Source organism: Camellia sinensis, chromosome 6 (assembly GCF_055761805.1).
Source record: "Camellia sinensis isolate YWXY chromosome 6, ASM5576180v1, whole genome shotgun sequence".
In the NCBI taxonomy this organism is placed as follows: Eukaryota; Viridiplantae; Streptophyta; class Magnoliopsida; order Ericales; family Theaceae; genus Camellia; species Camellia sinensis.
In genome coordinates this window covers 117,824,742-117,896,830 of record NC_138966.1, presented here as the reverse complement: position 1 = coordinate 117,896,830, position 72,089 = coordinate 117,824,742, and the positions used below count along the sequence as shown (strand labels likewise).

Sequence of the window (72,089 nt, the reverse complement as noted above, 5' to 3'; positions counted from 1 at the left end):
GCCTGCGGGCATCAATATGTGAAGAATCAGTTTTACCTGAGGGTATCAGTTTACAGGAAAGAATTTTAGGAAAAATTCAGTAGAGAGCACAGTCGTTCAGCTATTCTTATACCTGTTCTGGTGAAATCAAGCTGAAATGCTGTCTGTTTTCTCTTTTACAAGGTAGTCGTGGAACTATAGCTTCAGAAGGCTCGGACATCCCCCGGGTACATTGAACTTGTGTTGATAGACTTTGTCAGGTCAGAGATTCAGTTCAGAGCAACCAGTGTTTCCTTCACCAGTGGTAAGGCAAGAAAAGGCCAATCAGGCACAGATCACCTGTTCAACAGTCCCTAGTTCAGCGGTCATTATCCACCTCACCTGTATGTAGTTAGGCTGAGATATCTGTTTCCACCTCGGGAAGGGGATACACACTTGTTCAGTTAGATCAGGGCAGTATGGCAGGAATGGACGAAATGATGCGTCAACTCCAAGAAAATATGAAAACCATGCAGCAGGATGTTGTTTATCAAGCCGAATTTGCCAAACAATAGGCCGAGGTCATGGCTCAACAGGCAGAGTTAATCGCCAGGCTACAGCAGCAAACCGGGGCATCCGCTTCACACCAAGCTCCTCCCCCACCAAAAGTCCCAATACTCGAGGAGACAGCAAATGTCCAAGAAGATATAGACATCCCAACGAGGCCGGCTCCGCCCCCAATCTTACCTCAGCTGTCCAAGGCACCCACGCCCACTAATCTACCGGATTCTTCCTTCGAGTTCGAGGTGGACCCCACGGCATTAAAAGTGAGCAAGCTTGAAAAACTGTTCAAGAAATCCCATGGTGTGAAGTCTATTCCGGACATTGAAGATGGGTATACCGATGCGGCCGTAACTTTGCCGGACCGATTCAAAATGCCACATATCGACCGCTTTGATGGGTCTGGAGACCCAATGGTGCACCTCCACCTGTTTTCTGATGTCTTGAGGCCAATGGGTTTGACTACGGCCCAGAAGCTGTCATTATTCGGCCGAACCTTGTCTGGGATAGCCGCAATCTGGTATGCAAAATTGGAGAACTCTGCAAAACAGAACTGGGAAGAGATAGCTGAGGCCTTCGTTGCTCAATACTCCTATAATACACAGATCGAGGTCACAACTCGTGATCTTGAAGTCACCCGCCAAGAGCCAAATGAGGGTTTTTCAGAGTTTGTGACGAGATGGAGAGCAAAGGCCTCGATGATGACTACAACGCCTTCCGACAAAGACCATATAAGGATGGTTGTGCGCAACCTCTAACCCAGGCTAATGCATAAGATGATCGTCCTACCCCTTCCCACCTTTGCGGACCTATACCAGATTGGGGTGCAGATTGAGGATGCTATGAAGCAGGGCCTTATTGACCAAGAGAAGGAGCAGCCCAGGAGGGCGTTTACACGTAGTTCGAATGCGACCACCAGTGGTGACGCAGCTACAAGATCTTCTGAAGTTGGAATGGCCATCATCACTCCAAAAACGGCCACCCCTTTGTTGGCACATGCAATCCAAACCCCCGAACTTCGGACTATCTACCCCGAGGCAAGAGGGTTTTCACCCCACTTTATATGCCTTTGTCTAAAGCTCTAGGGGTCCTACTCAGGAAAGGACATCTGAAACCGTTAGAACAACGGCCTCTGCCCGATCCTCTCCCTTCAAAGCATGACCCGGCTAAGTACTGTGCTTTCCATCAACAAACCGGTCATGACACTGACAGTTGCATCCGTCTTCACCACGAAATACAAAATTTGATTGACAACAAGGTCATCGTTGCACCAAGTCCTGCAAAGTCTATCGGTACTTGATCCGTAAACTCTTGGGGGATAATGTGACCATGTGATCGGGGGATGAACCACCTGCGGATGGCACTCAGTTCACTCCAGCTGTGGGGATGGCACGCACTATTTTGAGCATTTGCGAATGCTGTTTACTTTATTTTCTGACCTGGGTATTGGGTCAGTCTTGTTGTGTTGTACAGAGTCAGTATTTTCTTACTGAGTCAGTTGGGTCTGTCTTGTTGTACTGAGTCAGTCCTGTTTTGTTAGAGTCTGGTGATTTCGGGGGTATTACCTCGGACATCACTTGCTTGTTTTGTGTTTGTCTTTTCGTTTTCTTTTGAGTCTGTTTCTGCCTTGGAGCCAGTAATACCAACAGATTTGAATGAATAGTAGTGATTTTCACACTCTTGTGTTTGCTTCTGCCTTGTGCTAGTTGTGACAGAAGTTCTGAATGAGATGGCAGTATGTGACTAAAAACTGTGTCTTTTCTGTGCTTTGAAATCATTACATTGACCTGAGTTTTTCAAAACTTTTTGAACATTGTGATGAAAACAAAGAGGAAGGAATTCCTCGGGATTTGCAAAAAAATTGATCAATTGAGAGAAAGAGAGGCATGCTAAACCCTTAATGATTGAGATCATGTTTGTTAATATGAGCACTGAGAAGGATCCTAGCTTAATCTAGATTGGTTCTGCATTGTCTTCAACACGAGCAATTAGTCGTTTTCTTAAAAGATTTCAAAAAATGTTTTGCATGGTTCTACGAAGACCTGTGTAGAATCGCTCTTGAGACTGTACAGCTTAGGATCGCTCTCAGCCTCGAGACTTAACCCCTTTGCTTCCAAACCTTGAACCATGATTCAGAATGTTCAATGGTCAACTACAATGTGAGGCTTGTGTGGCCAAATTCGAAGCAGCCCTCGAACTAGGGGCAGGGAAGTCAGATCAAGAATGTCAGATATCGTCAAAAGAAGCTTGCAAAGCTAGATCAGAAGCACCCCTCGAACTAAGGGCAAAAATGTCAGATGCACTCGAAGAGTCAAAGATGAGTCTTTTCTGCAAACTAGGGAAGACTGGCAAGAATGCCAAATCCCAGAAGGGGGAAAGAAGAAAGTATTGTTGAAGGACAACCAAGTTCCTATCCACAAAACTAGGGGCTAATTCACCCTCCATTGGATGGACTTCTACATCATCAACGAACAGCAGCCATTCTCTTAGATTCAGATGGCTCCGAGATCTCAAACCATTCAACATGGACAAAGCTACACTTTTACCCTTGAGAAGCTCGCTGGGCCGAAAACCCGGAAGGGCGACCCAGGCAAAAGTTAGAGCAAGAAAAAGAACAAAAAGAACAAAAAAAAAAAAGAAAAATGCAAAGAATGAAAAAAAAAGAAAATGAAGAAAAATGAAGAAAATGAAAAGAAAAGATGAAAAAGAAAAAAAAATGAAATGAAAAGAATTGAAAAGAAAAGAAGAACAAAGCTCGCAAGGTTCAAAACCCAGAAATGGGGGCCTTGGCAAAAGTTAGAGCGCAAAAAGAGAGGTTAATACCCGAGTGTACCTAAACCCCGAACTACATAAGGCTTGATTCCCATGTTTGGGATACGTAGGCAACTTCATTTTGAAGTCCAGCCGTAAAACACTTCAAATTTGACTGTGTCCATGTGATGGTTCCGGTCATCTTTGTCTTCTCTGTATCTGAGAATTTGGTTGTAATTGTCAATGTGAGGATTGGTTGCCACGTGCTGCGGCGCTATTCAGACTAGGGGCAACTTTCTGTTGCCGTGAAGTGCTGAGGTGCTATTCAGACTAGGGGCAACTTTCAGTTGCCATGCAGTGTCCTTCAGACAAGGGGCAGTTTTCCATTATTATGAATCCGAGGTTGTGCATCTCAAGAGTAGGTTCCGTGCTCGTTGAGCAGTTGACATTTGCAAAAATAGTTTTTTAGAATTTTTACTGAAGTTGACTAATTTTCTCGAAAATTATTCCATTTTCCAAAACTGAACCATTTCTTGGACCCAAAAAAGGAAAAAATTTCGGTGCTCATAACCTAACTTGCATGATTTCAAATCAGAAAATCGAACAAGTGTGTTAATCTAACCCTTATATTGGTCAAAATTGTTTTAGTAGAAAGCAAAAACAAAAAATGGTCAAAATAATGAACTAGGGGCACAGTTAAGTCAGGCGTTCTGTCTTTTCCCCATTGTCAACATACTTGCCAGAAAGGGCACCGTATCTGCCAAAAAAGGGGATAACTGAAGCTAACAACAAAGGACTAAAAGCTCTCAACATCCTCCAAGCAATGAGGAATCAAGCCAAGTGCGAAGCACAAACTAGAACGGGGCAAGATATTCCACTCCCTCATCTGGGCAGATCTGATCACGTCCAAACTCCCCAGCAGAGCATCGTCAACCGATGTCAGCTGCAGATTTGCCACACACCCAGTTGTAGTGCAGCCCCTCTATGGGAGAAACTCACTGTTGTGAACAAGAAGAAGAATCTAGCGGAAGGCTAGGGGCAAGAGCCCACAACTTTCTATTTATCCATCAACCACTCAGGGAAGGGATAAAAAAATGAGAGATTGAAGAATAGAGAGATGTGCACTGAAAGAAAAAGTTAGGAAAGGGCTTTTTCAGAAAAAACAGAGCCTGAGGGCCGAGTGATGTGAGAATCACAAATGAGAAAAGGGTGGGAAACAATACCTGGAGAACTGGCTCCTCGTGACCCGAGAGGTCTTTCGTCTTTGGAATACGTCTGAGTGTCATGTCTTTTGTTTTGTTTGTCTTGATTCTTGTTTTGAGTCATTTCGAGTGTTACCCGATGTGTTTAGGTTGTTTACCTTTTACTTTTCTTTATCGAGTCATTTTCGCTGTGTACAGTCGTAGGCTCAATACCCGGTTAAGATCTCATCTCTTAATTTCAAAAAATCGTTTTATGCCCAGAGTACTGTGTCATTCTCCATATTTGTGCAAAACCAGATTTGTTCTTTCATAAAACTGCAGGGTTCGACCCAGGTCACATGAGAACAGTAGAGCAAGGACCTATCTGAAGCTATATAGATTCCAGACTGCAAGGCAAAAAAAAAAAGGGAAAATTCAGAGCATCTGAGTGTGTTTCAACTTCTGCAAGTTGCATCATTGCATCCCGTCCATCCAGAATGAGCTGTGTGTTCAAAATGAGCTGTGTGTTCAGAATGAGCAGTGTGCTGTTATAGGCTGTGTGTCCAGAATAAACGGAGTACTGTGTTATGAGCTGTATGTTCAAAATAAACCGTGTACCGTGTTATGAGCTGTATGTTCGGAATGAGTAGTGTGTCATACGAGCTGTAAGTTCAAAGTGAACAGAATACTGTGTTGATTGTTTCAAAGCCAGGATGGCAATCAGAAATGCTCTCCTTGAGGACCATTCCCCGTTAGAATAGAGCGGTTTACTACCACTCATTCCATGAGGTGCTTTCTAAAGTACCGCTTTGTTTATTTATTGCATTCCCTAAACATCATGCTCTACATTGCTTATAACATGCATCGTATCATCGCACTTATTGCATTTATTTGCATCTTGTGTTATCTGGTATCATTTATCCTTTTACGTCGAGCTGCGTTTAGGATCGTTGTCCTCTGGGACTTTCTCAGGTTGCGCCGAGCACACGCCTGATAGTTTGTTTCGGACCTCCTCTCACGATTTCAGCGTGGTTTGAGTGTCCCTATTCTCACACGATTTCAGCGTGTTTGGAATTTTTCTCAGGTTGCGTTGTGCGTGCACCTGGGCAGTTGTTTTTGGTCCTCTTCTCACGTTTTCACCGTGGTTAGAGTGTTCCTTTCCTTACACGATTTCAACGTGTTTAGAATTCATCTTAGCTTGCATTGCTATGCACGCTCCTTTCCGAAACACCGGGATACGTCCCTATGTTTCTCCTTCTTTTGAGACACCGAGACACGTCCCTATGTTTTTCCTTCTTTTCGAAACACCGGGATACGTCCCTATGTTTCTCTCTTTTCGGTTAAGAGCATTTGGAATACGTTCCAATGCTTGAGCCATTCCGAAACACCAGGATACGTCCCTATGTTTTTCCTTCTTTTTGAAATACCGGGATGCGTCCCTATGTTTTTCCTTCTTTTCGAAACACCGGGATACGTCCCTATGTTTCTCTCTTTTCGGTTAAGAGCATTTGGAATACGTTCCAATGCTTGAGCCATTCCGAAACACTGGGATACGTCCCTATGTTTTTCTCTTTTCTGTTAAGAGCATTTGGAATACGTTCCAATGCTTGAGCCATTCCGAAACACCGGGATACGTCCCTATGTTTTTTCTTCTTTCCGAAACACCGGGATACGTCCCTATGTTTTTCCTTCTTTTCGAAACACCGGGATACGTCCCTATGTTTCTCTCTTTTCGGTTAAGAGCATTGGGAATACGTTCCAATGCTTGAGCCATTCCGATACACCGGGATACGTCCCTATGTTTCTCCTTTATTCTAAAAAACTGGGATATGTCCCTATGTTTCTCCTTTATTCCAAAACACTGGGATATGTCCCTATGTTTCTCCACTTTTCCGAAACACTGGGATACGTCCCTATGTTTCTTCTTTATTCCAAAACACTGGGATATGTCCCTATGTTTCTCCTTTATTCCAAAACACTGGGATATGTCCCTATGTTTCTCCTCTTTTCCGAAACACTAGGATATGTCCCTATGTTTCTCTTTCTTCCCGAAATAATGGGATTGTAGACGCGCCCGCGTGGGCCTCGTGCTACAGTTCGGACTCGATTTGTGTCACGGTTCTTAATCTGAACCAAAGAGTCCAAATCTGGCAAATCGTTTGAGAAAACAGATTTTGTTGAAAAAGTAGTGCCAAACATGGACTGCTTTGCCAGATACAGAGTCGCCACCTAAATATTTTAAAATGGGGGAATTTAGGAAACCCTGACTCGGTGCCGACGGCCACGTGTCCGTCATCACCGGAGTTGTCTCGGCTCGGGAGCTTGGGTACGATCGGGGAAGGTCAGCTATGAGCACCCCCTTTCGCCCGGTCCGAAGACCGGCCTCTACTAACCGTGATATCCGTTTTTGAAAACTTTACGTGTTCTTATTCCGATTATCAGCCTAGAATTACTATGTTATGCGCACAGCAAACAAGTATAGACTAGATTGCCTAATTTGGAAATAAACATTGCATATCCGTTCGGTTTGAAAATGCTTTGGAATTTGCTACTCGCAAGTAGGCTAAAATGCGGATTTCAACGAGTCTTTCCAACTCAAACAATCCAACCTTCACCCACAGGCATTCAAAACAGTTATATCACATAAGCAGCTAGCCTCATGGTAAGCATACTGTCATGTTAACATTCACACACATGCGAGATGCTAAAGCATAAATACTTACATCGTACTCCGTGCCAAAAAAGTAAACTAGTTAGCAAAACATGCATGTCCTAGTTCATGCTAAATTGTCTAATGCAACACATACAGGATGCAATTAGATGGGCTCGGCTAATCTTAAACATGGCATGTGAAATGCAATCAACTATCACATAGTCAATTTTTGAATTGAAGTACAAATGCAGTTAGCGTGATGTACCGAGCCCAATGCATGCAATACAAATGCACGGATGCACACATGCATAGCATAAGGTATGCTAAAATAAATGTGCCCTAATCTACCATCATAAGCAGGTAAATAAAAGGGAGAAAGAAGTGGGGGTTGGAAGACATACACACACTCACGCACACTTATTACAAATTTGCCCTCGCTCAGAGGGACCGAATAAATATTACAAATTAATTAACTACGCAAGCTAATTAAATATTACAAATTAATTAATTAATTAACAAATTAACTAATCTAGGAAAACAGGTAAACCGCCTCGGGAAATGCGCCGCCATGCATAGGCTGCCTCTGTTTTCTTTCCTCTGCTCCTCTGAAGGCTACCAAAACCTCAGGACTGATTCCTTGGACTCTGAGGAGTGCCACCGGCTGAGTAGAATTGCCACCGGCAGTGTGGTGTAGTCACCGGCACAAGATGAATCCATCGGCTGCTTGTTTACTGCTGGTCGGCAATATATACTGCCGGTCGGCAAGGAATGTCTGCAGAACCTGCAATTGACAGCAACAGAGTGCAAAGCAAAGCATGGCAGCACAATTCAAGGCATATATGCACCATTCATGTCCCTTATCATGGTGATGACTCAAAGGGGCATGTGCCTCGATTCTCGGACCACCAATCGCGCATTTCCATGCATGATGGCCCAAGGAATCAAGTATGCAACCTTCATGTCAAATGAAATGCAAACCAATCAAACAAACTAAAGCCCAACCTCTATCACATGATCAAGAGGCAAGGCATGCATGCCAATGCAATGCAACCTAGGTATGCAAACAAGAATACAAGCATGCTACGCAACTACATGGCATACACAATGCTAACAACATAACATGCGCAACGCTTTGAAACATGGCATACACAATGCAAGGTGGACTTACACCAATGTGAGTGGACCTCAGCCGCACCCACATCAGTGGCCATAAGATGAAAATGAAGTGCCTCGAAATGCGTGCACGCGGGCACGCAAACCGAGACAATGGCATATGCAATGCAATGGCTAAAATGGCATATAGAATGCAACATGGACTTATACTAACATGAGAGAGCCTCAGCCACACTCACATGAGAGGTCGATGGATGAAAATGAAGTGCCTCGAAATGCGTGCACACGGGCACGCAAACCGAGGCAATGGCATATGCAATGCAGTGACATGGAAAATGACATGCAAACATGCCAATGGGATTTCAGCACTGAAATGTGGGGGAAAACAGCCCCGAAATGAGGCGAAAACACACCCGATGCATGGAATAGTCCCGAAACATGGACTTTTGGCACCCGAAATGGCTTACAGCTATACAAAGCATGCACAATATGGACATGGAGCATGAAGAAAGAAGCAAAACAGCTTCAAAATAAGCATTTTTCTAGTACAAGTCATGGCCAAACAACAAGCAAAGATAGGGTAACAATGGCATGCAAAAATGGCCCTAAACATGAGGTTATGAAGCAACTCACAGCTGCTAACTCCAAACAGGTTAGGGCCCTTCAACAACATTGAAGAGGGGCCCAAAATAAGACTATTTACAGTTTATGGTAGCCCCAAAAACAGTATACAAATATATTAGAAATGCAATGCAAAAATGAGGCTCAAAAGTGGCTATAACATGAGGTATACAAAACATTCACCAAACAAGAAAATACCCTTAATAAAACATGTTCAGGAGGTCAAAATAAAGCCACTTTTAGTTCGGACCAAGGTCCAAAAACAGCAACATCAGGGGCTGCCAAGACATACAAAAATGGGACCAAAAGGAGGATATAAAGGGAAGTATGACATGGAAGTCCCAAACAGTGTTGAGCCCTTATTCAATGTTGAAGAGGGGCTCAAAATAAGCCTATTTTCAGTTTACATCAGGCTCTAAAACAGATCACACGCAAGCCAAAAATTCTATGCAAGATTATGGCATTCAAGGAGGATATTGAAGCAAGTGCAAGCTACTATCCTCAAACAGCAAGAGGTCCTCAATAAAACATGAAGAGGACCTCAAAATATGATGATTTACAGTTTGGGTCGGAGCCCAAAGATACAAGCAACTATGGCTTAGATATGATGCAAGAATAGGCTAGAAAAGGGAAGAAGAAGACTCACCTTTGTAGACCAATGAACCAGCACCTCTTGGACCAAGTTTGGGAGCTATTAACCTCTGGAGGACAGCCTCAAGCTGCTGGAATAGGCGTTGGATGCCTTGTGCTATGAGTTGATGAAGAAATGGCCCAAGAACAAGGGTGTTTGATGGTTGAATGGGAGAGATAGAGGGAGGTATATGGATATATGTATGTATATATCAGATATATCTATATATCTTTGGTTTTTTGTTCCAAAAATCCAACCCTAACAAAGGAGGAGGAGAGGTGCTTATATAAGGCAAGGAAAACACTTAACTTACAAGCTAAGTCAAGGGAAAGGGGTCAAAGGGGTTCAAGGCTTATTGGAGAAGCTTGGACAGCTGGTAGGCTTCTTGAGGAAGCCAAGACAAGGGGTCAAGGCTTCCTCAAGAAGCCTTGAGCAAAGGGTGCAAGAAAAGGGGCCAAAGGGTGTGCAAAGGGTGCAAAATGGCCACATATATGCACGTGGAGTAGGGTCTGTGCATCCCAGCTGGCACAGCTGGCATGCACCATGCTTGGAGGGTGCAAATGGTGCAAACCGGCCAGAAAATTTGGTCGTCGGCCAAAATAAAGTGCCGGTCGGCATAACATTTTTCCGGTCGGAAAAATAGATTGCCGATAGATGATTCCAATGTTAAAAAATGGCCGGTGGGTATCCAAATTGAAGCCCCGGAAGTTATCTTTCCAATGGCGCAAACCTTACATTAAAATTCGTTCTGTACAAAAAGTTATGCCCTTTTCCGTGAAGCCGCGCAGATTCGATCCAACCGGGATGATGCCCGACTTCAACTGATCATATCTCCCCCACCCGGACTTGGCTCTATGAGATTCTTGAGTGAAAAATGAAGCCCCGGAAGTAAGCTTTCCGATGGTGGTGGCCCCATAGCTAAACTCCAAGTGTACAGATAGATAAGCCCGATTCAGCGAGGGTTGCTCGACTCGCTTCTACCCGGATTCATGCTGAACTTCTCCCAAACTAGTTTTCTCCTCTCCTTTCCTCTTTTCTTCAACTCCAAAACCCTAAACAAAGTGTTTTGAAAGATTTGCCTCTCTTCTAGCCGAAGAAACTGATTTTTTGCCCTGCACATCTCTCAACACCGAGCAAACCATCAATAGTGCCCAAGTCTTAAGGGCGGTCAAAAATGGGGTGTCTACAGGGATATGTCCCTATGTTTCTCCCCTCCCACCTGCATTGTCATGCACACTTTATCTGCGTTGTTATGCATCCCCTTCGCATTGTTATGCATCACACTTAGGTTGCATTGTCATGCATCCCTCGACTTGCGTCATTACGCACTTTTCACTTGCATTGCTATGCATATTTCTAACAATATTGTACCTGTTGAGTTTCTCTCTTTTGCAGGCACGATATTGTATGTACGGTTCATTTGAAGCTGGCGCGACCAGACGAACCAAACAAGTATTGTATGTACTCCACGTGAGACGTAATGAGAATTGTATAATTCTCTTACGTCCTTTCTGCATGTAATGTAGTTTGGTTCATTTCATTCGCTTAAACTGTTGCATTTATTGTGTATATTTGCTTCATTACAACGTGCTTTGCATGATCATAAGTTATGTTCGGCTTTGTGCATACCCCTTGGCATTTTGCCCCTACCTACGGGCACATCTCTTTGTTTATCTCGCCTGTTTGTCTAAGTCTTCGGCTCTGTAAAAAAAAAGGTCACCTCTAGGCTTTGACATTCACTCCCGTCACTTATGACTTTCGAGTTCTGTCAAAGAGGAGCAACTATAGACACCCCATTTTTGACCGACCTTAAGACTCAGACGTCATCGATTGAGCGCTCGGTGATTGTGCATGTTGTGCTCGTTCTGAGGTTTCGGAGTTTCAGCTGAGAGCCTTACCCCCGGACCTCAGGACCCTTTTTGTGTTTTGCCTCGGTTTGCGGACCAGGTCTTGCTTTCTCTTCTCGGAGGGAGGGAGAGGTCTTGTAGACCATCTCTCAGTGGCCGTAGGCTACTTTTCATGGTTGCAGGCCATTGTTCCAGTTTGGAGACTAGTTTTTGGTTTTCGGAGCCGTCAGCTGCACGCCTCGGTTCGGGACCGCTTAACATTCTCCGTTTGGCACGGTTTTTGGCACACACCTTGCTTCCTCTCTCTAGAGGGACATTGTGGCCCGGGAGACCACCTTTGTGGTCGCACGCCACTTTCGTTGCTTAACAACTTGTTTTCAGGGCACCCGGCTACGCGTTTTGACCCCCGAACCCTTGTTTTGCATCCTTCTTGGTTCATTTTCGGCATGGACCTTGTTTTCAATGTTTGGGAGGTGGTACAAGGGTGGGAGACCACATTTTCTCCTTGGAGACCACTTTTCTCCCACCAGTCGGTTTTCTTGTCAGGAAGTTGGTCTCCTTAGTCTTTGAGCCACATTTGCTGGTCTCCCACCATACCATTGGCTTGCATTCAGTTGGGAGACCACCAAATGGGCTGGCCAAACACCTTTCAATTGGTTAAACCTTTTGACCTGGTCGGCCGACCAGGGAAAGTGGCTGGCCGACCACCTGAACTGGTCGGCCTATTCCCTCTAGTTTTGTCTCTGTGAGTTGTTGCCAACTGTGCCAGCTGGAAGGCATCCTCCATACACGTGTATGGAGGATCTTCAACCTTATTTTTTAGCTTCTTTGAGAAGCTTTGGTCTCTTTTGGCTATAAAGGAAGGCCTTCCCCTCCTTTGCCATGGTTCAGATTTTGTTTTAAGGCAAAAAGCTATATCTCCCTCTATATCTCTCCATTTTGGCTCCAAAAGTGCATGGTTCTTAACCCTTTTGCCCTACACCTCATAGCCTAACACCTCCACCATTGTTACTGAGTTCTTGGAGGGTCTTGAGAGGTCTCAAACGTTGAGTTTTTGGTCCAGAAAGTTGCTGTCTTTGTTGTGCTTCAAGGGTAACTCTTTTTCCCTCTTTTAAGCTTTATTTTAATCCATCTCTTAGCCTTATTTTCATGCATATTTGAGCTTTGTTGTCAACTGAAAAAAGTCTTGTTTTGAGGTCCTTTTGATGTTTGTTTAAGGTCATTTTGTTATTGGGGGTCATCTACCCCCTTGCATGCTTCATTTAGCTTTGTTTTGTGCCATACCATGAGGCCTTTCTATTGATCTTTGCTTGGCCTTTTAGCCACTGAAATCCAGTAGATTTTCAGTGGTTGGCATGTAGTTTTGAGGGCAAAAATCAGAAAGGGGTGACCCTCTCTCTTTTAGCCTTGTTTGCTAGCATTTTTGGCCTTACAAAGGAGCCTTCATTTGCACATCTCCAAGCCTTATATCAGGCCCTTTTCAGTGACTTTTAGGGCCTGCCTAGGCTCTGTCCAGAGTTGGTTTTGTCAGCTTGGGTGTGTCTCTTGCATGTGTAGAATAACCCCTCTTATAGCCTATCGAAGGAGCATGTCATTCTTGCATGCATTGATCATGTTTCAGTGGGTTTTGGGGATTTATTTGGCATGTCATGTCTCTAACTTTTTCTGGTTTAGTGGCCTCTTGAATGCTTCATATGGTTGTAGTGTAAATCATGGTTCACTAGCTTATAATGCATGTTGTTTTGGCCCTCCATTCTAGCATATTTTGGCCATGGCCCGGACTAATTTTATTCACATTTTGGGCTGCCTTAGCTCTGTTTGAAGTGTTTTGGGTCATGCATGCTTTGTTGTATATGGTCGTGGTTCATTTAAGCTTACTAGCTTTGTATATCGGGTCCACTAGCATGCGTTGTTTAGGCCTTTGACATGATTTAGCATCATTCCTACCATGATTTCAGAGCATATAGGGCTACCATATTCTCATGCTTGTCACTCTTTCAATGTGTTTGAGAGTTGCATCATTATACCCTATTTACGAGCCATTGCATGAGCTTCATTTTTGTGCACTTCAAGCCATCATCTTAGTCCATTTTGCCACTGTTGTGGGTCTGCATAGGGACTGTTTGGGGTTGGTTTGGTCATTTGGGCGTCGCTTTGCATACCTCTAGTGTAATGCACTTCACTAGTTTCGGTAATTGTGTCATCCAACATGCATCGGCTGAGTTGTTTGCATGATTCGGGACCATCTTGCATGTCATTTCAAAGTTGAAAAATATGTGATTGTATGCCATATTTCATGCTTACTATGCTTTAGTGGAGTTGCACTTTGTGCCTTAGGTTTGGTCCCTTGCATTTATGCATGTTTGCATGTGTTTTGTTGCTTCATTTTCATCATGTTTGGCCACTGATTTGGATGTGGCCGAGGCCCATCCATCTTGGTTTAAGTCCATCTCGCATTGTGTATGCCATATAATCCATGTTGTTGCATGTTCGATCATTGCATTGACTATGCCTCGTTCATAACATTGCGTATGTTAGTGCATTGTGTATGCATGCCATATAATCCATGTGCATTGAGTATGCCATTGATTAGTTCATAGCATTGTGTATGCCATTTGCATGCTTGCATGTCATCCTTTGCATGTTTACATCACTTAGTCGCTTTACATTTAGGATTGCATACTAGAGTTGCATTTTGTACATGCCATGCCATTCTATTTGTTGCATTGTGTTTGGAGTAGGGTTTAGTCCAAACACGGGAAACGAGGAATGTTTCATACTCCAAGTGATCAAACGTGCCTCGATTCCCGGTCACCGACACTCTTGACCATCCATGATGGAGTTATTAGTATTAGTTGTTTATATGTGCATTCATGTCCCATTGAGTTGTGCAATCCGACTCCTCGGCCATCATGCATCGAGATGCGTGATTGACGGCACGAGGATCGAGGACTACACTCCCTGGAGCTTGTGCAATGATGGGAAGAGTGGTCATGCACACATATGTTGAAAATACTTTGTCATGCCCTTTTCTCGCTCTCTGTTGCAGCAAACCGGAAACCAGTAGCAAAAACTGGTCAGCAGCCTTCTGGAGCTTTGTAGAGTGCTCTGGGACCAGTTGTAAACAGAGGCAAATCGAGGCATCGCAATGGATTTCCCGACAAGGCGACTTGAGCATGCATGCATCCCTATCATGCGGAACAAAGCTAAGGCAGTCCATTTTGTTTAATTTGCATGCTAGTTTCCTTACTTACTTAGTTAATTCGTTAATTAATTAATGTTGTGTAATAATTAGTTTAATTAGCTTAGATTAGCTAGTTTATTCTGTACTATTCATTCAGACCCTCCGAGGAGGGCAATGTTGTAATAAGTGTGTGTGTGTGTGTGTGATGCATGCCTTCCAACCCCATGTCTTTCTCCCTTTTATTTACTAGCTGATGATGGTTAGTTTAGGGCACGTTTCAATTAGCATACTTATGCTCGCATGTTTGCATCTATTTATCTGTCTTGCATGCACCGGGCTCGGCGTATCATACTAACTGCATTGTATTTCAATTCCGAGTTGAATACGTGTATCAGTTGTTGCATTTCATATGCCATTTTAGAATAGCCGAGCTTATCTTAGTTGCATTTTTGCATGTGTTGCATTAGGCATTTCAGCATAGTTAGGATTCATGCATGATTTATAATTAGCTTCTTTCTTTGGCTTGGAGCACTCGGTAAGTATTTATGCTTTAGCATCCTTGCATGCGTGTGAGTGACTGCCATGATAGCATGCTCACCATGAAGCTATTTGCTTATGTGGTATAACTGCCTAAATGCCTATGGGTGAAGGTTGGGTTATTTGAATTGGAGCAATTCACCAATTGAGAGTTTTAAGCCCACTTAAGAGTGGCAAAATCATGTTTTCTTAAGCGCACTTGAGGGTGGCAAATCCACGTCCTAGCCTACTTGCGAGTAGCACCATCAAACCATCTTTCAAATAAACAAACATGAAATGTTTTGTTCTAACTCAAACGATCCAGTCTATACTTGTGTGTTGTGTGCATCACATAGTAATTCTAGGATAATAACTGGAATAAGAGCACATAATGTTTTCAAAACTCGATATCATGGTTAGTAGAGGCCGATCTTTGATCGGGCGAGCGGGGGTGCTCACGAAGTGACCTTCCCCAATCGTACCCAAGTTCCCGAGCCGAGGCAACTTTGGTGATGACGGACACGTGGCCTTAGGCACGAGTCAGGATTTTCTAAATTCTCCCAAAATAAAATATTTAGGTGGCGACTCTGTATCTAGCAAAGCAGTCCATGTTTGGCACTTCTTTTTAAAAATCAGTTTTTCAAAACGATTTACTGGATTTGACTCTTTGATGATTCATTAGTCTTGCATTGCACTCTGCGAGATTAGATACAGGACCATGACATTGAGTCCAAACTGTAGTAAGCCCCAATGAACAAAATGGGATTCCCTCCCGGGACATTCGAGGACGTCATTATGATACAAATATCAATTATGTATTAAAAAACAGTAAGAATTTCATTTTTCATATAAAAGAGTAGTGATATATAAAAAGAAAATTCATTCACAAAACTTCTATGTACGAGCACGAAATAATATTCTCATATAATCCTGTTGATCAAGTCTGCACTCCTCCAAACGTCATCACTTTACTCCCTGAAAACACAAACGTGAGCTAGCCGGTGGGTGTGTGTCGGATACCTCTCCGTTGCCTAAGTCAGTAAAATAAACAAATAGACAAAAGCTATGTGTATTCGAGAATGAAAGTTGTGATACCTCTATATAGGTTCTGTTGTGAGCTTTTATAGTTTTTGTCTGGCATAATCCTAGTAGGACTCTTACTCCTCAATGTAGAGTCCTCCTAGGAATCACACTCCTGAAAGATAATGTTTATCCTTTAACACCCTCCTCACTGCTTAAACCAAGTGAGATGGTTTTACCACGGTTGAATAACAAAGCAACCGGGCTAACATACGCTGATATGGCCAGTTTCACCGAACTCTCCTTAGCTCGGTTCTACCTTACTTCACCTAGCTCGGTATCAACTTGTTTGCACAACGCAACTCCTTGTACCCCAGTTCTGAATATTCGAACCGAGCTAACCTCAGTCATCCATGACCGAGCTAACAGAGCCCAGCTACAAAGCCCATTGTACTCAGCCCATAGCTCGGCGTGCTTCTTTCTAGTCCTAGCTTGGCCCAGATTTACGCTTTTTACCCTCTCAATTGCCCCTTAATTTTATCTGCGTAGCATGAGCGGGATTACTTGTTACCGAGCTAAAAGCCCATTCTACTCAGCCCATAGCTCAGCGCGCTTCTTCCCAGTCCTATCTCGGCCCAGATTTACGCTTTTTACCCTCTCAAATGCCCCTTAATTTTATCTGCGTAGCATGATCAGGATTACTTGTTATTAGCCGAGCTAAAAGTTCAAACCTTCAACCGAGCTAATTTGTTACCAGGCTACCGATTTGCCCGGTCGAAAAAATTTCTTTTCAGTCACACTGTACATCTGAATCACTTTCTATTCCCATAGACACATGGCTAGTCCCTATTGGTTGAACACAGCTGTCAGCGCCATCTTCGTACCTTGCAAATTTTGAACAGTCCCGCCCAAATCTAGATTTTATACAAAAGAACCCCCATTTTTGAAAAACACTCCTATTATTCATCTTCTTTCATTTGCCCTCTGAGAACTTGCGCATTCGAAGCTCCATACTCACGCCTTCATCACCATTGGCTTTTGTTCCTTCGCGACTTTACACTCGTAAGTTTGCTAACACTCCTTTATGCTGTTCTTTTTCAACTATTTCTTCATTTTTGATATTCAATCCCCACATACATGTGTTTATATAAGCTAGATATCCACCATAGTACTGAGCAAATACTATATACCCCAAACCTTAGGCTCGAGCTCAAGAACACAACGTCTGGATTCAAAAAACATGAAGTTTGAATCTAGAATCGTGCTATAACCGGGCTAAAAACCTGTTTAGGCAACTCTAGGCTTAAACACAACCAAACTAGGGAACTCCACCCAAAAATCGAACTAAAATTTTCACGCCTCGCCTTACGTTACAACCGGTCTAAGAACTTTCTTTCACGTTTAGCCAAACTAAAGGCTTTTGCTCCAACCAAACTAAGAACGGGTCGCATCCCACGTAGCCGAACTAGGGTTATATTTATTTTGCCTTTATACTTAGCACGGTCCAATGATCTGGGCTTAACACTTTTCATCTTCACTTTGCGGACTTTGACTAGGTTGGCCAGGCACACTTTTGCACGCTCAACTGAGATACTCAACGTCATCTTAACACCGAACTAGGACTCCGAGCTAAGTTATATACAATTTAAGTTATAAATCGGTAAATATCGGTTCCTAGTAAACTCCCCTGGGGCCATCGCCGAATTTCGCAAGGATTACAACATCCCTGACAATGTTCACCTTTCTTTAGCCGAGCTAGACACAATACCCTGGGGAAAAGAGGGCTTCATCCCCTTCACCGTGATATCCATTGTTGAGGCTGGACTTCGATTTCTTGTTCAGCCACTATTATGTGAATTCCTTAGGCAGACTAGGATATGCCAAACCCAACTCAGCACCAATTCTTACAGAATAATAAATGGCATCACCGAGCTAAATCACCGGCTTGGCCTCAACCTCGGTTTAGCCAAACTATTTCACCAATACTCACTTGGCTAAAATGAAGACGGCTGGGTATATTATTTAAGAATAAGAAGACGCCGAGAGAAAATAATCAAAAACACACCGGACAAAGACGTGAATGATGATGACTTTTTCTAGGTTTTTGGTAATTTTGAAGACCAGAAAGCCCCAATACCGGGATACGGAATTAACTGGAAGAAAAGAGTAGCCGGTATGAATACCTCGGCTTAACTTGTCTGATTTTTGCTCTTATTGCGTACCACTTCTACACCGTGCTAACCGTTTTCTTTCTCCATGTGCAGACTTGAACCCACTAAAGTCACAATACCAATACCCCAACTTAGACGCTCTTTGCGCCATACTTCGATATCGCAACCGAGGTTGGGCCGAGCTACTTAACTTCGAATCGACCTACACATATAGTGGAAGGAGGAAGACTAAGGTGTCAGACTTTCTCCTTGAGCCTTCACCTGAACCAGATCCCACACTTCTTCAAATTAGGCTGATCTCACTAATAAAGGAACAAGAGATGGCTAAGAAAAGAGCAGTTAGAGCCTTAATCACCGAAACAACTACTCAAGCCGAGATACCACAAGCCGGCCAAACAAATGAGGTAGTGGTGGCCCTTCCAACGGCCCGAGCCCAGTCATCCCGGCCGAGCAAGTGTGCTCGCACATCTACAACCGAGCCACAACATCTCGTTGATGAAGATGATACTGTGCTTCCTCAATACACCCGGCCGAGCCCAAAACTAGTGCATTTAGACCGGGCTAGCCCTTCAGAGTGGGCACCATGAGTGACTTATAAGAACCGAGCCATAACAAGCACAGATTCAGTGGTCGCTAAAAAAGACCACTCACTCACCTTCAACCTCGCCAAGAGCGTGTGCTTGCCAGCCAACATGGAGCATCATGATCATCTGACCGAGCTAAAGGCCATCCGCTCGGCGACAAAGTCGATGGTGCTGGTAAGGTTGTCCGCTTGTCTTTCCAGTTTGTACATCTGTTTGCAAGGTTTTAACCATAATTGCTATCTCTTCTTTTGCAGGCCATGCAGAAGAATCATGTCGCTCACAAGCCCGTGTTAGAGCTACGTAAGACCACGTGGCTGGCCGTGGCTGAGGCCAACGCTAAGACGGCCGAGCTAGAAGAATCCAAGCAGAAAATGGCCGAGTTGAAATCTGAAGTTGCCCGGCTCACCGGGCTGGTTAACTCGGCTGAGGAAGATAAGCAAAAGGCTTTGGCAGAGCGGAAAGACAAATACCTGCGCGAGATGGCCAAGCTCGAAAAAAAGAAAGACGCCGAAATAGTTGAGCTGAAGAAGAGCACAGAAGACACTGAGGACCGCGGCTACAAGGACGGGGAAACCACCTACATCCTACAGTGCGAGGCTGCAAAGGACATATTTTTCAAATGTGGATGGAAGGCGGCTGCCTCAAAGCTCGATTTTGGCCAGGAAACCGAGGTCTTCTAGAATCCTCCTCCCCACTTCATTCCGAGCTATATGGCGGACTACGCCAATGCCATTCAAGAGAAATTGCTCCAAGTAGGGGAGGAAGATGAGGCATCCCCAGAACTAGAAGACGCCCCAGCTGCTACTCGTGACCCTGGTCTCCAAACTACTCAGTCAGCTCGGGTTGATCCACTGGCGCCCATCACTGTTGAAGATGTGGCAGTGACCGACCTACCTGCCAACACCGAGCTACCGAGTGGTGAAGCTCAGGTTGATTTGGATGCCGATCTGGATGACCTATTTGCTTAATCATGTATTTTCTTCTTTTAACTTTTTGAAAGAATTTGTAACCGGGCTGAAGCCCTACTTCTTGTAACTTTGTTTTGAATCTTGAATGAAATCTACTTCTTTTTGCTCGGTTTATTCCATACTTGCATTTATTTTTCAACTATGATTTGCATGAAGTATAGCATTTTCTGGCCGAGATACCTATCTCGGTCTTAACCATGTAATCTGTTTGGTCATACCTGCCAACCTCTCTTCAACCTAGATCCTTATCTTGGCTAAAAAGTACTCAAAGTTGGTTATTCCAGCCAACCTCTCTTCAGCCTAGATCCTTATTTCGGCTGAAGAGTACTCAAAGTTAGTTATTCCTGTCAACCTCTCTTCAGCCTAGATCTTTATCTCGGGTGAAGAGTACTCAAAGTTGGTTATTCCTGCCAACCTCTCTTTAGCCTAGATCTTTATCGCGGCTGAAAAGTACTCAAAGTTGGTTATTCCTGTCAACCTCTCTTCAGCCTAGATCCTTATCTTGGCTGAAGAGTACTCAAAGTTGGTTATTCCTGCCAACCTAGAGCCAAGTGTTTGGTTATTCCTGCCAAACTTCTTCAGCCTAGATCCTGATCTCGACTGAAGAGAGCTTAATGTTGGTTATTCCTGCCAATCTAGAGCTAAGTGTTGGTTATTCCAGCCAACTTTGCTTTCATTGCCCCTAGTTCACTAAAACAACTTTTACAGAAGAAAGAATTATGCTGAAAAGGAAACTACTTGTTTTATTGAAAAAAGAAAAATTACAAGTACTTTAAAGAAAAGCTAAAAATAAAATAGTTTGAGATTGGCAGTGTTCCATGGTCTAGGAATGGCCTTGCTGTCTCCATCTTCCAAGTGATATGCCCATTTTCCTGCTAATCTAACCACTTTGTATGGTCATTCCCAGTTGGGTCCCAACTTGCCATCTCCGGGTACCAAAGTGTTGCCCATTACTTTGCACAATACCCAATCCCCAATCTTGAATTGCCTTGGATGTACCATTTTGTTATATTTTCTGGATAACTCCTGCTGGTATAAGGCAATGTGAACTAGAGCTTTTTCTCTTCTTTCTTCTGTAAAGTCGAGTTCCAAGGCTATAGCTTCTCCGTTCAAGTCTGGGTCAAAATTTTCACTTCTAATTGTGGGGAGGCCGACTTCCAGTGGGATTACCGCCTCCATGCCATAGGCTAAGGACAAAGACATTTCTCTAATTGACCGCCAAGGTGTGGTATGGTAAGCCCATAAAACATGAGGAAACTCCTCAGCCCACTTGCCTTTTGCTTTCTCTAACCTTTTCTTTAATCCATCCAAGATAACTTTGTTTGATGCTTGTGCCTACCCATTTGCTTAAGGGTATGCTGGTGTAGAGTTGTAGAATTCCATCTTGTATTCCTCGCAGAAGCCTCTGAAGATCTTGCCATCGAACTGAGTGCCATTGTCGGATATCAGAGCCTTTGGTATGCCGAATCAGGTTATGATATTCTGCCAGATGAACTTCTTAACATCTTTCTCCTTTATTGATGCGAGTGCTTCAGCCTCTACCCGCTTCGTGAAATAATCTGTTACTGCCAAAAAGAACTTTCTGTTGCCGGGTGCTGTTGAAAGTGGCCCTACTATGTCCAAGCCCCACATCGCAAAGGGTCATGGGCTAGTTAATGGTAGAAGCTCTCTAGCTGGTTGATTATTTGGTGTGCGAACTTCTGACATTTCTCATACTTCTTGACATATTTCTCTGAATCTGCTTATATGTAAGCCCACCAATATCCTTGTGAAATTGCTCTGTAGGCCAACGATCTTCCCCCTTGGTGGCTTCCGCATACGCCTTTGTGTATCTCGAACAAGAATGCCTCGACCTTGCTAGAATGAACTCATTTCAAGTAAGGTCCTGTGAATGATTTTTTGTATAACGCCAATGACGGAGAGAGCCAAAATCACTATAACTTTGCTTTGATCTTGTTGGCCTCTTTCTTCTCTTCAAGTAAGATGTCGTCTTTTAATAATACAATAATTGGATCCATCCATGAAGGGCCTAGTTCGGCACAACATACCTCTATTACTTCGGGTTCTTCAATACATGGTCTGGGTAAGAAGTCGATCAGTAATGGATGTGGGATAGATGTGTCTGCTATGGAGGCAAAACCTACCAGTTCGTTTGCCCTGTTGTTTTCGTCTCGGCCGATCTGCTCTATTCACACTAATTCGAACTTCATGATCTCCTTTCTGACTAACTCTTGGTACTTAGCCATCCTTTCATCTTTTGCCTTGTAGTCCCCTGAAAACTGGTTTACTACCAGCTGGGAGTCACTGTAAACCATTAGCTCGATGGCCTTCATGAAAAGTGCTGATTTTAGGCCTGCTAGAAGTGCTTCGTACTCTGTCTCATTGTTTGATGCTGGAAAGCGAAGGTTGACTGCTTGTTTCACTATCAGGCCATCTGGTGAGATGAGGACTGTGGCAAGTCATGCACCGTGCCTATTCGATGCTCCATCCACGAAGAGCTTCCACATCTCTCCAACGAATAGCTTCCAGCAAGTAGAGGGGTCGGATGATGTGTTGGGGTCATGAGTGTTGCTGATGTTCTCTTCCAAGTCCATGCCTACTGTTAGGGTTTGCTATTCACTATCTGACTGTGCCAAGTTTTTACTTGTTGATGAGTCTTTGCTGGGTATAGCACGGTTTGCCTCTTCCTCTCTTTCTTTAATCCGATACGACTTGGGATGTGGTTGGGTATCTTGTTGTGGGGGCTATGCAATTCCTGCGGCACTTTCCATCCACTTTTCAGTTATATCAGTTAAGTCAACTGGGCAGATGTGATGGCTTCCCGATGTGAACTCAGCCACAAAGTCTGCCAAACTTGGGCTTTTATTGCAGTTCTGGGTTGAAACTTGATGTTGAACTGTCCCAATTCCACCGCTCATTTCCAGACTCGTCCAGAAAAGTCCGTCCTCTCAAACAAAGCTTTTAAGGGAAAAGTTGTTCGGACGATTATGGTGTGGGCGTGGAAGTAATATGATAACTTCCTTGAGGCCATCATCAAAGCTAAAGCCAGCTTTTCCAATGGTAGGTACCTGGTTTCTGCCCCCAGTAAGGTCTTGCTAACATAAAAGATAGGCAGGTATTGGATTCCTTCCGCTCTGACCAACACTGCGCTGACTACATGCTGTGAAACTGCTAAGTATAAAAAGAGTTCTTCTCCTAGTACTGGGGTTACTAGCAATGAAGGGGAAGTCATGTAGTCTTTCAGGCTCTCTAGGGCGCGATCGTATTCTTCATCCCACTCAAATTTGGTCTTTAACACTTGGAAGAATGGTCGACATCTGTCTGATGACCAACTTATGAACCAGTTGCGTACGGCAGCTAGGCCAGTGAGATGCTGCACCTCTTTTACTGTGTTGGGCCTCTCAAGATCCTGGATTGCTTTGATCTGAGAGGGGTCTGCTTCTATACCTCGGTTGGTTACTAGGAAGCCTAGGAAATTGCATGATCCTACGCCGAACGCACACTCAAATGCATTTAGACGCAACTTGTTCTTCTTAAGGATTTGGAACATTTCGTCTAGGGCCCTGAGATGGTCTTTTTCATCCTTTCTTTTGACCACTATGTCATCTATGTAAGCCTCCATTGTTTTGCCTAACAATGGTTCAAACATTTTGGTGACCATCCATTGGAATGTGGCCTTGTATTTTTTAGGCCAAAGGGCATGACCTTGTAACAATACAATCCTCTGGGCGTTGTAAAATATGTGACCTCCTGGTCTGGCTCATACATAGCGATCTGATGGTAACCTCTATACGCATCAAGGAAGCTGAGTTAATTGTGCCCTGCCGTCAAGTCTACCAGTTGGTATATCCTGGGTAAAGGAAAGCTATCCTTTGGGCATGCCTTGTTGACTGTTTTGTAGTCCACGCAAACACGCCATTTTTCATTCTTTTTTGGCACTACTACAGTATTGGATATCCACCTGGGATAGTGTACTTCTCTAATGGCTCCTGCCTCCAGCAAGTTTCCCACTTCCTCCGCCACTATCTCCGCGTGGTAGAGTGCTGATCTGCAAGTATGTTGTATAATTGGTCTAGCAATCGGATGGACATTCAGTTGGTGACAGATGAAGTTTGGGTCAATGCCAAGCATGTCGTATGGTGTCCATGCAAACACTTCGATGTTAGAGGTTAAGAATTCTATGATCTCTATTCTCTCAGTGCTGGACAAAGACGAGCCGAGCCGAGCCGAGCAAAAAAAACTTTTCTGGGTTCTTTTCATCTATCCTTACCTCTACCACGTCTTCCACTGCCTTCTGTTCTGTTGCCTTGCTAACATCCGCAAATAGTTCATTGCTCTCTGGTTCTTCCACCATCTGCACATATCCTTTTGCAGCCCGGCTGCCATTTACTATGACGAAGCACTGTTTTGACATGATTTGGACTCCCAAGACCTCTTCAATTACTCTGGCTTCCTTGGGGAACCGCAGTGCTTGATGGTAGGTTGACGCTACCGATCGCATGGCGTGCAGCCAAGTTCTTTCCATGATTATGTTATAAGTGGAAGGGGCCTTCAATACCCAGAATTCCACTTGTTTAGTCATGGTCCCAGCTTTGACTGGGAGGATTTTCTTGCCTACTGGCCATTCTAGCATTGAGTTAAAGCCAACTAGGGGGGATGTTGCAGGGGCCAAATCTTTATCCTCTAGTTTCAGCTGTTTGAAGGTTTCATAATACATTATCTCGCACGAACTTCCTTGGTCAATCAGAATTCACTTGATGTCGAAGTTCTTGACGCGCAAAGTTACCACCAGTGCGTCATTGTGAGGGCAATGTAGCCTTGCTAGGTCCTTGTCTGAGAAGGATATGACATTCGTAGCCTCTGTTTTGCCCTTTTTGATGGCGGGTTGTGCACTTAGTACCTCCTTCAGGTGCTCTGCTTTCTTTATCATCCCCCTGAGTTCTCATACCCGCTCAGGTTCAATAATCCCATGAATAACATTGATTACACCTTGGGGTGGTCCGTCCACCGGCATCCCGTTTGGCCCGTTGAGGTTCTGGGGGGTTGGCTATGTTCCCCCTTCAATATACTGGTCTAGGTGACCAACAGCTACTAATTCTTCCAGATGTTGCCTCAAGGGTGTGCAATTTTCAATTAGGTGCCCCTTCTCATCATGGAAGGTGCAGCAGGACCTCTCGTCGTAGCCCCTTTGTGCTACTCCCAACTTGGCTGGCCGCCGAACGAAGGGTTCATTCTTTATTTCGCTAAGAATTCAGTAGATGGGTTTATTGAACACGGTGGTGAGGGCAGTGCGAACTCTTAACCTCCTTTTTCTGGGTCCTCCCTGTTGGCTCGCCTGCTTTGCCCATTTCTGTCTGGTTATTCTACTTTGTTGACTTTTGCTGCAGTCTTTTTGTCTAGCATTACTGTTAAGCCAGATTTTGCTTTAGCCCGGGCGCTATCTTCCTCCAAGCGGATATGGTGGTGCACCCTCTCCATTAGGGCCTCCATCGTAAGAGGTGGCGTCATAGTAATTGAGTCCCTTAACTTGTTTCTGACTAGTAAACCCATTTTGTATTGTGCGATGGCAAGATTTGTAAGGCAATCACCTATCTGGTTGAAAGTCTCCCAATATCGACTGTTGTAGGATCTCAACGTCTCCTTGTCGCCCATATCAATGGAGAATAGCTGATCAATCTCCACTGGTGTCTTGGTGTTCGCTCTGAACCTAGTCACAAACGCCTCTACCAATTATGCCTAGGAGGCGATGCTGCCTTCTGGTAGCCTTTCGAACCAGTTTAGACCTAGATCGCCAAGGCTGGACGAGAACAGGATACACATCAGGGCCTCATTCCGCCAGTACACTGCCATAACCTAGCGAAAGTGACTCAAGTGCATGTAGGGGTCTGCCTTCTCCTCATAAGTGGTGAATTTGGGCAGATGGAAGCCTGAACGTAGTGGCGTATTCTCTATTTTCGGAACGAACGGTGAGCTCTATAGCCTTGCTAATACTTTGTCCGTTGGTTCGTAAGCAAGGCGCGGCATTGGCATTCCTACCTTGACACTCCCATGTGTCCGAGGGGCCAATCGCTGTAGTGCTGAAGCTCTGTGTGGATCGCAAGCCCTGGTGTCTTCCTTCCATCGGGCTTTTTCTTCTAGTACCGTTCGCAAGTCAGATGATATAGGCAACTCCATGTGCCTAGATGTCATCTGGTGTGTGTGCGAGGGCCGATATGTGCTTCCCTCAGTACACGACCGCTCAGCTCTCGTTCTTTCAGACCTGGAGTATCGAGTCCTGGAAGTCCTCGATTGAGTGTCGCCTGTTCTAAGGCTCCTACTTTCTGCTTGTGATGGTGTGGTATGCCTAGCACGATCCTCTGAGTGGCGAGAGGGCGTGTTGCATTTGCGCCCCTCTCCTGTCACCACCCATTTTCCTTTTATCTAGCACTTCATTGTTTCCATCTCTGCGGCCATCTTCCTAATTAACTCGTCCTGCTCCCTTACACGATCCTCCAGAACTTGAAGATCCAGCCTCCGCCTCTGTCTTTCGGGACTTGGAGAGCGACGGGGCTGCCGCCCCGTCTCCCCCTTGCATCCCTCCGGGGGTTCTGTCGCTGGGGTTCTAAATCCGCTATGGGAGGGATAGAAGGCAAACCTTGGCACCTCCCACCCCCCTCCGGAGTTTTCCCATCAATGGCTGATTGCGGCAAGGCCTCATTGTGGGCCATTGCTTCCAACTAGAGAGGAAAGCTTGATCAAGAGGTTTTGTTCTTTGTGGACTTCCCACAGACGGCGCCAATTGTACGAGCGCGAAATAATATTCTCGTATAATCTTGTAGATCAAGTCTGCGCTCCTCCAAACGTCGTCACTTTATTCCCTAAAAATACAAACGTGAACTAGCCGGCGGGTGTGTGCCAGATACCTCTCTGATGCCTAAGTTAGCAAAATAGACAAATAGGCAAAAGCTCTATGTATTTGAGAATGAAAGTTGTGATACCTCTACATAGGTTCTGTTGTGAGCTTTTATAGTTTTTGCCTGGCATAATCCTAGTAGTACTCTTACTCCTCAATGTAGAGTCCTCCTAGGAATCACACTCCTGAAAGATAATGTTTATCCTTCAACACCCTCCTCACTGCTTAAACCAAGTGAGATGATTTTACTACAGTTGAATAACAAAGCAACCGGGCTAACATACGTTGATATGGCCAGTTTCACCAAACTCTCCTTAGCTTGGTTCTACCTTACTTCACCTAGCTCGGTATCAACTTATTTGCACAATGCAACTCCTTGTACCCCAGTTCCGAATATTCGAACCGAGCTAACCTCAGTCATCCATGACCGGGCTAATAGAGCCCAGCTGCAAAGCCCATTCTACTTAGCCCATAGCTCGGCGCGCTTCTTCCCAGTCCTAGCTTGGCCCAGATTTACGCTTTTTACCCTCTCATTCTACATAATGAATGGCTTTTGAGATATTCACTTTGAAATAAATGGTTTATTAATATGTCTTTAATTACACAAATACTATTATCATATTATTTAAAAAAATATATTCATATAAAAGTTATGAGAGACTAACATTATGTTCCAAATAGAATTGAGTAACCCAACTCACTTGACCTCCGGTTGTTATTATGAAGTTCTGTTGGAGCTTTTTTCAAGCCTATTTTAAAATAAAAATAAAAAATTCGATCGGACATCTGTAATGTCATGATAAGATTCTAATTTTTTTTTTAATTTATCAAAATCTTACCAACTATCTCCTTTTCTAAAAACAAGTGTAGTTTTGGATCTACAAAAGTTCAATTAAATTTTTTTTTAATAAAAAATCTATTTAACGAACCCTTTAATATATATAATTTAGATTATAAAAAAATTTGAAACAAATCCCCGCAGAACTTACACAGTAACCCCTCTTTCCTAACACGCACAATTGACTTCCTGTCATTGTTTTCAAACTCGGACCGAACTGGCCGATTGGACCACGAACCGGGCCTTGTTCCGGTCTAGTCAACCCCCTAAACCTAGAGTAGGAGCAAAATCGGTGACCTAGTGATCGAACCGGCAATACCGGTGACCTAGATCGGTTCGGGAGGGTCGGACTTTTTCCTCTTTTTTTTTTCTTTTTCTTTCTTATATATTTATATATATATATATATATATTTCAAAATTTTGACTAAAAATTATTATTTCAAGAGTCTCTTCTCATAAGGAAGAGTCTCATTTAAAGCTTGAGAAAATTATGAAAATCTATTCCTATTTATAGGAAAAGATTTTTCAAAGAAAACCTACAAAATTCTATATGGGATTCAATCAAATTATTTGAAACATATTGATTGAAGGGAGGGTTGAAAATTTCATTTCCCTCTAAAATTAAATCTAGCATTCAATCAATTTGTTTGAAGGGAATGTTTAAAAATTTTAATTTCTTTAAAATAAGTGACTTTTTTTTTATCAATTATGACTTTATTAAATATTATTAATAAATACTATGCAACAATTTTAATTTTTATTTGATTATTTATATATTTTTTTATTTATTTATAATTTATAGTTATATTTTTTAATTATATAATATTAATTATGACGTCATGGTTCGATCGCTTTGACCCGACGATTGAACCGGTAACCCGTCCACTCAGTCTCTTTTCCGGTTCGCTCACCGGTCCGGTTTTGAAAATATTTTTTTGTCTCATCAAAACAAGCACTGAGGTGGGCCCAATGGGCCTCTTAACTAGATTTTTAAAGTAGGCTTATCCCCAGTTCACAAAGTGAATTAAACAATATTTTTGGATTTGTAGGGTTCACAATGGGTCTCATTTTGAGATCCGAACAATTCAATGTATAAAACTCATTAAGTTTTTCATCTATTGCAAAAAAAATCACGTTGACTGAATATCGATAGTCCCTTAATCAGATCATATTTTTTCAATGGTAAACATAATTTTAAAAATAAATTATTGACAAAAATGTATCTTGATCAAAAGGCTATCGATATCCGATCAATGTGATTTTTTAAAAAAATAAAATGCTTAATGAACTCTCATATTAATGATTCAAATTATCAAAATAAGACTCATAATAAATCTCACAAATCCAACAATACCATCAAATCCACTTTATTAACTAGAGACAAGTCTTCTCCCTTTTTTAACACAGACAAGCACATTAGGCAGGCTGATTAACTTGGTCAATGACTTGCGGATTGATGTGAGTCATTTAACTTGCTTCACAAAACAGCACATTCACCCACACACACCGTCCCTTCCGAATATGCATTTTGAAGTTTGTGTTGACATGCAATCAAGCCCTAAATAATAATATGGAAATGAGCCGTAGCTCGAATTGGTTGGCTCGAATTGGCTCGAAAGAGGGAGAGAAGAGAGGAAGAAGAGAGGAGAAAGAGACAGAGGAGCAAGAGGGAGAGAAGAGAGGAAGAAGAGAAAGAGGAGAAGAGCCAGCACCACCGCCACCGCCGAGGATCGTCGCTGCTCGTCGCTGACCGTCGCTGCTCGTCGCCCGCCGTCGCTGCTCGTCGGCTCCGACTCGCCTCCGCCCCCGCCCCCCGCCCCCCGCCTCCAACCCCATTTGTTGGGCCCCTCCAGTCCCTCCTCCTCCTCCCCCTCCCCCTCCCCCTCCAGTCCCTCCTCCTCCTCCTCCCTCCTTCCTCCTCCTTCCTTCTCTTCTCCTTCTCTGCTTCTGATTCGAGCCAATTTCGAGCTCCACCTTTCAAGCTACGTAGCACCTTGAAGTTTGTGTTGACATGAATCAAGCTCTAAATAATAATAATTATTATTATTAGAAAAAGCTATCAATTATCTTAGGGTATTCAATGTCATGAATGATGTAAAAAATAATTTAAAAATACGTTAAAAAAATTGAAAATTTGTAATTGATTTGGAGTACTATATATAAGTATTACCACATGATATTTTGAAAATTTTAAATAATTACCATTTAAAATTATAATCATAATCAAAAATTAATTAATTAAGATAAATGATGTCACTTAACCAATAAAATATGACGTTGCAACATATATAAGTTTGACAAAATAATGAAAATAAATCATGGGATCATATTATCATTCGATAAAAAATATCATAATTTGATAAAAATAATTAAAGATATACATTGTCACTTATTTATATAAAAATAAATTAAGAAAATAAAGAGATGGTAGAAATGAATAACAAGAAAGTAAAATCATATCTAAAATCTCTCTGAATTTTTTTTCTTGCAAATTTGCTTTTTCTCTTTATTTTTACAATTCTATTACGAATATGGAAACTAAATATAGAATGGAATACAAAAACAAATAAATGAATAAAATTTTATATAATTTTTTGACAAGACTCACTTTTGAAAATTTTTGTCAATTTATTTACATTTTGTATTCAGGTTCTATGATAAATTTCTCTATATTTAGACTTATTCAATTTTTCATGGTAGTGAAACGGAGAAAAAATATCTCTCTTAACAATTTTCAAACAAAAGGCATTAAACTAACCTAAAATAACCACAATTTTTCCCTAGTATTTTCCATGTTGATTACCATGAAGGTGCATTAACCTAAAATAAAAGAGAAACATTAGTTAATTATTTGGGGTTGAGTCACCTATGACACCCACACCCACAATGGAAGCCTGTCTTGGAATTGCCTTCTCTCTCTCATCCACAATGGGAGCCTGTCTTTGAATTGCCATGTCTCTCTCTCATCAAACACACACACAGTGGGCCTTTCAATTGGGCTTTTCCAACACACACACACACTATGTAGACCTCTTGACTTTGTCGCACACATGCACATTGATATATCTCTTTTAATGACATGGTTTCATAAACCCACACACACATGCTCCTTGAACTTTGTGTTCACACCCAATTAATTAAAAATTAAAAATGATGTCTTTTCTGAATTTTTGATTAAACTGATGTAACAATGGTGCTTCTAAAAATTTATGTTAACATGCTATCCAATTTACTTTAAAGTAACAAAATTAAAATTTCTTACATTATTCTATAATTTTTTTTATATATAATTTTTCTGTACTAATTAAAAATCCTTATTGACAAAGTATGAAAGGTGTCATTTTCTTGAGTTTTTTTTTTTTTTTTTTTCATGGTGAGTCATTTCATAAAATTGATCCAAGACACCTACAGCCACACTCACCCACGTCCATTCAAATACATTGGAAAAATAGTTAAAAATTAACTTTTTAACTCTTTTTTTTTTTTTTGACTTTTTATTGTGAGAGATGAAATGAGTTAAAAGTCGGAGAGTAACTTTTAATCCACTTCTCAAAAAGAACCTTAAGATAAGCCTTTCAACTTGCTTATCTCTCTCTCTCTCTCTCTCTCTCTCTCTCTCTCACACACACACACACACACACACACACACACACACACACACACACACACACACACACACACACACACACACACACAAACAATAGGCCTCATAACTTGATCACATACAAATACATTTCTTTAGACTTGGCTTCACAAACCCACAAACCCACACAATCAAGCCCGAGTACATATGTAATAAATAAATAAATAATTAAATTTCCCACCTATAAATATTCCAATGCTTCTGCTTGAACCACCACAACACAACATAACACATAATTCAAAGAGAGAGATATAAGAAAGAGAGAGAAAGATGAGTCAACCAGCTAGCGTGATTCCGACACCAAAGACGACGGTGAAAGAAAAGATGGTGCAAACAGTTGCTTCTGCTATTAAGAAGACAAAAGAAAAGAAGAAGATAAATCCTAATTAGAGTTTTAAATTAAGAAGATAGTTTAAAATTATAAATATGTAGCCAATCAAGGAATCAAGTAATATCAGTGGTTGGTAATATGATATATTTGTGTCTCTCTATATTATTATGTATATCTATGTTTACTTCTTATATTTGATCAATAAATAAAATATATGTTTCTTTATAGTTTAGTTTGTATCTACGTATTTATTATTTTTATTATATAAAGTGTAGATTTTATTTAATGTGAATGATATCATGTTATTTTTTCTCTTTTCTTTTAGAATGTCTATCATATTTAATAACCATCATTTCTAAATGATTTTTTTTATTATTATTTATCAAACCGTCTAAAAATTTAAATTTAAAATTTGCACCCACTTGTTTCCTTTGCATGTGTTTGACTTACATCAATAAACTTATCTTGCTGATCAAACCAACCAAAAAAATAATAATAATACAGAATCCAACATGCAGCTCTAACCCTTTTGGCTTAAGAAATTTGGCGAGAAAAGAAAAAAAAAATGGAAAAAAAGAAATCTCTCATTGCGTGGCTGATTAAAAATGAAGAATGGTAAGAAGAAGAAATATTTAAGTGTTAGATTTTTTTCAAATTCAAATGTAAATTTAACCGACATGTCCGGGCTCATGGGGGTTGCAACGTTTTTTGTTTTAATGATTTAAAACGTTTATTTTGTAAGACCTTCTGTGTATAGCATTAATGAAAAAAAAATTAGATCGATCAAATAATCCTAAAATTTTCATTTTCTCATGTTTGTCTTCAAAAAATAAAAATATATATATATTAAAAAATAAACCATTTATTTTTGAAACATTTATTCATAAATCTCTTTCTACGTACTTATGTTCTATTTAGTCTAAATTATTCTTTCTAGAAATTTTTATCAAAAACTTTGAAAAAATTTGCAAAAATAAAGTTATATAGATAACATTTTTATTTCATTTTGAAATTAAGAAGATAATGATAGATGTTTTAATTAAAAATGAAGTGACTATAACAAGTCACATCATTATGTATATATACAATTTTTGTACTAAAATTTTATTTTTATATTATTATTATTTTTAAACGGTAAACCAGCATGTTGATATTATTTTATTTTATTTTAAGGTGATAAAATCAAAATTTATTTAATTTTTTTGTTTATAACCCAAGGGGTTGTAGCATTGTGGTAAGGCCTTGGGGTTTAAACCCCAAGGTCACAAGTTCAATTCTCTTCTTAGGCCAATCTCTTGTGCGAAGCACTATTGGTTAGGAGGTTGGATCTCAAGTTATCTAGTCAGCACTTGGTGTGGGTTCAATGCTCCTCCGCTGTGCGAGTCCTAACTTAACCGTGACTTGTCTTTGAGAGGTCGGGGCAAGTTCACAGGTTATAGTCTCCAGGATACCTTGGTGATCTCTGTAAGGGGCGCTGCCTTGAACCTGCGGAAGGGCTCTGTAAGGGGCGCTGCCTTGAACCTGCGGAAGGGTAGGAAGGATTTTCCTGTAAAAAAAAAAAAAAAAAAAAAAAAAAAAATCAAAATTTATTATATCATTATGTGTTAATTTTGAAATGAAGTCAGAAGTCAACCTAGAGTCCACATTTTGGATTAGAAAGTCTAATTTGCATGGATGTGGACACATTTTAAGCCTATTTTGATAATCTAAACCATTGAACTGGTAAGACATATCAAGCAAACCATTTATATAAAATAAATAAAAAAAAAAAAAAAAAACTTGATTAGAAGGATTTGTTCTGTATTACATATGCTTTTAAGGTTATTAGATTTTTTTTATTAGCTTAAAAAACTTATAATAAATTGTAAATCTGTTAATACAAATTTCAATAATATGTGAAAAAAAATTGAATTTTATTTAGTTAAATAAAATGTCACGTAACTTTGTCATTGTGCAAATATTTAAATTGCCTTCAAAAGTTATAAGTAAGACCCCTCAAAAAAATATACTCTTTTTTTGCACACATATTTAAGAGTTTCAAATATATATATATATATATATAAGTTACAAATTATAATTTGCAACTACGAAGTTCACTTATAAGCGAAATGGCCTGAAAAAATTATTTCAATTGCCCACATATTGAAATAGACAAACTACTAATTAATAGATCTCAAAGCTTCCTAGATCCACAATATTGATGGATTTTTATTTGATTTTTATATAGGCTAAATGATTAAAGGTTCCAAAACTGCAGCCACCACTTGATTTTAAAATTGAAAAACCCATGATGACTCCATAGTTAAGATACCTAACCGCCATTATTAACGAACTCAGCTTGGGAGCTTAGGAATAAATTGGAAATGTGTTAGACTCACTCTACTTGACATAAGATCAACTCCACTCATCATCCGTTTGATTTATTTTTTCAAAAATTATTAAATGAGATGTATGAAGATAATTTATACAACAATAATAAGATAATCAGAATGAGAGTTTATTTGTTTCAAATAAAATAATTTTATGAAAAGTGATTATTTCGGTTTAATTAAAGAGAAGTCCAAAAATTCAAAAAAATAAAAAATGGCATTGAAACTCTTTTTTTGAATCCTATTTTCATGGAATTATCTCATTGGTTCACTGCAATATATCCAAAAACACAAAAAAAGAAAGAAACATTTTTTTTTTCCACGTCAAGAAAGAAACATTCATCATAGAAGAAAAACCACTCACATCAAAAAAAGTGAAACTGTGTAATATGCTCATCTTACTATAATTAAAGAACTTATTAATCCAAAGAATAATGTTATATGCACTAATTAGTATATTAATTAGTGTTGATATATTGATTGGTACATGTAGTACTACCGTAATCCAAAACTACAGATTTCAAAGATTTTATTTTGGAAATAGACAACTTAACTAATGGTAGCCTAACAATTGATGTTTGGAAAAGCCATGACAAAACAATATTGGAAAAAAGAAAAACACAACAGAAAAGGGAAAACTAATTGGGGGATTTACATGCAGGTCTCAATAAGTAAATTTATACTCTTTAGTAGATTCTATAGGTCTCAATAAGTAAATTTATATTCTCTAGTAGATCCTATGTTAATTAGCAGCATTTTTATATTTAAAAAAAAAATTCACTAATTATTATTTTAGTAACAATTTAAAAAATTCATTACAGAAAAACGTCATTAATTACTAGTTGTAGCGACAGATTTAGAAAATTATTATAAAAAAACATCGTTAATTATCAATTTTTAGCGATAGATTTAGCAAATTATCACAAAAAAATATCATTGATTGTTCATTCTTTGCAACAAATTCAGAAATTGTCACAAATTCTTTTTTAGTGACGAATTGTCACAAAAAACTTTTTAGCGACAATTATGATAAGACTAACTTTCAGCAACAACTTGATAAGACTTAATGGGAATTAAATTCAACGATTAAGACCAGTAATAATTTATCCTATTTAATTGTCACGTACTAAGTGTCTCCTATTTAAATGAATATTTTACTTATTTATTTATTTTTTAAAAAGATGATAAAAAAATGAAGAATAAGATAAAGGATAATCACCCAACGTAAAAATCTTTCTTATTATTATTTTTTTTTTATAATTTATTTATTTTTGCTTATTTTTCATGCTAATCAAATGAAGAAATAATGTCCTGCGCATTCCCAAACAAAAGACCTTAAGTAAGTTTCACGATGTTTTTCTTCCTATTTTCCATGTTAGTTACGATGAAGCTGCAAACCTAAAATAAGAGAGAAACAAAATTTAAAAAAAAAAAAAAAAAATCATTAACCAATGTGTCACGGTTTCAACTTACACAATATCAATTTGTGTTGGCAAATAGACGTAGGTGTATTTTTTTGAATTTGATAATTTATTTCTCATGAGTGAAAGACCCAAGTGCTATACAAATAAAAAAAAATTAATACAGAGACTGATTTTTTTTTTTAAAGCAAAATACTCATTAAAGTGATTTATAATTCAAAAAATGGCATAACTACATTATTTTAGTTAACAATTAGTATAAAATTTTTATAAGAACAACATTTTTAATATATGCAATTACTGGGTAAATTAATTGACCTCTCCTAAAATTAGGAAAAATATAATAAGTTGAGAGAGTAATTTGTAAACAAATTGGGCCGATCTAAGAAAAATCTTCTATGGAAGTTGGGCCGCGCAATGAGCCGAGATAAGGACTAGTGTAGCTCGGTCTTAGGCCAAGAAGACATCTCATATTTCGGGTTTGAGCCAAACTATGGGCCGAGGTATGGGCTTCGAGTAGCTCGGTCTCATGTTGTATGAACTCCAAGCTAGGCAGAGGTACTTTGGACCGAGCTACCTAAACAAGTGGGCCTGGTGGTTAGCCAGGGTGTTGGTGAGAAAGGAGGTCGGGCTTGATATAGCTCGGCCGAATGCCATCTACTTCATTACTTAATTGAGTATGTGACCGAGATAATCTAGCTCGGTTAGGTTGCAACAGCTTAAACAAAGGATGTAACCATCTTACTTTGTTGGTGGAAAGCAGAGTTTTATTATGATAGACATTCTTCATTGAGTAGGAGTGTAAATCCTAGGAGCACTCTGCTAAGGAAAGTAGAATCCTACTAGGATTGTGCAAAACCACCTTACTTGATTGGTAGTGATTAGGGTGTGTGAGCAAAACCACCTTACTTGATTGGTAGTGATTAGGGTGTGTGATTCCTATGACAACTCTTATAAGAAGAGTTGGAATCCTACTAGGATTGGGCTTAGGCCAAGTCTATAAAAACTCATAGCAGGACCTATGGACAGGTATCACAATCCCAATTTTTATTTTAGAATACACAGGGCTTATTGTCTATTGTCTAGTTGCTGACTTAGGCATCGGAGGGGTTTCTGGCACACACCCACCAGTTAGCTTACGTTTGTATTTTCAGGTAGCAAAGCGAAGATGTTTAAAGGAATGCAAACTTGATCAACATGATTATACGATAAGATTATTTCGTACTCGTATAAGTCTTATAGTTTTAACAAAATTACATATTATTCGCATAATACTTAGTTTCATTTTCATTAATAATTCATTAATCATCTATATATATATGAAAGAATGATATTATCATCTTTTTTTTACTGAAATTTATATTTTTCTTTATTTATCTTTATGTCTTCACATTATTTATATTAATTTTAATCACTTTAACCTTATTAAAAGAGATGTTAATATTATATCAAAATTATAAAAAAAAAAATATTATATTTTTTTTCAATATTTGAGAGAAAATCAGTATAAGTTACACAAAATTAATTACACCCACACCCACACCCACACCCAATTGGGTGTTATAATTGACTAATCACTCTCTTTGAACACAAACACAAACACAAACACCAACACCGTAAGATGGCCTTTCAACTGGGCTTTCCAAACACACAAATATGTGTGTAATCGAGATATGGCTCTTTCTACTTGGTTACATAATCAATTAAAAATAATATTTTTATATAATTTTTGACTGGACATTGGCATTTTTATAAGTCAGGAATATATCAAATTAAAATTTATCATATCATTTTACATTAATTTTTTTTTGTATAATTTTGTATATATATGTATATATATATATTTTATAGCACTACTTATTAAAAATTCATATCAACAATATACTAAGAGTTGCCATTTTCTTGAGTTTAGTTATTTGTTTGTGGTATTACTATCCAGGCTTAAAAATCAAACGCATTTTTTAAAACTAATAATGTATCAAAAAGATAATTAATTAATAATTAAATATTTTCTAATTATCAACTTATTAATTTCTTAGCACATCACTAGGTCTATAAAGTGAGTCTAACAAATAAACTTGTAGAATGACCATAGCCTTAATTTGACATTGATTTTTTTAGTTGATTTTTTTGTATTGAAACTTTTTTAACCTCATTTGGTTCGCCTATTTTAGTTTTTTTGACTTTTATGAGAGAAAAAATATAATGATTATAGTTTGAATGTAATATTTTATCTTATTAGCTTATGTAGACAATTTTGTCTTTTTGTGTTTTTTTAACCAAAAATCAAATGCCAAACAAGCTTTAATCAATTTTAAGTAATTTTCCTTCCTATTCAAATCTATTTTATCTTCTTCCCTAAATTTTAATTATTTTCTCTTCTTCTTCTTCCTCACTCAAAAACTCCAATTCATCCTACTAAAACTCACCATTATCATCAATATTTTTTATTATAATATTACTCGCAAATAGGGAAAAAAATTTAACAAAATCAAATAATAGATAAGAATAATAATCAAAACAATTTTTTGAAACAACCCATCAAAGAGAGAATAACTATTCACATAAATATTAAAATAAAATTATTGATTTCTATGTTTTTTTTACATAAAAATGAATATTCAACCTGTTTTTCTTTATTATTGTTCAAACTTTTATAACCAAATAATTTCACTTTGTTCGGTTATAAAAATTCAAACAATAATGACAAAAAACAAGTTGAATATTTGCCTTTCTCCTTCTCCTTCGCTAGTACCCTGATCTCTATTCCATGTATGTACGTAACTCAAAAAAAAAATCAAAAGTAAATATATATATATATATATATTTTTTTTTTAATTTGTTTTATTTGGGCATACCTAAAAAGGTAATTTAAAAAAAATTAAAATATGCTAAGAATAAATTATAACAATAAATAATTTAAAAGAGTACTAAAAAATTGAACTTAAATATTTTCTAAAATGTAAATAGAATCCCCCACTTTGCAAATCTACACACTCCGAATATGCATTTTAAATTTTGTGTTGACACGCAATCAAGCCCAAAAAATAATAATAATAAAATAAAAATAAATAAAAAATAAAAAATTGTTATCATATATCTTAGGATATTGATATATTCAGTGCCGTGAATGATGTAATGTAAAAAATAATTTGAAAACATGTTAAATATTAAACATTTGTGATTGATTTGAAGTATTATATAAGTACTATCACATGACATTTTGAATTTTTTAGAAAAATTACCATTTAAAATCATAATAATAAATGATATGTATAAAAAACATTGTTTTACAATTTTGTTACGAACGTTGAAACCAAATACAAAATAAAACATAGAATACAAATAAATAGATAAAATTTTACACAAATTTTTTAACGGGACTCACTTTTGAAAATTTGTATCCATTTATTATTAATATTTTGCATGCGGTTATGTGACTCACCTCTATGCCTAGACTTGTTAAAAATTTAATGGTAGTTAACTGCAAAAATGATTTCCTCAACAAATTCCAAACAAAAGGGCACTAAACTATTCACAATTTTTCTCCTAGTATTTTCCATGTTGGTTACCATGAAGGTGCATTAACCTAAAATAAAAGAGAAACATTAGTTAATTATTTGGGGTTAGTCATTACATAAAATTGAGTCACCTAAGACACCCACACCCAAAATGAAGCCTGTCTTTGAATAGGCTTCTCTCTCTCATCAAACATACACAGAGGTGGGCCTTTCAATTGGGCTTTTCAAATATAAATACACATACAAACTCACACATTGTATATATAAAAATAAAGGTATGAAGAGAACCTATCTCTTAACCTAATTACACATATATACACATTGATATATTTCTTTTAATAACTTGGCTTCACAAACCCAAACTTTCTACACACATGCTCTTTGAAATTTTTAACTAAAAATTAACATAAATTTTAAAAAATTTAACAGTGTTACATGACAATAATATTTTTAAAATTTTAAGTTAACAAGATAAATTATTTGTTTTAAAGTGATAAAATTAAATTTTGTTCTATTATTTTATAATTTTTTTTTGTTTGTACATGTAACACTACTAATTAAAAAATCATTTTGACAAACTATCCAAGGTATCATTTTGTTGATTTTTTTTTTTTTTTTTTTTTTGGTGAGTCATTACAGAAAATTGACAAAAGGCACACCCACACCCCCACCTCTCTACAAGTTACACCAACACCAACACCAACACCAACACCAACACCAAGGTGTTCAATTCAAACACAGACTATGGTAAGCCTTTCAACTGGGCTTCACACACACACACACACTCAGATAGGCCTCATAATATACATTGATATATTTCTTCACACACACACACGGGCTCTTTTAACCAGCATTGTATTAACACAGCAATCAAGCCCAAGAAAAGCATATATATATCCCAATGTTTCTCTCTTAAGAACCACCACCATGGCAGAACACAATACACCATACCAATTGAAAGAGAGCCAGAGAGAGAAAACTAAGAAAGACGAGCCAACCAGCTAGCGTAATTCTGGCACCGAAGACATCAGTGAAGGAGAAGATGGTGCAAACCATAGCTTCTACCATTAAGAAGACCAAAGATAAAAAGAAAATAAATCCTAATTAGTGGTTCAAATTAAGAAGGGAAAATACTATAGACCCCAAATGATTTACCAAATTTTATACCAAACTTCTCACATGGGTGTAGAACCCACACAAAACTATGTATGTGTGAATTTCATACCCATGTGAAAGGTCTGGTCAAAAATTTAGTAAATTATTTAAAGTCTCTAACATAACCCATTAAGACCACGATAGTTTAAATTATGTAACCAATCACTCTAGGACTTAGGCGATGTGAGTGGTTGATAATATGGTATATTTGATCAATAAATAAAATATGTCTCTCCATAGTTCATTTGTACCTAAATGTTTATCATTTCTATTATATAGAGCATAGATTTTATTTAATGTGATTGATATTATTTTTTTTTTCTTTTTCTTTAAGAATGACCTTCACATTTAATAGCTGCCACATTCAACAACTGCTAACTGAATAATTTTTTTTTTTTTTTAAATTTATCAAACTGTTCAAAAATTTAAATTTCAGACTTACACCCATTTTTTTTGTATAATGTGTTTGTCTTACATCAATAAATTTATCTTTGTTGATCAAACAAAAATAATACTCCAGTAGACATGCAACTCTAACCGTTTGAATTACAGGGTTTGGCGATTAAAAAAAAAATGAAGTAAAAAATCTCTCATCAATTATTTGGATGATTACAATGATAAAAGGATAAAAAAATAAAAATAAAATAAAAAATGGTAAGAGCGCATGCGCGCGCGCACACAAAATAAATAATAATAAATAATTGATTTAAGAGTTTAGACTACGCTCAAATTTTGAATTTGACCCTCATATTTGGGACAACGAGCCCCGTTTTGTAAAGTCATCTATGTATATTATCCATGAAAAAAATTAAATCTATTTAATAATCGTAACTTTTTTAATTTATCACATTTGTCGTCAAAAAAATGAATAAACATATTTTTAAAAATAAACTATTCAGTTTTATATTTTTTTCTCTCTCTTTTTTTATTTTTTATTTTTATTTCGTGGTAATGACACAGAGAAATAATCATCTCCACATTTTCCAAAAATAAAAGGCCATAAGGTAAGTATCACAATTTTTCTCTTTGCATATTCCATGTTGGTTGCCATGAAGGTGCATTAACCTAAAATAAAAGAGCAATAATAATCAGAAGCCATTAACCAATGTGTGCCACTTTCAATTGACACTATATAAATTAAAATTTGATGTTGGTAAGGTACGCAAGGTTTCACTTTCTTGAATTAAGCTATTTATTTATATTCAGTTAAGTATTATATAAATAAAAATATATTATATATAAAAATAATATAAAATGATATAAAAGTTTTAATTCTATTCTGTAAAGTAAAAGATTGATTAAGATAGTTCAGATTTTTAAAAGTATAACATTCTCATTATCAATTCTATATAAGAATTCCATAAAATTTTCATTTTTCTTATTTAAAATTGAGTCAACTAAAACACCCACACCCCATGGAACATCCCCCACACCTCACACACCCCAACTACACCCTCCCACAGAAGTGGGATTTTCAACTGGGCTTTTCACTCAATAAACAATAAAAATAACTGGGCTTTCGACACGTACACACAGGCCATGTTTGTTTGGGCGGACTGGATTAGAATTCCCATGACTAATATGTATCCTATCTTAACTAATAGTCAAGTTTAAAATAATTAATCCGTACTTCAATTGTTTAACCAAACATCGGATTAATAATTTTATTAGACTATTAATCCAATCCCAAACTCATGTCCACCCAAACAGACATGACCACAGGGTCTTCGTGGGCTTCTCCGGAAAAAATTTGCAAAAATAAAGTTACATAGATAACACATTTATTTCATTTTCGTATCATGAAAGTAATGGTAAATATTTTAATTGAAACTTAAATGATTATAAGAAGCCATATCAATCTATATAAAATTCTGTATCACAATTCTAGTTATATATTATTACCTTTAAAGTGATAAAATCAAAATTCATCACATTATTCTATATTAATTTTGAGATGAAATTTGTCTCCAATCCATTTTTTGGATTAGAGTATCCAGCATGAATGTGGTCGTTTATTTTTTTAGAAGAGAAATATGATCTAATTAGGTCTTATCAATATCTGATCAAGTTGATTTATATATATATATATATAAATTGCTTCGCGTACTCTACAAAACTAAATGGTTCAAATAATTAAAATAAAGTCATACCAGTCTATATAAAATTCTGTATTACAATTCTAGTTATATATTATTACCTTTAAAGTGATAAAATCAAAATTCATCACATCATTCTGTATTAATTTTGAGATGAAATTTGTCTCCAACCCATTTTTTGGATTAGAGTATCCAATTTGCATGAATGTGGTCATTTATTTTTTTAGAAGAGAAATATGATCTAATTAGGTACTAATCAATATCTGATAAAGTTGATTTATATATATATATATATATGTGGGCTGCGGCAGGGTGATCCTTTATCTCCTCTGTTGTTTATTTTGGTTATGGAGGCTTTGTGGCGTTTGTTGGCAAGGGCGGTGCAAGCAGGTTTGCTGAATGGATTTGAGGTAGGAGTGGCTCCCGGGAATGTTGTGGTGTCTCATTTGTTTTATGCAGATGATGCGCTTATTTTCTGTGATGCGAATGAGGCCCAAATTGGACATTTGAGATGCGTGTTGTTGTGTTTTGAGGCAGTATCCCGGCTTCGGGTTAATCTAGCAAAATCAGAATTGATTCCAGTGGGGCAAGTGGCGAGGTCTTCGGTGTTGGCAGCCATGTTGGGGTGCAAAGTGGTATCGTTACCTGTTACATATTTGGGTTTGCCTTTGGAGGCTTCCTTTAAAGCGACAGGGATTTGGAAAGGAGTGGTGGATCGGGTGCGTCGTTGGTTGGCAGGATGGCAACGTCAGTATTTGTCGAAGGGTGGGCGGCTTACATTGATTAAAAGTGTTCTGTCAAGTATCCCAACCTATTTTATGTCTGTTCATGTGATCCCGGTCTCTGTAGCAAGGCAAATTGAGAAATTGCAAAGGGACTTTTTGTGCGGTGATGGGGGTGAGGGTGGTCATTACCATTTGGTGTCTTGGGATCGGATCTGTAGGTCTAAGGAGCAAGGGGGTTTGGGGGTTCGAAGGTTAGTCTTGTTTAATTTGGCCTTGTTAGAGAAGTGGTTGTGGCGTTTTGTGGAGGAGAGGGCGCGTCTTTGGAGGCGGGTGGTGGTTGCTAAGTTTGGTGTGGTTAGAGGGATGTGGTGCTCGGGACGGGTGGGTCACTCTCACGGTTGCGGGTTATGGAAAGGGATTTAGTTGGATCGGGAAGCGTTCTGGCGACATGTGAGGTTCAAAATTGGTGTAGGGGATAGACTTCGATTTTGGCGGGATAGGTGGTGTGGTGACTTCTCTTTAGAGTTTCGCTTTCCTTTGATATTTGCTATTGCTGCGAATTCTGAGGTGTTGGTTAGTGCTGTGAGGGTTGGGGAGGGGCAGTTGAGGGTGTGGAATGTGCAATTGCGTCGTCATGTCCAAGACTGGGAGCTAGATCAATTAGTAAACCTCCTTGGTTTTTTATATGGTTTACATCTTGGACAAACGGATAATGATGCTTTGGTTTGGGTTTGTCCTAGGGCCAAAGGTATTTTCACGGTGTCTTCGTTCTATGAGGCGCTTGTTGGGGATAAGTGTGTTGTTGATGGCTCTTTCGTCTATCCGTGGAAGAGTGTTTGGGTGCCGGGCACGCCATCCAAGGTTGCCTTCTTTGTGTGGACGACGAGTTTGGGTCGTATTTTGACTATTGATAATTTGATTCGTCGTGGACATATTTTGGTGAATTGGTGTTGTTTGTGCGGTCAGGTTGCGAATTCGGTTGACCATTTGCTTATTCATTGTTCGGTCTCTTCTCGTCTTTGGAAGCTTGTGGTGACAATGTTTGGGTTGGTCTGGGTTCCACCGGGGTCTTTGTTTGCAGTTTTGCAGAGTTAGGTCGGGAGGAGGGTGAGGAAGAGGCGTCGAAAGGCTTGGATTCTTGCATTGCACTATTTACTTTGGCTGATTTGGTTGGAGCGAAATAGACGGTGTTTCATGGGGTCGCTCATTCCATCACTTGGTTAGAGAGGCGTCTTCTTTCTGTTCCGTATAGTTGGGTGACAGGATTAGTAGATCCAGATGTATTGACTTTTACAGATTTTGTGGAGAATTTGATTTGTTAGTTTCATTGGGCTTTTGTGGCCGGTTTTTGTATTCTTTGCATCTTCTTCAAGCTTCTTAATAAAGTTTGGTTATTTATCCAAAAAAAAAAAAAAAATGATTTATATAATATATATATATATATAAATTGCTTCGCGCACTCTACAAAACTAAATGGTTCAAATAATTAAAATACACCGAAAATCATATAAACTAGACCTTTCAATCCAAAAAAAATGAACTGGATGCAAGCTTAGATTTTAATTTTTCTACTTGTCTAACAATACACATTAGTAATTCATGTACAAGGTCGTGAGGTCTAATTTTCTTGAGTTTAGTTATTTGTTTATGGTGAGAGATTATATTATATTATATTATCTATCTATCTATACTATTTATAAAGCAAGCACGGCTCTTGCATTGATGTCGTGTATCATAACTGCTTTCAAGAATGGACCCAGAGAGGGGCAAGAGGGGGTGATCGTCTCCCTACGATTTCGAAAACACCATTTATTATTATAGTATTAACTACAATTATTTACATATTATAGAAATCACTCTATATGATTTAAACTACCATTTGTTCTTTTACATCTCATTACTTCAAAGCATTAAATAACTATTATATTATAAAATTCAATTTATTTCAATAACTTGTCATATGGCCAAGTTTGGCATACCTCAAATAATCCATCTTTTTATTTTTTTTCCATCACATCACCTCTCTACTTTTCTGCACATCTTTTAGTAAAAAGACAAAAAGTGCACTTATTTAGGTCATCCCAAACAATCCCATAGTGTGTGTACTCGTCTCTAATATATATACATACAGTAATATATAAAACAAACAACTTTTTTGGTGTAGATATTAGGATTTTTAGTTTATCCAAAATATCTTCCCATAATTGTCTCCTGTAATTGACAAAATTCATATTCAAATCAAAAAATTTATTTTATAGTTATAACAGCTCAATCATCCGGATTTGGGTTGACTGAGCACAGAAGCCACTATTGTGCAGCCAAATGGGCACAGTAGCCACTGCTATGCAGCCACATAAGCCCATTTCAAGGCTACTTTCGATAATTTAAACCGTTCACATTTTCGAATACATCGAGTATAACATACCTACAAAACATAAAGTTAATCTGATATCGTTAACCCATTCATCCACTTACATTTGTATCTACAAAAATAAATAACAATTGTGATTTAAAATATTAAAATGAATAGAAATGTGAGTGAATAAAATGATTAACGATATCCGATTATCTTAATTTTTTATAGATATGTTTTACTCAATATATTCTAAAATGTAAATGTTCGGACCATCAAAATAAATATCAAAATAGGTCCATTTGGCTGCACAGCAGCCACCCCATATCTGGTGGGAACACACCACTAGTATTATATGGAGCAATAATGCTTGAGAACACTAAAAGTGGTGCTCTAAAAGCACCACTAATGATGTGGCAGTGGACGAGACCCACTGTTTGTGTCTTGTTTTTTTTTTTTTTTTGATTAAAGTGCTTGCCAACTCATTAGTGGTGCTTTAGAGCACCACTTTTAGTGGGATGTATCATTACCCTATATGGAGTCTAGACCTAAGTTGGTGTAGACTATTAGGCTATTTAGGCCAAGTTTGGGATACTTAAAAAAAGTCAAAAAATCAAAAAATTAAAAAGTTAACACTATTCACCAAACGTCAACAATTACGGCTGCACAACTCTCAATCCTAATTTTCCTCTACAAACCAATTTTTACAATTTTTTATTACACATTTTTTTATAAAAAGTCAAAAAATTAACCCCAACATCCATATTTTTTCCCTCAAGACACTCCAAACAACCCCTTACTCTTTCCAAAATACTCCTTAAGTTGCTCTAAATTACTTTAATTATGTTAAATCTGACATTTTTAAATAATTGTCATAATTATCAAACCCAATAAAGTGGGCCTCCAATAACCGAAAATTTTGAATCACTTAAGACGCCGGCACCCACATCCAGAGCGAGGTGAGCCTTTCAAATGCACTCTGAGGTGGGCTTTTTAACTGGGCTTGTCAAAACACACTCACAGACGATACAGTTGATAAATAAATAGTTTAAGGATTAAATTTTTTTATTTTCAAAAATAATAAATTTGTTACAAAAAAAAAATATTTGACAATCCATCCTTATTGTTGCAAGAATATATATTTATTAATAGACTGTTTAAAAAAAAAAAAAAACTTTTAAAACATCTTTAATGATTGTCATCGGAATTATTAAAGTAATAATAAAACAGCTTTGGATAAAAAGGAATTCTCCATGTAGGCTTATTTTGGGAAGTAAAAAAAAATTATTTTTTTATAAAAATTAAATAAATAAACAGGTGATATGTGCAAACAAATCAATAAGCTAATAAATTAATTTTTTTTCTAGGCCGCCAAATTTGACAAATACTAAATCTATCGATCCTCTCCAGCATGCCTCTCTGGCCATTCCTCTGGGTGACGGTTCAAATTGGGCCACGTCACCCCTAAAGAAATTTGCAGCTTGGATTAATTAAAAAAAAAATCAAAATTCAGGAAACAAAACAGAGGCCAAAACGTGAAAGAGACAACAGAATTTCCCTCTCATATCTTTCCATCCACTTCTTCCCTCCCTCTTTGAGTTCTTCACCAACGATGACTCCATCGAGTGAAATCAACGGCGATCATCGACGACTCCTTCTCGATCTCTCATTCTCTCCCTCTATCTGTCTCCCTCTCCCTCAGCACATCATCTTTACTTCGAAGATTTGCACCGCGAACCAAAGCTCCGGGGACCGCGAACCACCGCGAACTGATCTGCACTGCTTAGTTCGGTATTTAAGATTTTTCATGTTTGCATCAAGCCCTACTGATATACCCAAACCATTTTCCAGTTGTTTTCCCCCAAATTCTTCACAATTTCAAAAGTTGAACCTAAGAATTCCATGGTGTGGTCACTTCGGTTCTTCCAAATATCAATTATGATGCAAAAACCCCGTGGTATTGAAAACCAATATACCAGCTCAATAAAAATTACCAGCAAAACCCAGATGTTTTCATCTACTGCAACAAACATGTGCTTACATTTGCCTAAAAAAAATTGGTGGCAAACAAGGCACTAACCTTACCACCAGGTACAACTGGTGTAAGAGTAGATGGAAGGATTTGAGTCTGGAGCAACACTAAATATAAAAATTCAAAGGCAAAGTAGATCGAACTCCCAATCAAAACACCAAAAATTCTATTTTTTTAAAAAAATAAATGCCAACAAAACTTCAAAACAGATACTTGAATAATAAATAATAATAATAAATTGGATAACGATGGTCGCCGGGGAAGCATGGAGCGTTTCCTCCCCTTCTCTCCCTTTCTCTGCTTTTTGTTTGTTGTCTCTTTCACGCTTTGGCCATTGTTTTTCTTTCTGAATTTTGATTTCTTTTTTAATTAATCTGAGCCGCAGATTTCTTTTAGGGGTGACGTGGCCCAATATGGGCCGTCACCCGGAGGAAAGGCTGGAGAGGCAAGCTGGAGAGGATCCGGACTCAAATCTATCAGCTCCCTCAAAACCAGGTGTTTTCCTCCCTTGCTTTCTTCCCTCCCTCCCTTTCTCATCTTTTCCCAAAAAAACTGTGTATAACAGATCAATTTTTTTAAAAACAAAATTCACAGAAAAAATTTCCTGCAGAATTCACCAAATAGAATTGGCAATTGCCATTTTTATTAAAAAAACAAAATTCACCAATTTTGTTTCAACAGAATCAGACCAAAGCAGCAACAACAACAATAATCAAGCAATTTTATACAAATTTGAAGCAATCCCAAACAAATTTCAAGCAATCTCAACAAATTTCAATAAGAGTTATGCTAAGGACCCAAGTAATCTACCAAACCTCTCACATGGCGTGCGACTCACATTCATGCGGGTTTGTGTGGGTCCACACTCATGTGAGAGGTTTGGCAGATTATTTGGGTCCATAGCATTTTCTTTTCAATAAATCTGAAGCGAATATTAAACAAAAAATACCTGGATTTGAAGATGGTTGATGGATTTCAGACGATTTTAGTACTCTAAAGCTTCGACTTCATCTTCTTGGTCTTCACCTTCTTCAGAAAGCCGATTTGGATGAGTGATGGTTGATGGGGTTTCAAGGGTTTCATCTTCTTCCTGAAATGATTTCAAGGGTTAGGGTTAGGGTTAGGGTTAGTGTTAGAGGGAGAAAGAACAGAGGGTTGGACAAGATGAAACCGAAGAGGGCTTTGTGATGCTCATTGAAGATTAGGGTTTTCATCTTCAATATAGAACACACCATCGGTGAGGGAAAAGAAACGAAGAAGAAGGGGAGAGAGAGAGAGAGAGGGAGAATGAAGGGGATGGGTGAGAGCGAGAGAAGCTTCTAGATGGAGAGCAGAAATGAGAGTGAGAGAACAAATGGGTGAGAATCAAACTGCATTTCGTAAAGTTTTATAAATATGATTTGAGGGTATAAATTATATTTTAAGTTTGTGAGTTATGTAATTATGATTTAAATGTAAAAATTTTGTTTGGTTATAAATTTTTAAAAGAGTGTTGAATTGAGTTTTGAACTGAGTGTGGAATTGAGTTTTGAAAGTTTGATTTGATATATGAAGTAAGAAAATTTATTTGGTTATGAGTTTTGGAAAGAATTTTCAAAACTTAATACAAATTGTTATAACTCATAACAAAACACACTACTTTCACACTATTGAAATTTTTTATTAACACTCATAACCAAACTCTTTTTAAAATTTAATTAAAAAAATATTATTATTAACAGAAAATAACATTAATCAATTTTTTAATTGAAAATATTACAAAGAAAATAATTTTTTTTCAAAATAAACATTCAAAAAATTTAAATCATAAATATTTAAATAATTTAATAAGTAAAAAATTAAAATAAATATTTAAAAAAATTAAATCGTAAAAATTTAAATAATTTAAATATTCAAAAAAATTAAATAATTTAAAATGTTAATATTTTAAATTTAAAAACAACTCTATACTCAAATCATAACCAAATACATAAAACAAAACTTTAATTAAGAAATTATTTTTAAAACTCATAACTAAACTCATAATTTGAAAATCCAAATTACTTTACAACTCTACACTCAAATCGTAATCAAATACACAACAACAAAATTAAAATATTTAAAAATATTTTTATAAAATAGAGTTTGAATTTATTTTTATAAAATATTTTAAATTTTAAAAAATTAAAATCGTAATATTTTGAAATTAAAATATTTAAAAATATTCAAAAAATTAAAAAAATCATAACATATTTAAATATTAAAATATTTAAAATCTTAACAAAATTAAAATATTTTTAAAATATTTAAAAAATTAAAATATTGATTTGAATTAAGTTTTGAAAAGAGTTTTGAATTATGTGTTTGGTTATGAGTTTTGAAAAGTAATGATTATGTTTTGAATTGAGTTTTGAAAAATAGATGTAGAATTATGATTTGAAAACTCCAAACAAACAAGATACTCAAGTCAATTGGTGAAATTATAATTCGAAACTCTTACCAAACGGAGCCAAACTGATGGTGAGAGAAGAAATCACCTTAATTTCAATTTTTTGAATTCAATTTTTTGCAAATTGAATTTTTTATTTTTTATATATATTTTTTATTTTTAGTGGATATTTTTAAATTTTTAAGTAATTTTTTATTTTTTGAGATGTATCTTATTTAGGCTTGGTTCTGAAAGTAAGTTAGTTTTTTTTTTTTTTTTTTTGTTATTTTAGCTTGGGACTAAAAAATCTGGTTTTTCAAAGACTTTTGACTTTTTTGATTTTTTTGTGAGAGAAAAAATGTAATGATTATGAGCTGGATATGATGTTTTGTCTTATTGGGCCTAAAAAGTCTATTTTGTTTTTTTTTTTTTTTTTTGACTATTTTAGTTTCAAACCCACCCAAACTCACTTCCCAAACAATGCCTTAGATGTATCTAAATAGTAAATTATTTATGAAAAAATATTTTAAAAAATTAATAAATATACAAAAATAAGAAAAATGTACAGAATTTTCATTTTTTTTTTTTGTATTTTTAATATTTAGTGAATTTTTAAAAAAAAATTTCACAAATATTATATTTTCTAAATGTATTTATATTATAAGTGTCTAAAAATTAAAAAAATTGTTTAAAATATTATAAATAAAAATCAGTAAAAATTAAAAAATATGGAAATCGGAAAAATATAAATTTTGAAAAATAAATTTTGAAAATTGAAAACAGAGTGAATGGTTTTGATCCCAAAAAGAAATAATAAAAAAAATGTAATGGTTAATTTGAGCTGTTGGATCAGATCATCCATCCGTTTTCAAGAGGTGATAAAAGACCACAAAAAAACAAAAAAAACAAAAAAATTATTCAAAAAATTAGATTCATACACCACCAGAAAAAAAATGGGAGAGAAAGTTGGTTAAAATTGTGTCAAAAAAAACATACTATATTGTTTTAATTTACTATTGTTACAATTTGATAATTTATTATTATAATATGTCAAACGGTGGTGTTAGATATCACTAATTTAGTGGTTTTAAACTCACCACTAATGAGATGGCAAAAAAAAAAACAAACAAACAAACTAACTGTAGCACATCACTAATGGTAGCTCTAATTAGAACTCTCACTCATTTTTCTTGTAATAAATATATTTTTATAGACAAAAGAATGGAAAATTAGTGGGAGCCCTAATTAGAGCTATCACTAATGATGTGGCAGTGGGTCCCACCCACTGCCACAGTATGTGCTTTTTTTTTTTTTTTTTTTTTGCACCTCATTAGAGTATCTCCAACTCACTAGGTATATAATGCTTGTTAGTCAAAATGCCTAACATGACTCAATTTTTTCAACTCCAATGCACTAGGCATATGATTAGGCATTTTAGCTCAACTCATATTCACTAGTTACATGTAACTAGCTTTCAAGGCTAGGCAAAATGTATTTAATCATTAGGATTATTTCTCTCCATCTTTGTTGCTGATGTGGTATTCTATAAAGTTAATAGTATTTGGATAAATAGCTAAAATACAGAGTATGGTTGGAGTAGAAACATGAAACACTTAATAGGCAAAGTAAAATATATATTTTATAGTAATATTTAGATAGGTAAAATGCCTAATACCGTTGAAGATGCTCTTAGTGATGGGTTTAGAGTCACTAAATTAGTGGTCTCTAGCACCACTGCAAAAGAATTTGGTCTTTATTTTTGGGAATCACTATTCACATTTTTACTTTATTTTAAATATATTATTTTTTTTTATTCTTATTATACATAGTTTAATTAATATATTTGAGATTTTAACTTTTTTGAAGAGCGTATTTTGAATGAAAAAATATTAATATAACCATATATATATAATAAAGACAAATAATTGAATGCATTTGTAACAAAATAAAATAAGAATATCGACTTCTTTATTTTTTAAGACAAAAAGTACTAAAAATAAAATACAAACTTTTGATTTTAAACTTAATTTTTTGTATTTAAAATTTTAATTTATTATAGTGCTTTCTCATACACAAAGGTGTGCTTGGTCACACACTCATACACAGGATTTTCTACTGTTTGATTAGAAAATTTGAAAAAAAAAAAATTAAAAAATAAAAGAAAATTATATATGAAACTTATCGTATGGCTGTTCGTGTGTTAACATCCAAAAAAAACAAAAACAAAAACAAAATTCCCCCCTATAAATACCCCCATGTTTCCCTCTTGAGAAAGCACAAAAACACACAACAGCCAACACACAATTCATATATATAGAGAGAGAGAGAAAGAGAGCTGAAAGAGATGGCAGAAAAGGGTAAGAGCAATGGAAGGGCTGGAGCTAAGAACCAGCAACCAACTAGCTTGATTCCACCTCCGAAGACAACGGTGAAGGAGAAGATGGGGCAATTTGTAGCTTCCTCCATTCAGAAGACCAAAGATATCAACAAGATCAATCCTAGTTCTTCAAATTAACCAGATAAAAAGTTCATCACCATCTCCATGAATTTGCATAGTTAATATATATATATAGAGAGAGAGAGAGAGCCAATCACTCTAGCAACTAGAGATATAATTGGTTGGTAATGGTATATTTGTAAGCACTCTCCATTATAAATAAATGAAGTTTCCTTTCCTTTTCTATATGGTTCAGTTTATTCGATCAAAAAAGAAAATATATGGTTCAGTTTGTAATTTTAAATAACAATATCATAATATACTTATGTATATCTATATCAACCATATAGTTAAATTTCAATCAATATATTGATGAATATAGATAGTTATATGTGTTGACTTTCCCTTGTACCCATCTTCATCGCCACCTCACCTAGCGTTACCAGAAAATCTGCCACTGCCAGGGAAATGTCAAGTTCGATTGGACCAAACTGTCTGCTTTCATAACACCAAGGATCCTCTAGAGTGAAATTTTTCTAAAATTTCCTAGAGTGCTCCATTGTGTGGTTGAGATTCACTGGCAAGTCACATCAGAAAAATTGATGTGACTTGCCAATAAATCTCAACCACACAATGGAGCACTCTAGGAAACTTTAGGAAAAAATCACTCTAGAAGATCCTTGCTCCTTTCATAATACCTCTAGACTGTAAATGACGTCACTTAAACAATGATGTGCTCATGTTTGGTGAGGTTGGGGTTATTTTTTACAGTGGTGATAGATCTCACTAAAAATGGACCACTAAGCCAGCTCTAATGAGCTGGCAGTCTAGAAAATAAAAAAAAAAAACAAAAACAAAGAGCAAAACATCAAATCAATTAGGAGCACAGTGTTTTTAGAGCTATTAGAGCTCATTATTTTAGTGGTCTCAAGCAATTTTCTATTTTTTAACCTTATGTTAAAAGTTATCACATTTAAATAATAATTATTATATTTTTTAAAAAAAATATATAAAAAAAAAATTTATCTCAAACGATAACAAAAAATCAACTTGCATCCCAAATAAACCCAAAATATGACGTAATATATCTACAACATATATATAAAGTCCCATGAAACAATAAACAAAAATGCTTGAGAGTACTAAATTTGGAATATTAGAGGAGCTCTAATGAGCTGGCCCGTTCTCATGATGTGATGGTGGCCCGTTCTCATGATGTGATGGTTGAGCCTGTATTTTTTTTTTTTTTTTTTTTTTTTTTTTGAGTGAATTTCCAGCTTATCAGAGCTGATTAGTGTTTTATTTTTTAGAGCTCTCAACAATAAAACAGTACACAGGTTTTGTATCATCAACTATTAATTAGTAGGAGAGTAAACATGGGCATCTAATGTTGACTAGTTAAACCATGTAAAATTATTTGATTGTTACGTTAAATATGAATCTCGATACTCTTAAATTATTTTATAAGACCATCCAAGCAGAATAATAGTACAAAAAATTTAGTTGATCGAACAATTATAATCATGTAATTAGTTTACATTTATGTTTAATAAAGAGAGAAAAAAAAAAAAGGAAAAAGAGAGAGGCTATTCTCAACATTATTTACTTGTTATTTATTTATTTTGAAGACAAATCTAATTTGATATTTTAGATGCGATTATTCGATTAATTTGGCTTTTTGTGTCAATGATCTTCTTGAAAAGTTTTACAAGATAAACGGTTCAGATTATCAAGATAGAATCATGATTGCCCCCATAAAGTTCAACTGTATCCTCCAATTAAGCTTAACTGGAGAGAATCTTAATTTTTAAATATAGTCCTGCTACAACCTCTAATTGAGGCTCTCCAATTTCACCTCCAATAAGACCTATGTGAAGCAGTCTTATACTTATCTCTCTCTCTCTCTCACTCACATCATTAACTCCCTTTATTTTATATCATTGTGGATAAAATTTAAAAGATTAAATTAAAATGATGAATGATTTTTCTTTGAAATATTTGTTTGCATCTTACAAACCTTTTTAATCTTATGATGTTAATGAGTGTCATGAGATTAAAAAGAAAAATATGGGCATAAACATATTTTTTAGAGTGTCTCATTTGTAATAATTATATTTATATATATATATATATATATATATTTTTTAATCAGCATTATTGGATGTTTGGGAAGCAAGAAGGTGTAGCTGAAGTTCCATTTCCAATCGAATCTATCTAACTTAACTTCATTATCTAGTTCCATAGATCTTCCAACGTAATATAAAATTTGGCAACCACTAAGGTTACAAATCAACATCCAAATCTTACCTATCATCAATTAATTAATCATCACATGGAATTAGTCGCAATATTTAAAAAGAAAAAAATTACACGAGAATTAGTAACAATATTTAAAAAGAAAAAAATTACACGAGAAGCAAGAATGAGATATTATTAAACAACTTTATATTTTTTTGTAAAGAAAATTTCATTTTTATCTCTATACTTTACCTCGATGATTAATTGCACCCCCAAACTTCAAATAATTTTAATTTTACCCCTAAAGTCTTTGAAATCATATCAATTTGCCCCTACCCTCACATTTAAATGAAAAATGTCATAAAAAAAAATTAAATAAATAATATTTTGACCTCAAATTTCAAAACTAACATGCAAACTTACATTCTCCTATCCAAACTCATCCTTCTCACTCCCCTGCTATTATCTTCCACAAACTTCTTTTCAAATCCTTCTTTTCCCTCTCTATCCCCCTCCGTTTCTAAGCCCTAAACCCTCTCTTCTCTCTACACTTCTATAATTCTGTCAGCCACTGCCAGCGGCGACGTCTAGCCCTCCTCATCTGCCAATGCCCTGATTTTGCATACATATCAATCAATGAGTTGGTGACAAATATATCATATTCCATTCCCATTCTTATACTACAACCATGAACTTCTTTCCGACAAGGAAATAATCTAGTTCAACCAACACTGGTATCATACTAGAAGTATGATCGGGTTTGGTTTTATCCCTACATCAATCATCAACCTAAACATATTCAATGCTTCTCAAATGTTGTGCCCATAAGCAGAACTAGTAATGATTTCATTCCAAGAACAATTGGCATAAACCCAAACCCTGATTTTTATCTCCTGAAATAATTCAAGTGCTTCAGCATGACACCTAATAGCCGAAACCACCCCGATAATGGTGTTCCATAACACAATGTCTCTCTTAAACATTTCATCAAACACCTTCTCTGCATCACTCAAATAACCACAACCACCATAAAATAGCAAAAGGGTATTCCCCACAAACAAATCCGAATCAAAACCCAATTTGAACAACAACTCATGAACTCCTTACCTTTCCGAACCTCCGAATAGTCAGCACAAACCTAGAGAACAAAAGAAAATATATGGTCATAGAGTTCAACTCCATTTTGAACCACCTTATTGTAAATTTCGAAGCCATCGTGAATTCCAGCAATGGAGAAAGCTCGGATGAGAGTGTTCCACAAGAAGGAAGCATGAGAATACGAGACGGAACATTGGAAAAGAAAGCGTGAAGTTACTGTGTCACCTAAAGTAGCGTAGCGAAGAATAAGAAAGGTAGAGACGGAGACACTATTGGGAAATAGTCCTTTAAGAAGAGCAATGGCATAGGCTTGTTTGGTTTGTTTGAGGGATTGTGTGGAAGATCAGAGTAAAAGGAAAGAATAGTGGGTTTGGGTAGTTGATGAAAGGTTGGTCCATTGTACAATGGTGGCGGCAGTGGTGAGGCAGAGAGAGATAGGTTTTGGGTTTGAATTTGAAGTTGTTTGCATTGGGTTGTATAACGCCCAACCTTTCACACTTCATTGATATTATCCGCTTTGGGTTACGTCTGTACAGATTTATTCTTTCTAATGGGTCACTCATTCCAAAATTACTCCAGCTTAAGTATGCTTAATTAGAGAGTTCTGTTAGAGATCTCACCAACCGAGAAAATGCCTCGATGCTATATAAATGTCCATGTTTTTACTTTTATAACCCAGAAACTCCTCCTCCATTCCCTTTAAGTTTGTACGTCCCCGTGTAGTAGCCTGTCAGCTCACAAGCCCGCCAACATGCACCGAGAAACACTAGGGGCCCGCACTCAGTACTCCGGTGTCCCACATCAGAAATGGAAAGGGAGTTCCTGAGCTATATAAGTAAAAACCTAGACCCTTATATAGCATCGAGACCTTTTTTTGGGTGGTGAAATCCCTAACAGAACTCCGCAATTAAGCGTGCTTAAACTGGAGTAGTTCTGGAATGGGTGACCCATAAGGAAGAACAAATCCGTACAAGCGTAGCCCAAAGCGGACAATATCAATGACATGTGAAGGGTTGGGACGTTACAGGTTGAAATAGTGGAAGCTAGGCTACGACAAATATGAGCATAGGAGGGCGGAGTTGTAGGGGTGTAAAGAGAAAAGAGTGTAAGTTTGGGTAAAATAGGGTGAGTTTGCATTTTTGTTTTGAAATTTGGGGTGAAAATGTAATTTTTTTTCTAACTTTTTCTGTTTAAATGTGACAATAAGGGGCAAATTGATACGATTTCAAAAATTTTGGAGGTAAAATTGAAATTATTTGAAGTCTGAGGGTGTAATTGATCATCGAGGCAAAGTTAAGGGTAAAATGAAATTTTCTCTTTTTTGTGTACAAATTGATGAGATTCAATATTATAATTATACCAGCAGGGGGTTGGTTCAATGGTAAGGCTTTCAAATTCCTTAATCAAAATCTGGGTTCAAGTCTTCATAGTCTCTTGTTAGGGTTAAACATACTTCTTAGCATCCAAAGCACACGGGGACCTCAATTTCAACCCCGATATACGTGCAATGGGATTCTTTGCAGATGCACTGTGGGTGCTAAGAGGTAATACTCCCTGATGAATATGTGGAGTAGCCTATCTACATATCCATTTTCATTGAATAAAAAAAATAGGGCAAATTACACTATTAGTCCCTATAGTTTGTGGCTTGTGTCATTTTAGTCCCTGACTTTTCAATTGTGACACATTTGACCCTGAATTTTGAATCTTGTTCCAAATAAGGACAATTGAACATACCATTGCTTAATTTCAAGAGCAAAATCGTCAATTTAATAAAATATAAACTAATTTGACAAAAATAAATGTCAAAAAAATATTTTAATTTTTTTTTAAAAATTATTTCTACCCACCAAAAATAAAATTATGTAAAATTGATAAAAAATAATAAAAATTACATGATTAATTTTTAAAAATTAATTTTACATGATCATCATCTAAATACATAATAAAAATTAATTTGGTAAAAAAATAAATAAATATCTAAAAGATTTATCAATTTTATATAATTTTATCTTTAGTAGCTAGAAATAATTTTTTAAAATTTAAAAATAATTTTTTGACATTTATTAATGTCAAATTAATTTATATTTTATCAAATTAACGATTTTGCCCTTAAAAAATTCAATAGTATTTACAATTGTCCTTATTTGGAACAAGATTCAAAATTCATGGTCAAATGTGTTACAATTGAAAAGTCATGGGCCAAAATGACACATGCCGCAAACTATAGAGACCATTAGTGTAATTCACCCAAAAAAAATACTACAATTATGATTAGGATTTCATTGACATGGCTTATAAAAATCTATAATCAACAACCCAATTGAATCTACAATTAACAAGTTTAACAATATTAATTCAACAAAGAGCCCATAATGGAGAGAAACAATCAATTAAATAAATTGTTTAATGAGAAAGAAATGATCAATTGATTTAATTTTTACCATTGACTTTCTAGTTAAGAGTATACAAAAATAGCCCAAAAAAATTAATAAAATACTTTTAAAATTTTAAAAATACTTTTAAGATTTTAAAAATACAAAGAAATTTCATATGATTTAAGGAGGCACACTATTATAGTTTTATAAAAGGTAAATAAGATATAAATTATTTGTATAAAGGTAATAATATAAATATTAAAAACTTAGGGCGAGCCATGACCCTTAGCCCTATGCTCTCTCTGTCTTTGCCTATATATATAAAACAGCATATAGGTTATGTTTGGTTAGAAAATTTGATAATATAAATGGAAATGAAAATTAAGGATAAATTATATTTTGCATCTATATACTTTGCATCAAATCTCACTTCGGTCCCTACATATGAAATTGTAACAATCAACCCCATGCACATTTGGTCAAATCCCACTGTGATTCCTATACATAAAATCATGACAGTCAACCCCCTGTACTTCTAGTCAAGTGTCAACTTACCCCTTCTATTACTCTATTGTTTAAGTTTTAAACAGAAATGAGGGCAAGAGAGGAAAAATCTTTCTAATTTTTCACCAATATACACTTTATCCTACGCGATAAGCATGCGAAAGTTATATAACATATATGTGTGTATGTATGTTCATATGCTGAAAATTAGGATGAAAAGATAAAAAAAAAAAAGAGTTTTTGCAATAAAATAAACACAGTAGAGAAATCGAAGACTCTATTACTGTGGAAAGCAGAGTTTCATTATTCTAATTTTTGCAAAATCCTAATTCATCTCTTTGATCGTCCACAATTTGCGTTTTGTTTTAACTTAATATAATTAAAATTTGATATAAATTTTGGAATGAAATGTATATAGACGGGAAATTTGTGTTTTTTTTTTTTTTGCCCTCATTTTATAGTCATATGCTTGTCACATTACTGACTTCTGTCAAAGACTTATACGATGGAGTAACAAAAGGGAGACATCGACACTTGACTAGAAGTGCAAAGAGTTGATTGTCACGATTTTATGTGTAAAGACCAAAGTAGGATTTGACCAAAAATGTAGGGGGTTGATTGTCACAATTTCGTAAGTATAGGGAATTAACTGTCATGATTTCATATGTAAGGACTAAAGTAGGATTTGACCAAAAATGTAAGAGATTGATTGTCACGATGTCATGTATAGGGACTAAAGTGAGATTTGGTACAAAATGCAAGACTACAAAATGTAATTTATTCAGAAAATAAAAAGTAATCCCATTTTTTATTTGGTTATAATGAAAAACACAGGAGAAAAGAAATTGAGAGGAAAATACAATCCCATTTTTTATCTTTTAGATTTGGGATGTCCTAAAAAAGTGCACTTTTTGACTTATTGGTGGGTTTGGGTTGGGTTTGATGTGATGTGTTAGAGAGGTGATGTGATTTAAATAAGATGATGTGACTTAAATAAGATAGTGACTTTTTGACTTATTTAGTACATGCCAAACTAGATGCTCTTTTCTTTCTTAATTTCTCAACTCAACCAAATATAACTTGAAATTTGAATCTATTAATTCTCTCTTTTTCTTTCCATTTCTATCATCAAATTCTTTAACGCTATATTTGGTTTGGGAATTTAAGAATGGATTTGAAAAAGAAAATAAAAAGAGAAAAAGTGTATAAAATTAAATAAAATTTATGTATATTTTATTCATATTTTACTTATTTTTTCTTTTTTTCTTTTTTTTTTGTTAAATCTCTTCTCAATCGTCCATAAATACAGTGCAACCAAACACAGGAATAAGAGAGGCGGTCCCAGTCAAAATTGTGCTATTTATGACGGTTCTGCCAACATGCGTGGTACTTGCATGGAATGGTCCCTAGCTCCAATCCAAAATCTCAAATCTGAAGATCAGAAAGATATATAGTAATCTTTTAGTTGTTTTGCTAAAATATGAGTTAAAAAAATTAGTATATTTAGGATGATTTTTTGACTTTTTATGAAAAAATATGCAAAAAGTAGAGAGAGAAAAAAAATATTTGACTTTTTGGTATGGATTGTTGGTTTTTTGACTAATTTAGTAACTTTTTGACTTTTTGATTAAAAGGGATGGTTTCCAAATGAGGTTATAGGCCCCGTTTGGTAGAGCTGGGGAAAAGTGATTATAGATTATAACTTAACAGATTATGGCTCATAGCTGTGAACATAAGTTGTTAATTTGTTTGGTACAGCTGTGAGATTATGAATTTAAGTAGCAGAGCAGTGTTTAGTTAATAAGTTATAAAATAGCTTTTTATTGTATAATTGTCCTTTCTGCCCATATATGATATAAAAATGATTATTTTGTCATTTTTTTCAGTTTTAATTTACAAAAAAATTATTTCATTAATAAAAGTTAATATAATTAGTATTAATTAGTATCAATTAATATAAAAATTGATACATTTGATAAAAATGTAATGAAAGTATTATTGTTACAATTTTTTTCCATTATAAATTAATTAGTATCAATTAATTGCTTAATTAGTATCAATTAATACTAAAATTATTAATTAGTATCAATTAATGGCTTAATTAGTCTCAATTAATACTAAAATTATTAATTAGTATAAATTAATATTAATAATTAATTTTTATTAGTATCAATTAATATTAATAATCAACAATTGTTATTAATTAGTATCAATTAATAATTAATTCATTACAAAAGTATACAATATTAATTTATTAATAATTAATACCAGTTAATATTGATTTTTTTTAATTAATATTGATTTCTTTTCTTTTTCTTTAGAAATATACAATTTTTTATTTTTTAATTAATATAAAAATGTTAAATATGAATTTATTAATAATTAATACCAATTAATATTTATTTTTTAATTAATATTGATTTTTTTCTTTTTCTTCAGAAATATACAATTTTTTATTTTTTAATTAATATAAAAATATACAATATGAATTTATTAATAATTAAGACCAATTAAAATTTATTTTTTAATTAATATTGATTTTTTTTCTTTTTCTTCAGAAATATACAATTTTTTATTTTTTAATTAATATAAAAATATACAATATGAATTTATTAATAATTAATACCAATTAATATTTATTTTTTAATTAATATTGGTTTTTTTCTTTTTCTTCATAAATATATAATTTTTTCTTTTTTAATTAATATTAATATTAAAATTTGGGTATTAACGAGGGTATTTAAGTAATTTTAGCCTCCCACACCAACTGCGCGTTTACGTCGAAAATTTAAGCACTCCCTGACTAACTTTTGAGATAAGCTGAGAAATAGTTTAATTTAAACTATAAACTGGTTAACTTAAGTTGAACCAAACACAATATTTTAACTTAAATTAAACTAAATGCTGAAATAAGCAGCTTATAAGCTCTACCAAACAAGCCTATAGAGCTCATTTGGGATGCTTTATTGGGGGTAAAATAGTCATATACGACAAAATATGTTATTTTAATTAAATAGAACAAAATGTCACATCTAATTCATAATCATTTTATTTTTTTTCTTGCAAAAGTTAAAAAAGTCAAAAAATTTATCCCAAACAAAACTTTTTAAGTTCGGACTAAGGCCAAGTTTGGGAAGACTAAAAAAGTGCACTTTTTGTCTTTTTGGACTAAAAAATTGAGGTTGAAAATATGGATGTTTGGGTTAACTTTTTGACTTTTTATTGAAAATGTGTAATAAAAAATTGTAAAAATTGATTTGTAGAGAAAAATTTGAATTGGGAGTTGTGCAGCCGTAATTGTTGACTTTTGGTGAATAGTGTTAACTTTTTAGCTTTTTGAGTAACTTTTTGACTTTTTGGCTTATTTGGGACTTCCCAAACTTAGCCTAAAAAAGCCAAAAAGTCAAAAAGTCAATCCACATCCCAAACGAGCTAATAATGAGTAAGCTCATGGTAAATTTGAACACTAAGGACAGATAAGATTTTTTAAAAATAAATTTCACTAATTAATTTTATAAAATCTTATCTATTTATATATATCTATTTATATTTATATTTAATTTTATGATCGCGTTTTTGTATTCCTAATATATAGGACTAACAGAGAAGATATGAATCTTTATATTTCAAAATAGTCATATTATAGCTGTATATATGTCATAACAACAATGATACATTCCACTAATTTTGGAGCACTAATGGACCACTAATGAGGTAGAAATTCAAAAAAAAAAAAAAAAAAAAACTTAAGGCCAAAACATCACATCAGTTAGTGAAACCCACTCTCTAGAGCTCTTTTAGTGCTTTCAATTTAGAGCTCCCAAACATCTTTCTAATCATAATCATGGCTATCATTATGCTTCTAGGCTCTTGGATTGGATTGAAAGTTTATGCACTTTTCTCGTCAGTTTGATCAAAATTAGATTGTTATTTTATTGATGAAATTACCACATAGTGGTACTTCTAATAAGTTTTACAATTTCATGTTAAAAATTATGATTATATATAATTAGTTTTTAGAATTTATACTGAATTGAAGATTTTTCTATTTTATATCATCTATATCTATCTATCTATCTATCTATCTATACGATTATATATGTGAGTAATGAATTTAAGTGTCCAAATATTTGATGATTTTTCCTTCTGTCACATGTCTCTTATTTTCTTAAAAAAAAATAAAATAAAATAAAATAAAATAAAATATTGATAAACAAAACTCAAATTTTAGACCTTGAATTAGTCAAATAAGACTCTTATTACTTGACTAATACATAATATTTATTTATTTAAATTATACCCACATTAGGTATATCACCCTGTAATATGTCGATATATGAATAGAAAGACGAGATATTCAGAGAATCGTGAAAAGCTGATGAAACTTTAGGCGGCCTAAAATCCATATCCTCTCTTCAGAAGTGGGGGTTCTTCAAATTCAGGGCTGATCTGATCATAAAGACTTATGACCATTGACTACCACAAGGTGGAAGGATGTGAATATGATTCCATCACTCCAATATGTTACTTTCGTGGTTTCATTTCATTACCATTTGATTCTATGATTAGTATATACATATAAATATATATAAATAAAATATGTTACTTTCATGGTTTCATTTCATTACCATTTGATTCTATGATTAGTATATACATATAAATATAAACAAATTAAAAAAAAGGACGTATGTGGTGCACAAAATTTTCGCTTTAACGGGATCTGAAAAAGGATTGATATATACAACCTTACACTCCGCAATGGAGAGACTGCTTCTGCGACTGGAACCGTGACTACTAGGTCACAAAGGGATACACTACAACAAAAACATACTTTAGTGGCACTACACTAGTGGCTTATTTTTAGAAAATGCCACAAAAAATGATATTTAGTGGCACGTTTTTGAAAAATGCCACAAAACGACAAACAGAAAAGGCTCTAGTGACATTTCAATGAACAAGTGTCACAAAACCACAACAAAAACATACTTTAGTGGCACTACACTAGTGGCATATTTTTAGAAAATGTCACAAAAATGATATTTAGTGGCACGTTTTTGAAAAATGCCACAAAACGACGAACATAAAAGGCTCTAGTGACATTTCAATGAACAAGTGTCACAACACTACAACAAAAACATATTTTAGTGACACCATACTAGTGGCATGTTCTTAAAAAATGTTACAAAAAGAATATTTGGTGGCATTTTTTAGAAAAATGTCATAGAGCCACAAACATACAAGGCTCTAGTGGCATTTCAATTAAAAAAAGTGTCACTTCACTACAACAAAAATGTTACTACAAAAACTTTTTATGAATATTTGCAATGGCATTTTTTAAAAAATGTCAAGACACTAGGTAGGTGCAAATTACTTTTTATGGCACTTAGGTGAAAAGTGTCATAAACAAATATTTTATAGCATTTTGAGAAATGCCACTAAGCCAAAAACTTTCCAAGCTTATAATGACATTTTTGAAAAAACAAAAAAAGCCAATATATTTCTTAAATTTTTAAAATTAAGTAAATGATTAAAAATAAATGAATTAAACTCAATATACACTACAGAAAAAAGCATATTCGGCGACTAAATTTCCTGACCAAAAAAATTTGGTCGCTGAAAGTATAGCTTTCAGCGACCAAAACAGCATTAGTTTCCAAAAGTAAAGCTTTTTGGCGACTAAACAATTTTAGTAGCCAAAAGTCTACAATTGGCGACTAAAACTAAATTTGCTCACTGATTATATGGGTTTTAGTGACTAAAAAAATTTTAGTAGCCCAAAGTAAAGCTTTTTGGCGACTAAAAAAATTTAGTAACCAAAAGTCTACAATTGGCGACTAAAAATAAGTTTGGTCGCTGATTATATGGGTTTTACCGACTAAAAAAATTTTAGTAGCCAAAAGTAAAGCTTTTTGGTGCCAAAAAAAAGTTTAGTAGCCAAAAGTCTACAATTGGCGACTAAAAAATAAGTTTAGTCGCCAAAAGTGGACATTTTTAGCGCGGGAGAACTAAAATCCTAAGGCGGGAATAAAATTTTTTGGTGACCAAAATTTTGGTAGCTGAAAGTGCATCTTCAGCGACCAAATCCGATTTTGGTCGACAAAAGTTAAGTTTTTAGCAACTAAAAAACAATTAGTAGCCAAAAGTATAGAATTGGCGACTAAAAAATATTTTTAGTCGCCAAAAGTGGTCTTTTTTTATTTTGGTAGTAAATAGTTTATTTTACATAAATTATGTTCAATAAAATAATTATGTTTATACATATACTTTTATATTAATATGGATGTATGTACTATATAAATAATATATGTTGCATATATAATCATGTGGTGCTATAGAGGTGTAGTGGGAAGAGTGTGGTATATAAGGTTTATGGTGCGGAAGGTTGGCGGTTCGAATCTCCGCAAGAGCGGATTAAATTGTTCTACAACGAATTATTGTCATGAATGGCACTTGATAGCGTCATGAATAGTGCCTACTATGACATTAAAGTGTCACTGAAAGGTTTTAGTCTTGATGGTGTAATGACACTTACAAGTGTCACTAACTCTTTTTTTAATGGCGCTTGATAGTGCCACAAATAATATCTACCATGACATTAAAATGTCATTGAAAGTTTTCAGCCATGGTGGTGCAGTGGCACTTGCAAGTATCTACCGTGGCACTCGTATCTACCGTGGCACCGATAGAAGTGGCACTTGTTCAAAATGTCACAAGACCAAAAAATGTCATTGGAAGAATAGTTTTGTGGCACTTTCAAATGTCACTAAACTAAGAAAATGTTGTAGTGATAGTTTTACCGTTACGTCAGGCCCACCCTCTTTGTATATACATATAAATATAAAAGAGTTAATTATACTTTTTATTCTTATAATTTGACTCAAATTTCACTTTGGCCCCTATAATTTTAATTCGAACAATTTAATTCTTACCCTTTAAGTTCAATTTCAATTTGATTCTTCCACTCAAATTCCCATTAATTTTTTTCTGTGTACACGTTGAAAATTGACAAATGTCTAAAACCATTAATTTTAACATTTAACTTGAACAAAAGAACCAAACTAAAATTAGATTTAGAGTATAAGGACTAAACTGTTCAATTTAAAATAATAAAGATCAAAGTAAAACTTAAATCAGACTATAAGAGTTAAAAGTGTAATTAATCCGAAAAGATGCTATGCAAATATATGGATCTCATAAATTATTTTTATTCACCGAATTATTAGAATTTTAGTAATGCTAAATCATCATTTATAATATGTGTATCAGTTTTATTTTGGATTGTTTACATCAAATGAAAATTACACCGTACTCTCAAATTTTGATCACTTTATGAGTATTAATTAGGAATACATAACATTTCGAATAAAGTTTTATTATTTAAAATTTGTACCTACTAAAAATAACATGATGAAAATAATAATAATTCAACAATCAGAGTAAGAGTGATTTTTGAAATTTGTATATTTTTATGGGTGATGCTGCCTCGGTTACGATATGATATGAATTTTGTTACAAGACGAGATGGTTGAAATTACGACAATATCCATATTGATTTGCAACTCGTGTTATAATTGAATGAGTTATTAAATTCCCGGCATAATGTAATTGGATCATAACTTTAATCACATTAACTTTGAGTACTTTGTTTTGTAATCAATGGGCGAGTGTGTAAATTTTTTGCCTGTTTATATAAAAAATTTGGTTTTGTTCAAGATATCAGTGAACGAAATACACTTCTTGATTTGTTAAAATAATGGGGTCATTTTAACTAACTAGTGGCATTGTACGTGCTATTTCATCTATTATAATTGTGTTTCATTATTAGAAATTTCTTATAATATATAATTATATACAAATAAAAAATTTGATTTTAAAGGGTTATTTGGGGTGTCCTAAATAAATGCATTTTTTGTCTTTTTGAACTAAAAAATTGAGGAAAAAAATATTGATGTTTGGGTTAACTTTTTGAATTTTTATAAAAAAATGTGTATTAAAAAATTGTATAAATTAATGTGTAGGGAAAAATTAGGATTGGGAGTTGTGCAGCCGTAATTTTTTAAATAGTGATAACTTTTTAACTTTTTGAGTAACTTTTTGACTTTTTGACAACTTACCAAACTTGACCTAAGTCTATGATATGAACGGCATCCACTTTAAAACTAATAATTATGCATAGCTGTGCTCTCCAAAATAATATAAACTATTATGTATAATGTTACTAACCAGAAGAAAATTAAAAATACAGCATAAGTTCTTAAATCTATAATAATATTACACAAATTTTGTTCTGTAAACTTGTCATGGAAATAACTATAAGGAAAATGTCTCGTAGCTCAAATTTTGTGGCTCAAAAGGCCAAAACGACATCGTTTTGACCATTTTTATGTTGTTCTGTACTCAAAACGACGTCGTTTTGGCCATTTGAGTCACTTTTGAGCCACAAAATTTGAGCTACGTAGCATTGTCGTAACTATAATTCAACATGCATGTTTTGTATTCATTGAACATCTGGAAAGATGAGGAAGAAAACATTATTGATAAATGTAGGAGAGGGTTCAAGAAAGGAGTTGGAAAATTCGAAGATCTTCGAAGATCCTTGAAGAACAATTTCGAATTCTCTAGAATATGATGAGAGGCTTAGATTCTTCAATAATCTCAACTTAGGAACACGACAACAAAGGAGATGATGGAGATAAGAGATTGGGTGAAGAAGAAGGCAAAATGGCTAGAGAATAGAATAATGGCAAGGCTCTCCCATGGATCTCCCACTTTCACTCTCAAGGTTGATAATGGAGAAGGGAAATTAGTTCTTTCCCAAGAGTTAAAAATCTCCAAAATCCATCCCTTGTAAAGCTATGGGTGGGTGCTATTTATAGGCACCTCATGATGTAGGATGGAGCCCATGTGCAAGGCACATGGGGGATATTCTCTCTAATCACCTTGTCCGAGGAGGTGACCTCTCCGAGGAGGTGACTTCTCCGAGGATGAGAAAACCCCGAAGAGGAGATCACTCCCTCGGCGAACCCTTCTTCTTAGCCACACCTAACCAATGATCCCCAATCATCCCAAAGGGTCAGGGGTAGTCCCAGAGGACGTCCTGCCGCAAAATATTGCCGAGTCTCATGGACCCCCCGGGGTCGTGCCACCTCGACCCGGGTATAGGCTAGTTTAACCGAAGAGTGAATTTATCTCCACTCACCGTCCTCGGGATCGGGTCCTTTGTTCGAACTCCATTACGCCCATGGTTCTGGTGCGTAGATCCCGGAAAGCTCCGAGCCCGCAAGTGTTCTGGGACTCATTAACGGAGCGACTTCTAGATTGCGTCTGAATCCGTTTGAAGCCAAGTACTTCGGATCTCTAGATTCGTGGGTCCGAATCCTTTCGAGTCCGAGTGCCTCGGATCTCTAGGCTTGCTTAATACCCTTTCGAGTCCGGGTCCGAGTAAGTCTCTAGGTTCGTGGACCCGAACCCTTTCGAGGCTTACAGCAATTCAATCCGTTTGATGGCGATAAATCTGGGCCCACCGATTCTTGGACTTGCGATAAATTCGGGCCCACTAATCTTGGGCTATTGGGCCTAAATAATTTAGTGGGCTCAAATTAGCCCCTCTTACAATAAATATTATGGTTCATGTACAAATTGTGCAAAAGTTATTTGAAAAAAATATGAATTTGTACCTTAATGTTTCGAACCATATAAAAAATTCATTAGTATTTTCATAATGCTTATAGATCTGCACTTAACATGGAATTTGACTTCATTTAAGGATGAACCACAAATTGTATGTATGAGTAGTTAAAATAATGGATGTGGCTTTTCACCAATTCACTACTTTAGGGTTCAGTTTTGTAATTTATGATTTTTTTGGGGTATGTTTTAATGATTTAAAATGCTCTAATTTTAATGCTTTTTGAGCAAATAATTGATCGGATATTAGTAATCATATATTTGGATCATATTTGTTTTTAAAAAATAAAGAATTTATTATTGTTATCGATAAAGCTAATTAATCGCATGGATGACCTACTCAAGAGGTATTATTAAAATTTAAATATTTCAGATAACTGAGACAAACCCAAAATATGATCATAAATCATGAAGTCGAAATTGTTTTTTTTCCTCTCTTTTTGAGATGCCAAATGCAAGTAACAATTAAAATCTTATGTTCAAGTTTTGATAACATTTTCTTACGCTTGATAATATAATGTTTCTTGTGACAGTCCTTTTTAAAAAATATTTTATGAATTTTAATTTTAAAATTATTGGAAACAAATATTTTTACAAAAAATAACAGTATAATATATATGTTTAGTTATTTGATGATAATAATAACATTGAAAATGTTTAAAAGTCTAAAATGTCAAACTCTTTAATTTTTTGATAAAATAAAATATTAAAGAATGACACTTATAAGTAGTTGTGTGGGTGAAAATCTGACCACACTTCCCGTTTAGTGATCAGTTGGAGAGCACAAGCAGAATAGATGACTTAAACAACCTGAAACAGAAAGAAAAAGCTCTGGCGGTGGTTCTTCCACCCGGGGGCACTCCGACGATCAAGTCAGTATATCTCTCAAAGATAATCAAATACTAAACTGAATACTCAGAATATAAATTACATACCTTAGACCCACGGGGGTGCCTCTCTTTTATAATATACTCAATCCAAGTCCCGCTAGAAGTATGACTTCTATGAACTCCAATTTACTGTTTACTCTGGACTCTTCAAGAGATAAAGATAAACTCCCTAAGAGCTTTATCCTTATCTTGGTTAAGTCCCCTCCTTGCCTTAGGACTCTTGCCCCTTATCTCGGATTCCGATATCTTCGAAGATGACCTCGGCTTCTCCGAGATTACCTCGGCTTAACTACCAGGGCACGTGGCACCTCGGCTGACACGTCGGCGTCACCATGCCACGTGTTGGTATTCAGAAAATACATCCCCACAACTGCCCCCTAGGTTCTATTACCTCGGCATTCTGAGGTGATGGAACCTATTCCGAAATTTTGTCACTTCTTTTCTGAGTAATGGCTTAAAAACTACTTTAGCCAAGATTATCTACTTTCAGCCGACGTGTTCTCTTCGGAGAACAAGGCTTCGGTCGTACTCTCCCACGCGCACGAGCTGTCATGCATATCTAACTGTTTCTTTTCACGTGCTTTGTTTTGATTGGAGCGTGTCTGTGACGCGCCTGAAGCTGTCTGTTCATTTCGTCTGCGCCGTCTAACGCGTGCGTTGCTCTAGGCGCAATAATTGCCCTATTTTTGCCGCCGTTTCAAATTTTTGACAAAACTTTTCTTTTGCCTCTATTTTTTCTTCACTTTTTCGTCTTCTTGCTCTTTCTCTCTCTGAAAGTTCATTCTTCTTTGAATCTGCCATCGCTTCAATTTCTCTTCTGGAACTGCGCTTAATCCCTCATTCTTGCAAAGCCTTCTTTGCTGTTGTAATCAATTTCTGGGTTCGGCGAGCACTGCCTCGGCTTCATTTGTCCTAGTAAGACCCTCTTCTTTAATTCTTCCATTCTCTTTATGTGCTTTTGTCTGTCTGTTGCCATTACTGATCTTTGTTCGAGGTCTTGAATTTATTTGTATCTTGAATTTGTGGCTATGCCTTGAACTTCTATGTTTTTTCATCATTCTCTTTGCCGTTGTTCTTGATTTGTTTCTGTATCTCTATTGTTTCTGAGAACTATACCTCTGTTCTTGAATCTGAAACTTCGTCTTTGTTTTCTCTTTTTTGTATCTGCCCCAGATCTGTGCCCTCGATTTTTATCTTCATACTTCATAGATTTGGGATTTGTCTGTAGAACCCTTAATCTTTAGGGAAACCTGAAAAACGCCCATCTTCTGAAACATATTCCTCTTAGTTTAAGCCGACATAATGGGTATGTGGAGGCATAGGGTAAATACCCCAACAAAACTTGAATACTTTAGGCAAGAATTTTCTATCCCAGCCGACGTTCATCTTAAGCTGGCTGGGGATAATGATACCATCGTGCCCACAGACCATACAATGCCTTTTCCAATAGTTGCTTTTACCGAATGTGGACTTCGGCTTCCACTTGATCCCCTTTTTCGTCAAGTTCTCCATTTCTTTAAGCTGAACCCTATGCAACTTACTATCAATTCCTATAGGGTAATTAACGGTATTATAGCCTTGGTTAGGCAAGAAAACCTTAGAATCACCCTAGCCGACCTTCAATATTGTTATACCATGTGCCCTCTTGATCTGAAGGATAGGGGTTTTGTCTATTACCTTAAGCCGAGATCCACTCAGTACAAAATTATAGCCGACCTCCCAGACTCCAACAAGGGGGCTGGAGATGATTTTCTCATTGCTTCTGGAAATTGGGAATTTGGCCCAGATGAAGATGTCCACCTCTACCCTCTTCCTCGAACAATCACAGAGGGCAAGAGTAAGAGCCCTGAGTCAACACTTAGTTGTTTTTATTTAAGACTTTAATACTTTTTGTTTCTGACGTCTGTTTCTTTGCAGATCTTCATCAGCCACCGAAAAATTTTCGTCAATCCTTCTTCCCAAGAACAGATCTGAAAACACTTCTTGGCCTTCCAATCCATAAACGAAAAGCTCCAGTATTACTAAACTTCATTCCTACATACAAATCCACCTTACCCGACGTCCCAAGAAAAAGGAAGAAGAGTCTCTCTCCACCTACAGCCACAACCTTAACTGCTTCTACATCCCAAACAGATCAAGAGTCCACATATGACCCAGCCGATCTTCCATCAACTTCGGCCCCCTACTTAATACCAGTTTCTGAACGTAAACGCCGACGAAAGCTCGTAAAGACTGCCGAAATGGTTCGTCCAAGGCCTGTCGTCCAAGACCTTCTTGTCGACCTTCCAACTGACGCCGAAGCCGCACCAACGCAATCAATGCTTCCACCCAAACCAAAGAGAGTAAAAAAGGCTCAGCCTAAGGCCAAGGCTACAGATGCCGAGTGTAACAACCCTCATACTGTTTACTGATTAATGACTGATTGATTACCGATAATCACCGATTACTGTTAAACGAAACGGATAATGACTGATAACTGACTGATAATTGAACTGATTAAAAGTACTGAACTGACTGACTGAAACTGGAAACCGAATTGATTGAGTGTATGTTAGTTAAATTGCATTCTATCTGTTTGCCTGTATGATTATCTGTTCATGCTTATATGTTTGGACTGCTAATTGAAGGCCATATCGGCGGCCGAATTAGTAACCGATTGATGTTTTATGAGCGTCATAATTAATGTGATTTTATGGTATAATTATCTGAAAATTGATTAGGTATGATTAAATTAGATTAATATTGATCAATTGCATAGTTTGATTTATTTACCAAATTGCCACCTGAGTGGCCCACTACTTGAGCCTTTTTGATCTCCTAATACACTCAACAAAACATTTTCTTCTCCTCTTCTTGCCTCAACCGACCCAAGCTAGAGAGTGAGAGAGAGTTGAGTTGTTCTTGAGAGATTTGCTTGATCTTGCTTGGAATTGAAGTGTTGATTGCTACTTTGAGCTCCTAGACCTTGAACACAAGACTAAGGTAGGACATCATCATCTTCTTGTTGTTGTCTTAGAATCCATTCTTGCATGATTCATGTTAATTTGTAGAGCTAAGTCATGATTTGGTTCATTAATGGTGGATTGAAGCTCATCTCTTGCATGCATGTTAGTATTGTTGCATTTTGAGGTTGATTACATGGACACTAGTACATGCATGCTCATATTGTTGTTATAGACCATGTCTTCATCTGGTTTTGAAAAGAAATGAGCTCATTTGAGCAAGCTTTGGAGCTTTAATTTGGTTTAAAACTCATCCATGCATGTTTGAATGTTATTCTTAAAAATGGGTTTGAATGTGGTTTTAATTGACTCA

At 36.2% G+C, this 72,089-nt stretch overlaps 2 long non-coding RNA genes across 2 annotated transcripts; one reads left to right on the top strand and one right to left on the bottom strand.

Annotated features, from left to right (window-relative positions):
* Window positions 1–39,343: 39,343 nt before the first annotated feature.
* Window positions 39,344–48,502, bottom strand: LOC114287657 (uncharacterized). Its single transcript, XR_003637978.2, has 2 exons — window positions 48,085–48,502; window positions 39,344–40,994 (listed from the first exon to the last, which is right to left on the bottom strand). It is a non-coding gene; the product is annotated as an uncharacterized LOC114287657 (long non-coding RNA).
* On the top strand, window positions 46,416–47,951 carry LOC145792846 (uncharacterized). Its single transcript, XR_014332883.1, has 2 exons — window positions 46,416–46,894; window positions 47,521–47,951. It is a non-coding gene; the product is annotated as an uncharacterized LOC145792846 (long non-coding RNA).
* Window positions 48,503–72,089: the final 23,587 nt, after the last annotated feature.